General features: G+C 41.8%; 13 protein-coding genes across 19 annotated transcripts in view; 11 read left to right on the top strand and 2 right to left on the bottom strand.

Moving 5' to 3' along the window:
• Window positions 1-529: 529 nt before the first annotated feature.
• Window positions 530-4,267, bottom strand: yju2 (YJU2 splicing factor homolog). Its single transcript, XM_085767545.1, has 8 exons — window positions 4,091-4,267; window positions 3,754-3,854; window positions 3,487-3,631; window positions 2,901-3,035; window positions 2,619-2,800; window positions 2,352-2,508; window positions 1,400-1,613; window positions 530-952 (listed from the first exon to the last, which is right to left on the bottom strand). The coding sequence occupies exons 1-8, from the start codon at window positions 4,112-4,114 to the stop codon at window positions 828-830; spliced, it is 1,083 nt and encodes a 360-aa protein (XP_085623671.1). The 5' UTR covers window positions 4,115-4,267; the 3' UTR covers window positions 530-827.
• Window positions 4,268-5,718: 1,451 nt separating this feature from the next.
• Window positions 5,719-6,644, top strand: LOC146963602 (cocaine- and amphetamine-regulated transcript protein-like). The gene is made up of 3 exons (XM_085767187.1): window positions 5,719-5,939; window positions 6,153-6,233; window positions 6,504-6,644. The coding sequence occupies exons 1-3, from the start codon at window positions 5,805-5,807 to the stop codon at window positions 6,609-6,611; spliced, it is 324 nt and encodes a 107-aa protein (XP_085623313.1). The 5' UTR covers window positions 5,719-5,804; the 3' UTR covers window positions 6,612-6,644.
• A 635-nt stretch (window positions 6,645-7,279) lies between these two features.
• On the top strand, window positions 7,280-19,301 carry LOC146963603 (microtubule-associated protein 1S-like). 4 transcript variants are annotated; one of them, XM_085766997.1, is made up of 10 exons: window positions 7,280-7,561; window positions 9,016-9,105; window positions 10,497-10,579; window positions 11,225-11,362; window positions 11,632-12,133; window positions 12,282-12,368; window positions 12,637-15,125; window positions 15,838-15,976; window positions 16,079-16,296; window positions 16,852-19,301. In XM_085766997.1, exons 1-10 carry the CDS (start codon window positions 7,396-7,398, stop codon window positions 17,005-17,007), a joined length of 4,068 nt encoding a protein of 1,355 aa, XP_085623123.1. In that variant the 5' UTR covers window positions 7,280-7,395; the 3' UTR covers window positions 17,008-19,301. The 4 variants fall into 4 exon arrangements, with proteins under 4 accessions (XP_085623123.1, XP_085623122.1, XP_085623125.1 ...); XM_085766996.1 differs by having other exon boundaries at window positions 7,301-7,561; window positions 9,016-9,111; XM_085766999.1 differs by lacking the exons at window positions 7,280-7,561; window positions 9,016-9,105 and adding an exon at window positions 9,355-9,448.
• A 2,654-nt stretch (window positions 19,302-21,955) lies between these two features.
• On the top strand, window positions 21,956-26,592 carry LOC146963604 (interferon-induced protein 44-like). Its single transcript, XM_085767783.1, has 8 exons — window positions 21,956-22,052; window positions 22,536-23,029; window positions 23,291-23,342; window positions 24,118-24,313; window positions 24,429-24,581; window positions 24,687-24,858; window positions 24,988-25,088; window positions 25,178-26,592. The coding sequence occupies exons 2-8, from the start codon at window positions 22,552-22,554 to the stop codon at window positions 25,403-25,405; spliced, it is 1,380 nt and encodes a 459-aa protein (XP_085623909.1). The 5' UTR covers window positions 21,956-22,052; window positions 22,536-22,551; the 3' UTR covers window positions 25,406-26,592.
• A 1,598-nt stretch (window positions 26,593-28,190) lies between these two features.
• Window positions 28,191-31,949, top strand: LOC146963605 (interferon-induced protein 44-like). Of its 2 annotated transcripts, none has more exons than XM_085767780.1 (8): window positions 28,191-28,259; window positions 29,038-29,534; window positions 29,816-29,867; window positions 30,392-30,587; window positions 30,703-30,855; window positions 30,963-31,134; window positions 31,259-31,359; window positions 31,449-31,949. In XM_085767780.1, the coding sequence occupies exons 2-8, from the start codon at window positions 29,054-29,056 to the stop codon at window positions 31,707-31,709; spliced, it is 1,416 nt and encodes a 471-aa protein (XP_085623906.1). In that variant the 5' UTR covers window positions 28,191-28,259; window positions 29,038-29,053; the 3' UTR covers window positions 31,710-31,949. The 2 variants fall into 2 exon arrangements, with proteins under 2 accessions (XP_085623906.1, XP_085623907.1); XM_085767781.1 differs by having other exon boundaries at window positions 28,205-28,259; window positions 29,018-29,534; window positions 31,449-31,936.
• A 5,557-nt stretch (window positions 31,950-37,506) lies between these two features.
• On the top strand, window positions 37,507-42,181 carry LOC146963606 (interferon-induced protein 44-like). The gene is made up of 8 exons (XM_085767817.1): window positions 37,507-37,644; window positions 38,913-39,409; window positions 39,530-39,581; window positions 40,161-40,356; window positions 40,472-40,624; window positions 40,732-40,903; window positions 41,031-41,131; window positions 41,221-42,181. Exons 2-8 carry the CDS (start codon window positions 38,929-38,931, stop codon window positions 41,479-41,481), a joined length of 1,416 nt encoding a protein of 471 aa, XP_085623943.1. The 5' UTR covers window positions 37,507-37,644; window positions 38,913-38,928; the 3' UTR covers window positions 41,482-42,181.
• On the top strand, window positions 37,556-48,469 carry LOC146963607 (interferon-induced protein 44-like). The gene is made up of 8 exons (XM_085767818.1): window positions 37,556-37,644; window positions 45,812-46,308; window positions 46,573-46,624; window positions 47,078-47,273; window positions 47,389-47,541; window positions 47,649-47,820; window positions 47,942-48,042; window positions 48,132-48,469. The coding sequence occupies exons 2-8, from the start codon at window positions 45,828-45,830 to the stop codon at window positions 48,390-48,392; spliced, it is 1,416 nt and encodes a 471-aa protein (XP_085623944.1). The 5' UTR covers window positions 37,556-37,644; window positions 45,812-45,827; the 3' UTR covers window positions 48,393-48,469.
• A 1,516-nt stretch (window positions 48,470-49,985) lies between these two features.
• LOC146963608 (uncharacterized) lies at window positions 49,986-52,066 on the top strand. The gene is made up of 3 exons (XM_085768011.1): window positions 49,986-50,074; window positions 51,377-51,879; window positions 52,002-52,066. Exons 2-3 carry the CDS (start codon window positions 51,393-51,395, stop codon window positions 52,064-52,066), a joined length of 552 nt encoding a protein of 183 aa, XP_085624137.1. The 5' UTR covers window positions 49,986-50,074; window positions 51,377-51,392.
• Window positions 52,067-53,218: 1,152 nt separating this feature from the next.
• Window positions 53,219-53,899, top strand: LOC146963609 (interferon-induced protein 44-like). Its single transcript, XM_085768014.1, has 2 exons — window positions 53,219-53,712; window positions 53,835-53,899. Exons 1-2 carry the CDS (start codon window positions 53,232-53,234, stop codon window positions 53,897-53,899), a joined length of 546 nt encoding a protein of 181 aa, XP_085624140.1. The 5' UTR covers window positions 53,219-53,231.
• A 491-nt stretch (window positions 53,900-54,390) lies between these two features.
• On the top strand, window positions 54,391-55,058 carry LOC146963610 (interferon-induced protein 44-like). The gene is made up of 2 exons (XM_085768015.1): window positions 54,391-54,871; window positions 54,994-55,058. The coding sequence occupies exons 1-2, from the start codon at window positions 54,391-54,393 to the stop codon at window positions 55,056-55,058; spliced, it is 546 nt and encodes a 181-aa protein (XP_085624141.1).
• A 441-nt stretch (window positions 55,059-55,499) lies between these two features.
• On the top strand, window positions 55,500-57,968 carry LOC146963611 (interferon-induced protein 44-like). Its single transcript, XM_085768016.1, has 7 exons — window positions 55,500-55,980; window positions 56,104-56,155; window positions 56,675-56,870; window positions 56,983-57,135; window positions 57,243-57,414; window positions 57,536-57,636; window positions 57,726-57,968. The coding sequence occupies exons 1-7, from the start codon at window positions 55,500-55,502 to the stop codon at window positions 57,966-57,968; spliced, it is 1,398 nt and encodes a 465-aa protein (XP_085624142.1).
• A 662-nt stretch (window positions 57,969-58,630) lies between these two features.
• Window positions 58,631-61,053, top strand: LOC146963612 (growth arrest and DNA damage-inducible protein GADD45 beta-like). Its single transcript, XM_085767546.1, has 4 exons — window positions 58,631-58,764; window positions 59,334-59,435; window positions 59,556-59,772; window positions 59,984-61,053. Exons 1-4 carry the CDS (start codon window positions 58,727-58,729, stop codon window positions 60,086-60,088), a joined length of 462 nt encoding a protein of 153 aa, XP_085623672.1. The 5' UTR covers window positions 58,631-58,726; the 3' UTR covers window positions 60,089-61,053.
• Window positions 61,054-63,762: 2,709 nt separating this feature from the next.
• The window catches only part of gng7 (guanine nucleotide binding protein (G protein), gamma 7), an 8,394-nt gene continuing 5,753 nt past the window's right edge, over window positions 63,763-66,403 (bottom strand). For all 3 annotated transcript variants that reach the window (XM_085767030.1, XM_085767031.1, XM_085767032.1), the window contains exon 4: window positions 63,763-66,403. This exon is cut by the window's right edge and continues 748 nt beyond it. The gene's annotated coding sequence lies outside the window, so the exon portion shown is untranslated.

Below are 66,403 nucleotides of genomic sequence, written 5' to 3' on the forward strand. Positions count from 1 at the left end.
GTTTTTTCCACCAGGTCTGGTACCATTAAGGCTTTAGCGGCATCTTGTGGTTAAAGCAGGAAATACTTATTTTCCAGTGTAAAAATACCACATTCTGACTCAACACGTCGAAATATTTGGGATTTGAATATTGATGCATTCACGTACAACGAGGAACATGTGAAAACTGTGACAGTGTTGTCTTTCCAATGCAAATCTGATGCAACATGATCAAAAGCTCCTTAGTTCAACCAATTTTCTGAAGAGGTAAAGCAGTGGATCTTAGAGATTTTCCATCACCTGCTGTTTCTATTTAGAAAAATCTCATCTTATTTAAAAATATGGGTAGGTCACTGTGTATAAATTGAAATAAAATGTGATCCATTAAGTGAAATTGACTTGATTTGAATATATGGTAATACTCACCTCTGTAATGATTAGGAACATTTCACATAAAATATAGATAAACATGACAGTGCTGGACCTGAATAACGTAACATAATTTCACAATAACAGAGTTGTGTTGAAAGATGCCATATTTCAAAAACAATGTGTTAAATCGCTTTTAATAAACACTAAAATAGAGAGAGTTTGTCTCACAAAAATTCAAACAATAAATTTTTTTCTGGGTTAAAAAATACCAGGTCCATGAACCAGTGGGACTGCTATGGAAGATTATTTTAGTTTCACGGGATCTGGACAGCACACAATACAATTCTTCTTAGCAATTGTCCACAAACAAAGTGACTTGTCTTTTCTTTCCAGAAAGGTTTTCATGGGGTAAGACTCACAAGCTACACATTTTCATTTCTGTCGAGGATTACAAAATCCTCAAAGTCATCTTCCCCTCAGTCGCTGTCATTGCTGTCACTGTCTGAATAGGCCCCCAGCAGGCTGAGAGACGATGACCCATTTTGTGTGGGAGTTGGCTTTGAAGCTTTGGCAGAGTCAGCCGTGTCTGATGCCTTTGAATCTGTGGAACAAGATGCACAATGTCAGTGCCTTCTAAATCACACCATAACTCACAATCACAGTTTTAATTAAGGATGTAAACAAGCAGCAAAAGATAGTTGTTTATTCTTACAGCTAGACACTGTTAACACAGAAACACACGTCTGTTCTTATTGAAACACCAATAAACCAAATAAAATATGGTAGTAGAGTAATGATTAATAGCATCCACAATTTTTTAAACGGTATGATAACAGATGTGTTGCAGCCATTTCAGGGGTTGCATTGCAGGGTGGCGGTGGTTTTGAGTTCGTGTTCGACCTTTATGCCTTTTTATTTTGTCAAGAATTGAATGGATTAGCCTTTCCAAAGGCAAGTTGTTGGCCTACTGATGCTTTCTTTTGTTTAACTTGATGGACCAAGGAAAACCTCAGTGAAGCCACAAGTATGTATCATCAAGATGTGTTACCTGTTTTTGAAGTGGCAGCACGAATGACCGTCACTGTGCTGGGTTTGCTGGCAGCTGCTGTTGGTTTGTTGAAAGCTGTTGTTGGTTTGTTGACAGCTGCTGTTGGTTTCTTTCGCACCACCAGGGACCCTAGCGCTCCTCCACCGCCCAGTGTCCCCACACTCCGGTCCCAGCTCTCCACCTTGGCCCTTTTCACACTTCCTGCTGCGGCTCCCTAAAAAAAAAACACCACAAGATCATCTATAATCTCCTGCTCTCACCGTCCTTTGTTCCATGGTTCAATACATGGTTGAAAGTAGCAATGAATGGTGAATTATCAGGGAAAATATTATTCATTAAAGCTCCAGTTGGTAAGTTGACGAAAGTGAAAGTAAACTCCGCGACTTGGTCGGAAATTTCAAGACAATACTCCGTCAGGTCCCTTTATGAACCTCTGCCAAGCGCCCCCCACACACACAGACACACACAAAGTAGCCATAAACGCACCCACAGAGAAAAAAAAAAAAGAAAAAAAAAGATGTACCGTATCCATAGCACGACGTGTAGGAGCGGCGATTGGCTGCTCCTCCTGCTCCCTCTACCTGACTGGTTGAGAATCGTCGGGCGCGGTGGATTTTGGCAAATACGATTACAGGCTGTAGGTGGAGCCAGAGGAGTTGGATTTTGTCCTAAATTACTCATTTAATGTCTGACCATCAGAATATAGTGACAGTTCCAGCAAATATGACTGAATAATTGTTACCAACTGAAGCTTTAAGTCTTTTATAGACTTGTTTAAAGTTTCTATACAATCAGAAATATTTAATTTAGGAAACCAACAACAAACACTAGCATTTAAGTACAACAGACCTTCACAAATATTAGTGGATACATTGAGATCAGTATTTGGATCAGTATTTGGATCAGTTTCAATTAATTTGATTTAATGTGAAATGTGAGTTGTTCCACCTACCTGTGTCTCTGTGGGTTTGTCAGTGGTGAGGATGTCTGTTGGTTTATTTGCGCTGGGCTTGTTTGACTGCGAGCTGCTGCTGCTGCTCTCCTCCTCTTCCTCTGAGTCAGAATCAGAGTCTCTTAGCCTCTTCACGAGGGCACGATCCAACATCTCCCTGTGAAACAGTTTCAGACATGAAGTAAATGCGTCTTCCTTTTGGGTAAAAATACTGTTTTTCACTAAATCGTGCAATACAGTGTTACATATGCTTCACTGCACACTCACTTTGTTTCTCGCTCATCCTCTTCCTTCTCCCGTTCCTTGTCTCTCCTCTCCAACTCTCTGTACTGGTCGATCATTCCCTCAAAGTCCACCTGCGCCTGCCTCTGGTTCAGCTCCTTCAGCTCCTGCAGGTTCTCCAAGACCTCCATCTCCATCTTGGAGTCCTTTGTGCGGTTCTCCAACACCTGGCAGACGATTGGGAAACCATTTAATACATTATGATCAATATGTGGACGACACTTCTCCCTTCAATATAACAGGAGTTGATAATTATTACACACTGACCTTCATAGGGTTGTTCAGTTCTTCATCTTCTCTCTCCTGCTGGACTCTCTTTTCCTCCTCCTCAATCAGCTTCTCTGCCTGGAAGTTTCGTGTTGCGCCGTGCTCCATTGCGTAGTCTGTGTTCTCTGGATCAGTCTGTGATCACAGCATGAGATGTGAAAATGCAAGAAATTATTGTTTACAGACCAAAACCGGCCCGGCAGCGGGTCCAATCCAGCCCTCAGGATGAATTTGCCAAGTGTGAAGATTACATAAAAGACAGAGGCATAATATTGTTGAAATTGCACATATTTTCTATCAAGAAATATCTGTTTTGCAAAAAGATAGTTCATTAACTGTAAATATCTCAATAATGTACTAAAACAAGGGGAAAATTCAAAGTTATTTTCATTTAATATAGGTTATCGTTCTATTATTTTGCAGGTCCAGCCCACTTGAGATCAAATTGTGCTGTTTGAGGCTCCTGAACAAAAACACCCCTGGTTTACACAATTCTGAGATTTCTCCTCTAGAAACTACGACACACGCTGTTCCCATATTGACCTTAAAACTGGTTGTTTTGTCTGTGTAAAGGAAATACACTCACCTTAAACGTAATCTCAGCAAGACACCGGGTGCATTTGATGTAGAAACGGAAAATGGGCAGCCCCATGTACAACTCATTCTGAACAGTCTCTTTACGAGCATTGAACTTCTTTCCCTTGTAGATGTACTCGCCACATGTTTTACACCTGCAAACAACACAGAGGCAATTCTGATTACTGTACAGTCACGGGATTCATTCATAAAGGTAGAAGAGACCTAAAGCTGAACGCAACACACAAAGAGACACAGTTGGATGAGCCCGGCATACCTCATATTGAACGGAGCCATCAATCTGACAACATACTGTCGATCTTTGGGGAGTTTGAGCTTTGGGATTTTAGACGGATCGAAATCCGGAGGGTAGTATTTCTGTAGGAAAACAAAACACAAAAAATGAGACAGTGACACATTAGATCATAATAATCAGAACTGATGATTCATGTGGTTTGATTTGTAGGCTGGCTTTGAAACAAACACTTAATGCTTTGAGGATTATTCAACTAGCACACTTAGCTTCAAAGCTAACATTAGCATGCTTGGTTTCATCTCATACGCAGCGTCTAGTTCAATTAAACTTTGAAAAACAAGAAACGTCGTTTACTTACATTTAATACTTTTCTTTCGGACATTGTTGATTTTGCTGGAAACCCAACTAAACGAAGAAAACGACAGAGGAAATTGGTGAAGATAGTCGTCGACTGGTGGACTGTACGTAAACTTCCGGGTGTCCCCTCTTTAGCTTCCGACCTTCAACGTAAATTCAAATGCGCCGTTCCGCCCCATAGATACAGTTCCGCCCGAGTTGGAGGAACGAAAACAGCACAAATGTAACCAAAACCATAATTTGACCATTTTATATATATATTTTTAAAAAATCCCGAGGATCTAAGAACAAACATAGAATCAGGAAACAATTCGGTTATAAAACACTCAATAAAAAATATTCTGTGAGGAAAGATGGGTAAATTATTCAACCGGTATAGCCTACTATGCTTATACTATTTTTATGTGTAGCATATTTCTTTTTGCAGGTTTTAATACAATTCAATACAGAATTTTCATTTCCCGATATAATTTTCCCTCATCTCTTCTCTTCTTTCTCTAAATAGATGATTAGATGAAGGCCTTTGGTGATGGACACAATTAATGAGTTCTTCACTCAACCAACAGAATAATAGAAATTGACACTTTACTTTCTAAGAATTGACAACATCAGATCTTATGTCTAAGACTGTACTAAACCCATGTTACATCCATCATGAATGAAATATCCAGATCATAATGGTTCAACTAATTGATTATTTCCTATTGACTCACTCAGCTTGTTGTCTCTTTCTGTCACATCTCTGAAAGAGCAAATGAGTGATTGGCCGGCTATACTGCTGTAATGAAGTCCCAATGAGATCATCAGTTATGACAATGTGATATCAGTCACACAAAAACAAACACAAATTTCAATTTCAGAATATTGTAAAAGCTGCATATCTGTTATATTGATGTATGTTTGATGATGGTGGTGGATCTGCCTCTCTCAGGAATAATGAGAACTGTGTGGGGTCCCTGGTTGGTGTGTAAACATGAGCTTGCCAGCCCCACATGCGCATCCCTCTGGGGTTGGTTAAGGTTATTTCAACAAAAGGAAATTGGATCCTGATTACAGATTGGTGTCAGCGTGGGTTAACATGAGGTCTGATTTCAGCTTTATTGAACAGAGGTGACATAAGAAGATGTATGGGCACTGGGCAGGCAGCAAAATCTGTTTCCATTAAGCTACAGTCCTCAAGATGTATTTCAGAGATTCAGGTTTAGTTTAAGACTGCATGTTTCATTGCTTTGTTGCTTTGTTTGTGGCGAGTTCTCTGATTCTCTCTGACACATCAAATGACTCACCACTGAGTCACTTACATATGTTGAACTTGGCTGAACTTGTACACAAAAGGCTGCAGATAAAGATTAAAATAGGGTAGCCTATATTTTGCAGCTTTTGCCCGTCATATTTATTGTTTTTCATAGGATCATGGCACAACTGGAATAGATCAGAGTCTTGCCCCAGAAGATAAAGATTACCTTGTCAAATATGTTTTGGAAAATGCAAATTCACCTTAACCATCCCTGATCTCATCTGGTCCTTTTCCTGTTAAAGATACAAAGGTGCTGAGAGGTGTCACCGAGGCCAAATTTTTCATGAATATTTCAGAGGCTCCTGATGTCAACAGCAGCTATAAAGATGTGGGCTTCTCTGTGCAGGAGACCTCAAACCCCTCCTTAGACATCCACTCGCCCGAAGAGAAGAACTCCTCCTGTTTGTGTTTCAGCACCATGGTCAGCGGACGGACTCTCCTCCTCGCGGCCACCTGCTGCTGCGCCTACCTGTGGCTCGCTCGCGCAGAGGACTCCTCGCTGGAGACGCGCGCATTGGATTTCCCACTGAAAAACCAACAAGAGAAAGACCTGGTGAGAGGTTTTAGAAGAGATGTTAACTATTGTTTGGAAACAGATACAAATTTTTTTTTTTAAATAAAATAAAATATAGCACAGCCAATTAAGATTTTAAAGGATAAAATATAGTAGTTGAGCTTTAGATTCCAGTCTAATGATCCCCCCCCCAACAATGGACACCTGTTAGTCAAGACATTATTTCTATTTAAAAGCATTTTTCCTGTGCAGATTGACGCGTTGCAAGAAGTTCTGGAGAAGCTGAGGAGCAAAGAGATGCCCTTGGAGAAAAAGCATGGCTGGGTGCCTTCGGTAAGTAAACACCATTATTAACTTCAAAAAGTGTTCTCGTTTTCAACACTGCGAGTGGGTTACATTTCTTATTCTTATTCTATAATTTTCTTAGTAGTAGCAGCCTGTAGAAATACATGCCAGTTTCCAGAGATCTAATCTGAGGCTCATCCAGGACAAGGAATTTGTGTTATTTGTTAAAGAAATCAACCCATACTTTCTTTGACCCATCTTGGATCTGAAATACATACACATTACTTTTTTTGATCTTTTCTTTTTCTATCTTTCCAGTGTGACGCCGGGGAGCCATGCGCCGTGCGTAAAGGCGCGCGTATTGGCACGCTGTGCAGCTGTCCCAGAGGAACCGCCTGTAACTTTTATGTTCTTAAATGTTTGTGAAATAAAAATAATAATGATGATGTAAAAAACAAAGGTAGGCTACATGGAGAGAGTTCGTGGGTTTGGAGTGACTAATCCCCTGAGATAGGCAGGGAGAGCTGATGTGGTCATTCTCATGAAAAAAAAAATACTGTGTAATGTGAATTAATGAAGGACGTTTTTCTTTTATAGACTCGGACTGGAATATGTCACAATATGTTGAATGTATGTATTGTATAGGTTCAGTGGTCTGCGTGCGCCTCTCTTTGTTTTGTTAACAATCAGGGGAAGTTATTATCTGTGTGGGATTTTCCTATTTTTTGTTTGTTGTTGTTTCTGTTTACGGATAAAGAAAGTCAATTGTTTCTGAAAACATTTGTAAGATGATGATGTCAATAAAATACATTTTGAATTCAAGAGACTATTTGTGTCTTTGTGTGTGTTAGCCAATGCAAATTTTGTGTAAAATTAATAAAACGTTGATTTTGCGCAGTAAGGCTATATTTTAATTTTGTGTTTATATCAAGATTTAATAATTTCCCCATTTCACTTGTTGGTATTCTACATTGTTTTTGATTAAATTAATGAGGCTCCTCTTTAAATCACTTATAGGCCTGAGGGACATCAATAAAGAAACATATATCGACTCCTTTCTAAGTGTAATCAATAATTCAGCTTCTTCCTACACATTCACTAATGCACAGCTGCATTCCAGCACATCAGCTGTCGCCTCTCGGTACTGAAAGGCGCTGTCAGTGCGTTTTTTCTCTTTCAATGACATCACATCCAAGCGCAAGTTTCCAACATGGCGTCCAGCCGGGTGCCGGAGAGGGAGGTCCAGGAGGAGGCGAAGCGCGCTGCGACCACAAACCTCGACTTCTGCCCCCACAAGTACTCCCTCCTCATCATCATCGGAGGGACCGCGCACCTCAAGCAGCAGCCCGGACACATCAGCAGGGAGATTGAACGAGGTAGGCTATGCGTTTATTTCCAGCCGCCCATCACGCAGCCTTGTCTAGTCTATGCCATTTTTGCTTTTTCTCTATGGGATGAATTGGGATAGGAGGGGAAAAAAAGAAAAAAGAGAGATGCCTGCAAGTTCTGGTCGCATAAATCATCGCGGATCGAGGATGTTGTTACACTGACCCTATTGCGGTGTTTATGTAATTTTATCCACCCTACTGACCGAGGATGCGTCATCTGGCGATGCTCCACCATCAGCATCATCACCTCATCCCTCCGGACACGTTATAATTAAAAAGCAGTCTGGAGCGGGTGGTTTTATCTTTCGCCTCAGTTATGTCGTTATGTAAGGAAAAGCTTTAGGGGGAAATGATGCAGGGCGGATATTCAGTCAACACATAGCCACTTGTAGGCGATGTGTGTTTATGTGCAGCAGTGTAACTATGGAGAGACTGTGGTACAGTAGGCAGCTTAATAACGCATTACAGTCTTGTGCTTCACAGCCATAAACATGCAGCTATCAGGACGGGACATTTGAGTGCATAATTTATGTAAAAAAGGTCTAGGCCATACAGATAGCTGGAGAAGAAACGGAAACATAAGAGCAGATACTGAGAGACATGTAGATAATTATCATCAGCACTGGCTAACCAGCATTACATCACAGTCTGATGAACTTATAAGAAAGATGGTTGTGTTCTCGGCTTTGTCCCAGTGTATTTTAATGCTTCACATTTTAGCAGCCTAGTGCTTTCAATGTCAAAGACAATGAATTCTCAAATAGTATATGTAAAATTTTAAAACCACTAGCCTAAATTTGGAGACTATTGTCTGTTTTTGATAGTTATGTTCTTTTCCTCTCTTATTATAGCCTACTGTTTGTTGTCATCAGTCCTGTTTTGTCATAATGTAATGTAGCTATGCACCTTGCAATTAATGCCTAAGACTTTTTTTTCCTGAATGGGACAATAAAGTACATCTTATCTTATCTTATATATCATACATGTTAATGAGGACTACCTTTAAAAATTTAACCTATGTAGCCTATAGGTTTTCTTTTATCAAGCTCCCAATAAAGGTATGGGTAGACATAGAAACCGGGATAGGTATGTAATATTATATACAGTAGCACAGTCAAAATATACAGAGATATAATTAAACTGGATTTTAATCCTTCCACTGTGTGCAGGACAACATTTGAAAAAGGTTTTGGCAAATGCTGCACAATACTAGTAATATAGCCTATCACGTTTTAGACACAAATGTAAAAAGTTTTCATTAAAGGAAACAGAAAGGGGAGAACTGGGTGGATACATGTGGCATTTTAGTAAAATGGTCCACTTGCAAAAAATATCTGCAATGATTAAGGTACATATCCAAACTTTTGTTTTGTGAATATTTGAACTGTTATGAGTAAAACCAAACATTGCACCATGTGACCAAATGCCTCCTGTGTCTCCAGGTGTTCGGTCATGGGACGTTGACTTAAAATCCTGTAACCTGAACCTCTTCCTCCAAGAGTTCTTGTCCCATCACACGGCGTCATTCAAGGGTGCAGGTAAGATTGTTTTTTTTCTGTCAGTTTGATCCCCCAAACTTTCTGACCTCACAGAAAGCCCCATCTCTGTGGTAACATACCAACTTGCTGTGTCTGGGGTCAATGAGGAAGGAAGGAAGGAAAGTAGAGGAGAAGTCGCATGATTGTTCAGCATGGGTGGGACCTCAGGACAGAAAACAATAGAGAACAGCATCCAAGCTGTGCCACCTCCCTCCCTCTCGGTCTGGATGTGTTGCAGCCTTTTAGTTCCCGTGCAGCGCCAAGGGCAAACAGGGAAAGCAGTGAAAAGGCAGACAAACATCAGAGCCGGGCAGTCACGCTGCAGCTGAACTCTGGAGTAAGGTGACAAACACAGACGGGAACAAACACATCTCGCTCTCTGAGGACAGCCAAGAAGGTTAACTTTACTATATGTGGTCTACTGAATAAGATGTGAAGTTTGGTGTCAGGGTTTTGTAAAATGGAGGCGAATATGGGTTGAGTCTGACATTTTGGTGAATTCACTTTTTTCTGCTTTCTTGCTAAGAGTTAAATTAGGAAATCAACACTATTACAGTAAATGTGGTAGATTTTAGCTTAGCTTAGCATAGCATAAGCAGTGAAAACACAGGGAAACAGACCTGCTTCTGGTCAGGTAATAAAAGCCTCCAATCAGCACCTCTAAAGGCAGTAAATGTAGATTTGTACATTTTAGATTTTGGACAGGGTTAAACAAACAAGATAATGTTTTTAATGAGCTTGGTTGATTGTGCTGCGGTCAGTCCAGATTTTGTGCTATGCTAAGCTAACCATCCTCTCACTGTATATTCATAGCCTACATGCACAGATATGAGAGTGAGTGGCATGTGCTTCTCATCATGTAGCAACAAAACAAGTAGGCTAACTGTATTTCACAAAATGTCAAGTTACATATCTAAATTCTCAATTACAAAGACATTTCACATTCTAACTTGTGTGAGCCCAAACTGTGAAGCATAAAAATGTGAGATGTGTTATTCAGTGCTTCTTGTCGTTTTTGTTTCCAACATGAAACAAAGACAAAGAAACTTTTGTTCAATTGGGGTCACTATTTTCCAGTTGGCTGTGTTCGCCTCCAGTTCCCCTCAGACTGGAGATTCACTGCAGACTGAGTAAACTTGGCATCTCTTCCTCAGACAGTCAGTCCCTCTGACTCAGCTGTTCCACTCTTCTTCCTTCCGCTTTTTTCAGTCAGTGCGAGTCAATCACACGCCCAGTTATCCCACTTTACTTTCTCTTCGTCTTCCTTGAGACCCCTCCCCCTCACTTTGCTCATGGCCTCTAGCTCAGCGCTCGGACCTGTCAGCTTCAGCTCCCTAACTCCCTCTGCTTGTTTCCAATCAGTGTTTTTCTCTCCGTCTCCTCAGGGCAGAAGTGTCTGCGCCACAGCACCAAAGTGTTGGACACTCAGGTGCTGGTCAGTCCGTCTCAGGAGCAGGTTCATTCAGAGGTGAGGAGATAAATCCTCTTCCCTTCTCTGGAGAGAGTTGCCAAATTAAACATGTGGTACAATGATGCTGTTGTGCAATTATTATAATTTTGACCAATATCTTAAATTAGAAAAGTAAATGATGTAATTTTCCCAAATGAGAACTAAAACAAATCAGGGAACATTACCCTGTTTGCACAACCATGTCCACTTTCTTGTACTTTCTATTCTAATGCAGTTCAAACATAAATGTGTTATCAATGTGTCATGCTTTACATGTGATGTGAAAAGTGTCATACAACTTTACTGAAGTACTTTTGCATGATTTTTACTTACATAATATATCATCTTCATTGACACTAATTAATTTCTTCAACTGTTGTTCTTAACAGTAAAATGTTTTGATCTAAAAGACAATTACAAAGCCACAAATTGTTTTTTTTGTTTGACCCCAAACCTCAATAACACTCCAGTTAATTTGATGTAAAACAAAAGCAGAAAATACTCACATTTCACTCTACTTGTTTGTATTTCTGCTTGTAAATTATGTTTAGGTTCTTTTCTATATTTTTCTGTCTTGCTCTATTGCCGTTCTTTGACTCGTGATTATAAGAATGTGTAAAGTCATATTAGAAACACATCTTACCGTCTCTCTGACCTGCTCAGGTATTTGCTCTGCTCTCGAGGGAGTCGGCTCATAAGCTGTTGATCTTGGCTGGCCAGAGCGTGGAGGAGAGTGGAGACCTGCTGTTTCACAGAGGCTTGTTCTCACCACAGCAACTGAAACAAATACTAACAGAGCAGGTATTGACTTATCCCTTCCTGATTGTAAACATTATATATTGTTATTAAGTCTTTTGCTTAATAAGATCACAAATATCTGCTCCCAGCAACACATGACCTAACAGTTAAAAAAGGATCCATTAAACATGCTTATTAAATAATAGTGAATAATATATGTAGTAACAGTATTACTGAACTACCGCATCTCTTATCGACCAACACATACATTTTAATACTAAATACATGTCTAATGCAATATGAGTGATTGGATATTGTCTCTGTCTCTTCAGTTCATAGACCACAACAGCTCTGCTTCCTCCTGCAAGCTCAGCCTGACCCTCAGCTGTCCCAACATCGGCGAGTGGAGGAAGACCCTCTTGGGGAACCAGCCCCTACAAGGTCCTTTCACGCTTCACATCAATCCCCCAGAGGTGCTGCCCGCAATGGAGGCCCTGGGGGAATTCAACTCCCTCGTCTCTGGTACCCTTTGCCCTCCATCTATGTTTGACCTGCTGCCTCCTCCCACCACCGTCGGCTTCCTCAAGCTGTCGCGTCCCTGCTGCTACGTGTTCCCCGCCGGCCGTGGCGACTGTGCCTTCTTCGCTGTAAATGGCTTCACGGTGCTGGTGGACGGCGGCTCGGACACTCAGGCCTGTTTCTGGAAGCTGGTGCGCCACCTTGACCGCGTTGACGCAGTTTTGTTGACCCACATCGGGACAGAGAACCTGCCAGGGGTCAACGCCTTTCTGGAGAGGAAGGTGGCAGAGCTGGAGCTGAGCTCTGATGTCAAAGGTTAAAAACAAAACAATGTTATTTATTATCCTGAATGTGGTGAAGAAATGTTGATTGGATGTTTCTTGTACAGTCCTCTCTCTCAATTTCATGTTAAATCATCTCATTGTTTGCATGTTTCTGTCTTTATATTCTTTTATTTGAGCAGATGATTTGTCAAAGAGGTTAATCTCCCCGGAGCTTGGAGTTGTGTTCTTCAACGCCCCCAGCAGGTTGCAAGCGGAGCAACAGCCTTGTGAGTGATGCATTTAAACCCAATTTACAGTAATAAAGTGTAATTAAAGAGGAAATACAGACTTGTTAATCACATACATGTGCTAAAATAATCATACAGTATTGCATGAGCTCCTAAGGTGGTGAAAACCTACCTTTAACTCATTAGCCTTTTGACATTTGGCAATAATTGTCAAAGTAAAGACCCACTAGATTTCTAAATGTAAAACACAAAGTAATTTGAGTAAGTGTTGTTAAGCAGGCTTACAGTTGTCATTCTTTCCTGTCAGGTGTGGACAATGTACTGAAGAGCACAAACCAGGCGGCTCTAACCCTACATTTGTTGAAGAAGTTGGACATCAGACCACAGCCATTGTTTCGACCGCAGGGGGTCCCCATTGAGCCAATAACCCTGTTCCAGAAGATGGGAGTGGGACAACTGGATTTATACATCCTCAATCCCAGCAAAAACAGCCAGGAGTACCAGGCTCTCATGCAAAACTGGCCTGATGCAACGTCATCAGCATCCAAATCCCAGACTCTCCCTCTCACTGCCCTGGCCTCAGTGTCTGCCCTGCTTGTGTGGCATCCAGCGTGCCCTCAAGAGAAGGTGGTCAGGGTGCTGTTCCCAGGCGTAGCCCCACAGGCGAAGGTGCTGCAGGGGCTCGAGAAGCTGAAGGGTCTGTCCTTCCTCCAAAAACCCACAGTGACAACCGGTGACCTGGAGAAGCTGGGGGAAGACAGAAAGGCCAAGAGGACAGAGAGCCTGGATAGTGGAAGGTCACTAGGGAAGGAAATAGCATCCAAATATGGAAAAGAAAGAGGAATGAAAGAGGAGGCATCAATGAAGGAAAGGGGAAAAGGATCAAATGGAGGGGTAGCAAGAGATGATGATAAAACCAAAAACAAAGAGGTGGGTGTGAAGCAAAAAGCAGCATCGTCAGAGAAGAATGCTTCAAAGAAAGGAGTTGGTAAGGATGCGAAAAAGGAGGAGAGCAATATTATAAAGAATGATCAGGTGAAAAAGGATGGCATCTCCTCTAAACCAAAAAATGACAATAAAACTAAACTCAAAAAAGAAGCAAAAAATGACTCTAAAACAGGGACAAAGAAAACAAGAAAACCATCAGGAAAAGAAGCAAATGATGTCAAGAAGGCACAGGTAAACTCTGAGTTGTCAAATAAGAACTCAGCAAAAGCTGATACCGGGACTGTGTTAGAAAACTCAGAGCCAGAGTGCCCTGCTACAGATCAGCAGAATCAAAAACCAGAGAAAGAGCTTGAAGAGAAACCCGGCGGCTCCAAAACGTCCACCCCTGAGGATATGACAGCTGATTTCCTCAGGCTGCGGGAGGAAAGTGAACGAGAGGAAACTAGAGATGAAGGAGAGCAGAAAAGCACTGAGTCAGGAAATGAAAAGAGCCTTGGAGATCTGAGTAAAGAGACAAGTAATGAATCTGCAGAAGGACCAGGGGAGGAAGCAGCAGGTGGTACAGGGATAATGGGAGGAGAGAGTGGTGGTAATGAAGCGCAAGATAAGGCTGCAAGTGGAGAGAAAGCTGGCGTTGACAAAGGGTTTGAAGACCAGCCTGGAAATTCAATCAAAAAAGTAAAAGTTGTCGGATTCCCATCTCCCTTGAACAAGACGCCAAAGAATGACGACACAGCCCAGCTGGACTTGACCCCGACGGAGTACACTCTGCTAGACGGAGCTCTGAGACACAGCCCTCCCTCCAGATCCTCTCCAGAGAACCAGGCCCCTGGGAGCCCTGACGAGAGGACCGTGGAGCCGGCCTCCCCCGACACAAGGCCCAACAGTGCGGGCCACACTCCTTACTGTCTTTCCCCAGATGACGTGTGGTGCAACAGGGCCACTCTCAGTAGGTTACAGGCCGAGATGGCCAACGTGGAGTCCACTGATGTCGCCCAGCTGAGTGGCTCATCCAGACAAAGTGAGGGGCAGCTAAGCCAGGGCAAAAACACAGCAGACAGCCACACGAATCCCAGGGAGAAGCATCTCAGTTTCCTTTCTTTGGGTACATTCAAAGAAGTATCGTCGGACCCCTCTCCCTCTGTGGCCACCACCACCACTACACACTCCATGCCAGCAGAGGTGAGCTCACCTCAGTCCACAGAAGTAGACGAATCACTGTCCATGTCCTTCGAGCAAGGACCAACCAGTGTGAGCCAGAGAGAGGGAGATGACAGTGTTCACCTCTCCCACTCCAATGGATGTCATTTTGTGGGGATGTCTTTACCGATGAAGAAGCCTCCCAGGTCTTTAGGTCAGAGTTCAGAGATGGGGCGACCTCCAGCTCCTAACACTCTTCATTTTGAGGCGTCACCTCATGATGTGGATCTCTGTCTGGTTTCTCCTTGCGAGTTCAAGCATTTCAAACCCGCTGACTCAGGCTCGGGAGCCAGCGAATCTCCCAGAGGAGCCTTTGCTCCACATCATCACGGCAACAACAATAACAACCCTAAAGACACGTCACCCAGTGAGTCAAATGCCCCCGTTATTACAGAGGACTGCCCGTCCACCACAGCAGATGGAGCTCTGGACTCAGATGAGGATGAGTCATGCAGTGAGCCCACCAATTCCCCCCACGACCTCTGCGCCAGTCAGGCTCTGCCCCCTGACCCTCTCCCAGTGCCTCTCAGGGACAGTCCGCCTCTGCCCCCACACCCTGACGCCTCCATGCCCGTTCCTCAGTCTGACTCCGATGCCAACGGCAAGAGAGCTAAAACCAGCATCATGCGGGGGAAAAAAACATCTGGGGTGAGTTTGTCTTATTAGCATAGAAGAAAATGACGTCTATGTTAATGGAGTGTATGAGGCTAAATTTGTTGGATTATAAATAACTCTACTGTTGCTACAATCAAGACGAATTGTAGCATAACAGAATTTTCATCAAGTGGTCAGTGCAAAGCGATAAAAAGGAAAAGTTTGATATTTTGGGAAGTGGACTCATTCATTTCTGACACACAGTTAAAAAATAAGATGGTATCACTTCACTGCTTCCAGACCAGATAGATAGTATAAGGTAGAGTACAGGTTAATTGACATGCTTAATGGGTGGGTCAATGGATCTTTCTATTTCCAGCCATAAAGTGAATGTGAAAAGAGAGATTTAAGGATTAACAATGATGTTTTGATTGAAGAAAGAAGCACTCTTTAATTCACGTCTTAGAATAAATGTTTGCATTTCAGTACTTTTCCCCACTACAAACAGCTCATGTAAAAGAGGACATACCATCTGTGCATTCATTTAAAAAACATGCACATACATCCATGCTCGTACATTATGCATGCTTTACATTAAAAAATCATCCACATGCTCAAATATCTATTTTGAGCACTTACATGATTTTTATTATCATCATTTTTTAAAATAATTTTCATATTTTTGAGTCATTTTGATTAGCATAATATCCTGTGTGAGACCTATAATTGCTATAATGTTTTTTTTTTTTTTACTCCGTGTTACCAGGTTATTGAGGGCTCCCAAAAATTAGGCTCAGGAAAAAGCAAAGTGAGCCAAAGTGGAGTCACAAAAGGGAACGTTTCCTCCACCCGCACGCCTTCCTCCAGCAGCCGTTCAGCACCAGCAAAGTCCTCACCCAACACCGGTACAAATGTTCATCGTCTTTTCTTTTTTTTTGCTGCTCTCCAATAGTAACGGTAGACCTGGGTGTGTTCACTGACTCTTCCTGTTCTCCCCTCTGTCACAGGCTCCAAGTCTACCTCTGCTGGTGAAGTCAGCATGTACGTGGACCTGGCCTACATCCCCTCTGGAGCCTCCTCCATGACCGTCAGCGTGGACTTCTTCAGGTCTGTTCGCTCATCCTGCTACATCATCAGCGGCGACAGCCCAGAGAGGGAGGAGCTCATGAGGCAAACGCTGGATGCTCTGTTGGATGCAAAGATGTCCTGGCCTGACACTATGCAGGTAAACACACACATTAATGCACAATACAGCAAATATCATATGGCGCATTGGAAAAGTGAGCTGGGGGGAGAAAATCAAGTTCTGTGTTAATGGCCAGAAATATGTATCAGCAATACTCAAATTTATATTATATCACGTTTCCTGCAGAAGCTGAAAAGTTGCAGCAAAAGCACACATGGAACCCGTAATGTTAAAATGGCTCTGTTCCAGGAAATGCTGCAATGCAGTAGCAAATAATGTTATTATCTATGCTTGTGCTTGACTCTAGTTTGACTTAACAATTCCATCTCTGATCATGTGTGACCTCCACAAGGATGCATAACTGGGCTGAGTGTGCATTCACTGCCATTAACATTAGTGGCTTCTTCTTCTTCTTCTTTTGCATGGTATGGGTTTACTGATGCATGTAACTCAACCAGGGAAATTGGCTCCGAGCTCAACAAACTCCAATATATTCAGGATATTTTGCAGAAATTGCAAATCTAAATCCTTTTCTGACATGAGGTGAAATGTGAGTAACTCCTTATTGATCTCTTGCTTCCTCTGTATCTCCAGGTGACAGTGATCCCTACCTTTGAGTCGGCGTCAATGCAGGAGTGGTACCAGCAGACCCTGGACAGACAGAGGGAGATGGGCATCACCGTCCTGGGATCCAACAGCACTGTCGCCATGCAGGACGAGACCTTCCCTGCCTGCAAGATAGAGTTTTAAGACATGTGTGTGAGATGCAAAGCTGGAGGGTGAATAGGACCTTAGGGGTGGAAATGTGTGTGTGTGTGTGAGGAACAGAATGTTTCGCAGGTGTAGAGTTACAGAATTAAAGAAAGAGTTAGAAACAGAAATTCAATGGAGAAAAGGAAACCTGGTGCCCCTTACTGCACGAAAATGACCAAATGGGTAATTAAATGGGGCATTAACTCCATCCCCTCTTGGTTTTCACTTGTTAGTGGGCTTCTTTTGCATCAAAGAGCCCTTACTTCTCTTCATCCGTGGAGAGCACACATCCCTGTGTGGGGTACTGCATGATTTATTTCAACCAATGACCCTGTGCCAAACAGGAGAGGAAATCACACTGGCTGCAAGAGAAGCATGTCAGGCCGCAAACATGTAAAGCCACATGAAAGCTGATGTTGTAGATTAGTCCAAATAGTATGCACACGTGGGGTTACAGGCAAAAAGTAAAGTGACAGCAGCCTGTGCTGCAGTTTGTGTTTGGGTCCATTTAGCTTCTTTTAATGCTACATTTACCAGTCCCACATGAGGGGGACTCACTGTCATTTAGTGAACCAAACATCTTCAGATGTTCCAAAATGACAAGATGGTGCAAATGTCCGTTCATCACAGCCTTGTATTTCATTCACTGACTTAAGTTCACAGTGTGTGGCCAGATGTTTGTTGTGAGCACTGTGGTCAGACATGAGGTAAGTTTTGTGCTGTGTGTTGTACCCGCTTTAAAAAATAATGAATCATTATGGGTGTGGCTGCAGAGCTATCGCTGACATGTCTGGCGTTATAATCGTGTTAGATTGCTGAATCGGAGTGTGCAAAAACAAATCAGTCAGAGGGGATTAGAGCGCCAGATTAAATTTAACAGCATTACAGCAATCGTTTTATTGACAGTGGTACTGTAATTGTAATCCGTTACAAGTGCTTATATTCATGCTAATCTGGCACTGGACAGCAAATGCTTTTTCAGACTTATGTGGTGACTTGTTATCCAACTCAAAGGGAAAACATTAAATGTAATGATGTAAATTGATTGTGAATATGATCGTACATAATTATATTGTAGACAAATTTTGCACTGCATTACACCAAGGTTTATTCACAGTGGGTGTTTGAAAGCCTCAAATTTTCAAAAAAGAAACAAACAAATGCTATAAATAATTATAGCCAAAGTAATCCAGGTGAAACTGTAAATCACCAATAACACCACTGAATTACTAATTTATTTTACCTGTCCATGATTTACTCATAAATTCTCACGTCATGGTTCAATTGATACATTTCCAATTAATTATTAGTTCTGTCAAATTCTTGTAAGATACATAAATTATTAATAATGAGTATTAACTTGGGTTTAAATAGAGCCAAATAATTTCATCTGGAAATATATAACGGTTTCAACACAACTAACCTATAGCTCTGTAATTTGTACCTAATTTCATGTTTAGACCCAGTTTATCTATATATTAAAAAGGAAGAAAGTAATTGGTAATTTTTAATATAATAGATTACATTAACATATCCAGACCAGTGTGTAGTCTGGATGTTCAAAATGAATGTGTAAGAAATGACTATTTAAACACGAATGTGAATGTGGCCAACAGTCTCCTCTAGACCAAAGCATGAGATCCAGAAGACACCATTCATCGTTTTTCTCTCCATGAAACACTGCCTCCAAATACAAGAAATGTTATTTTCATTCAATACCTCTAAATTGTCAGATATTTATTTTGTAATTATAGGCTAGTAAATGCACTGGTTATCTGTTATCATTAAGTTGTATTATCTTAGAGAATAATGTAAATTAGTTTCATTTTGTGCAATCAATTTGCCCTTTTTTTAAAAATCACTTTCTCAAATAGAATCGATGGAATTTAAATTTCCACATAGTATGTTGTCCGACCCAAATCAACAATTTTCCCCCACAAACCTATAAAATGAATCATTGGAAATCCAAAAGTTGAACTAGATCTATCTTCATGGCCAACAATTACCTGAACCCCACATTAGCCAAGTGAATTGTAACTATATGTATGTGTCCCGCATGTATAGAATTCTGTATGTACTGTATGTTGTTTCATTCATGATATTCATGAAGACAGGAAGCAAAACTTTGTGGGAAAATAGAGGCAAGGGAGGAGGGGGGCTAGATGAAAAAAGAGTCACTGCTGAAATGAACACTGAGAAGCTTTCACATTATAATTGTCTGTAAGTACATACAGTGTCGACGTCGACGTTTTGTGGGGACTGGGAGCAATGTGTGAATAAAGAATGTGCATCAAAACTGTCTGATGAGAGTCAAACACAAATGCAACTTCTTCAGCAATGAAGCCATGTAGATAGGCTACTGAGTAAAATAATGAATGAACTGCAGCTCAAATCCTATTTATAGCCATTTGGGGGCTAAAGCAGTGGATGCAGGGTGGGGATGCTGTGATAATGACAGTCATTCATATTAATCAAAATCTTATTGACCTTAATCTGAGCCCATGCATTTGTGACGTGCATGGTTTACTGTTTCATGCTGGTTGTGGGGAACCTTACAACAAGGTACCTACTGCCCAGAGGCGGGTTTCAGCATCAATGAAAAATAAAATAACCTTTTCATTGCAGGGCACCCCAGGATATACAAATTGGTTGCACTTTGCAGAAAGGGTGTCAGACTTACCTCCAGGGCAGATAGTTTTTCTCATGCTAACAGGATGTAAAACCCTGTAGTTTCTTGGCAATTTGAGGGCGCCTTGTAAACAGAACCCAGTATTTCACTCACTGCCTCCATTCCTCTTCTTCCCGTTTTTTTCTTTTTTTGGTGGGTGGCAACCAGCTAGGCACATTACCACCATCTTCTGTCCCAAAAACCACACTGCCTCCATGTTGTTATGGTCTGTATTTAAAAAATCTATAACTTCACTGTTATACAGTATAATGACTCCAAAATCACTACACACATCAAGAGTCTCCTCATGGTCATACTACAACAGTTGTTTTGGAAAAATGTACTTTAAAAAAAAATAATTTTGGTGATTTTTTATTGCAAATAACTTCACTGTTATAATAACTCCAAAATCACTCCACCCATCAATGGTATCCTCATGGTCAAACTACAACAGTTGTTTGGGAAAAATATGCTTTTTTGTGCACTGAATGATGACAGAAATGAACCCAAAAGTACAACACCAGAGACAAGCAAGTGGCAGACAAGAATTTTAAATCCAAAATCAGGTCAGGCAGGCTGAAATGGTGAAGATTACTTGGTTGAGAGACAAAAGAAAATGCAGCACAAATGAAAAAAAAAAAAAAGTGAGAATATGGCTGCTGGTGAGATGTGCATGTAAGGACTATATGGGACAGAGGCAGCAAAATAAAATGACACGCAAGTTAGTAAAAGAGAAAATATGTACAGAAATTCTTTGTGTTATTCCAAATCCTCTACAAAAACGATGGCATTTGGTCTCTTCAGGTAGAGCTTAAACGTAATCAACAGTACAAAGAGGGTCCCATACGAGGCATCAAACATCTGTTAGCTTTGCCTGGTTGAAAAGAGATGAAAACAACTCACCCACTCTCCTCCAGTTATACGCTATGCAGCAACTTTCCGTGTCCAGGCACGGACACACATCCGAGTCCGACTGGCAGCACATTCAGTTTCAGCGCCCACTGGCAGACAGTGACCACACTGACCACTTGATTCCCCCAGGTCCAGCACATAGACTCCACCGGCAGCTCTCCCTCTTTCACTTTTCTCCTCCATTTCCTTCAGCTCGTCTTCAGTAAACTCGGTCTCAAACTGATAGGGTCGCCCATCGAAAAGAAACCAGTCATAGTTGTTCTCAAACTCCATAAATTCAGCCGTGTTGATGTCTGCTTGGCTGTCTCTTCCGGCAACAAACGTCATCCAGATCTCGCGTGTGACGTCACGTCACGTCTAATCTCGCGCTTGTTTACATGATTTTCTCCCGCAAATTTAGAAATGCCCAATTCCGTTCATTTCCCTGTGAACACTCGATAATAACTTTTGTAAACGGATAGGCCAGATACATATGAACATTGACTGCATTGCATGGAGTAATAATCATCACACATTATCATTTGTTTTGGCAGTGCCTAGCGTCTAACTGGAGGAGAGTAGGTGAGTTGTTTTCGTCTCTTTAGCTAACAGATGTGTGATGCCTGTATTATGTGCTGGGACCCTGTTTGTACTGTTGATGACGTTTGGTGCTGTTCTGAGCATTATTTGTGGCTATGAGAGGCTTTTTGATCGCGGTTTGCGCGTGGAGAAAATAGACTTGCTAAAGTTGCTACAACTAGAGAAGCTAGTGGTTCTCTCCTGGGAATTTATGAGCTCGATCATGATTATATGGAAATAGTCACAACTTGATCTGATTGTTTTAATGGCAGTGTCCAAGAGGCAGCCATGAGCAGAATTGAGCACTTGCTTAGGGCCCCATAACCACTCCTTACTGTAAAACAGTGAAGTTATTGATTATTATAGAAACATTTATTTTTCCAAAACAGCTGTTGTAGTTTGTCCATGAGGAGACCGTTAGTGTGTAGTGATTTCGGAGTCATTATACTGTATAACAGTGGAGTTACTGATTATTATTCCCAATAAAAATTCACCAAAATTGTGCAAAAACAAACAAAAAAAACAGATTTTTCTCCTCTTGTAGCTCGTAGTCTGTGCTATTACGATGGGAAAGAGAGATTTGTGCTTGAACAATGTTTCGCCTCAAACTTATTGATCCCGGAATTTCTAACCTTTGAATAGCCTATCTGTGAAGTGAACATCACTTCTTTCTTTCTTTCTTTCTTTCTGCCATTGCTTCATAAAATAAAAAAGAGCAAATCAATCCTCAGGGCAATCTGGCTTCACTTCACTGACTTCCTTTCCAAAATATGTGTATTTTCAGCTTCCGTAGGAAACCACCTCAGTTTCTGTCATGCTGTGGAAAAACACTTTCACTTCTGTTTGAAGCACTTCAGCAGTTACTTGAATCACAGCGGTCTTCACCACATCACTTTTGCTCTCGGTGAGTTTGATCCACAGGAACATCTGCCTGCACTAGATGTGTGATATTTGTATCAGATTTATAGAGGATTTGTTCTATCATTTCATCAATCTTTGATGTTCATTTTTGGGGATTTTAGATGTTACTTTCGCTTTCAGTGTCAATGTAAGTTAATGCAACAACATAACTTGTCTTTTCTGCAGCTTACTAGATATTTGATCCAATCCCAGAAAAGTTTTTCCTTCAGCTCTGTTAACATGTATCAGTCGAGGTAAAACTGAACCTCTGATTTGCCACCATCTGTGTCTTAATGATTTTACAAACCTTTTTATCAGTAGGATAACTTTCTGCTGCAGTCTTAAAGTTGCTGTACATATCTTAAGATTATTAGGTCTTAATCAAATAATCAGCATTTGAAGTAATCGTAATTGCCAGTGTTGAGTAAACATTGTAATGAGTTAAAGGAGGCAAACATTTAAAATCCATCCTCTGTTGCATCCTCAGGTGTCTACCCTCCATCATGTCTGTAGTCAAGTCCAGTCTGTCTAAGGATCAGGAGAAGAAGCTGCACTCTCTGTTCGGTCACATCAGACTCCACCTGCTCCACAAAGCCAGCGTCCACGGCTTTGATGCTGCTGCTTTTCACGCCCACTGTGACAGACAGGGACCCACTGTCATTGTTGCCCACAACGCTGGGTTTGTTTTTGGAGCGTACACCTCCAAGGACTACGCTCAGAGCCAGCAGGGCGTCAATGACGAGCAGGCGTTCCTCTACAGCATCACTGCAGGGGAAAATAAACCCCTGAGGGTGGCCGGTATCACCGGACAGGTTGCTTTCACTGATGTGCCAACCGGTCCTAATTTTGGTGCTTTGGTGTTCCTGCACGAGGACAAACCTGAATTCCTGTCCAACCCAGGGACGAGCTTTGTCTTTCAGGCAGAAGCGATGCACGGAGGTGACTTGGTGCTGACTGAGTTTGAAGTGTATCGTGTTGAAGGTGTGTGACAGCACTTTATATCATCAAATATGGAAAGTTTATTACACAGCAATAACAGCCAATCTTTTCAGTCTTTCCTTTTATTTTTGTGTTATTTCAAGTCAAACAAACATGACTGTTTTTACTGAATTAGAAAATAAATTTATAAAGATATGTAAATAAATACATATTAACAATGCTTTTGTCTTACTAGAGTTTTGTGAAGTGAATGAATACTGAGGACAAAAGTAAATAAGCCAATAATAAATGTCTTTCCTGCAGGTTTGGGAGATCTCCTGGCTAAACCATGGAGGAACATCCAGTGGACTGCAGAGTATGTAGAAGTCTGTGTCTTTGTCTTTACTAAAGGTATCCTGTGGATGTTTCTGATAAAATCCCTCTAAACACATAGTCTATACTTAATCCTAAAGACAAACATGTTAAATTAAAGGTAGGGTTGGAGATCCTGGAAAATCGGTCAGGCCACATTTTGAAAATACACAAGTCAAAAGTCGCAGCCCCTTTCCTCAGACTTCTGTCTGAAGCCACGCCTTCACCTTTCCGCGGACATGGGTGAAGACACCCGACGCACATTGTCAGAGCTATATTGATACCCACCAGACTGGAGAGTGGCTTTTCCGCAGACGCCAGTGAAGACACTGATCGTGCACACAAGAAGAGGGAGAGAGACAGTAGCTTTATCGACACATCACGATCCAATTAACTACAACGTGACAGTACGTGATTGGATGGTGTTTTTTGAGGCTTGTTCGTTCCCCAGGCAAGTGATTTTTTCATGTGTGCATGATACAAACAAAATGCAAACCGCCTTGTGAAGAAATTGCTAAATGGCACCACTGAATGTCTAAAACTCCACACAGTACCTTTAAAGGAGCTTTTTATATGTTGTGCTACTACTATATAGCCAACATTAGCATAAACAACTGTTTACTTACCAGTCCTGCCAATAACCTCACCCACTGTTGAGTTTACAAGCCAAGAGATGATGATACAAACCCTGAGCAGAACTGCTTCTCCAGGACTTCTGGGCCCCAGTATCTCCCGCGATGTAGACCCAAACCTTGTTAACTAATTTCTGCTTCTTTTAGGAGAAGGCAGGAGTTGATGAAGGACATCCAGAGCTATCAGTCAGGCATCGATACAGTTAATCAAGCAAGGGTGTTGTTGGTGGGTCCGGTTGGGGCTGGCAAGTCGAGCTTCTTCAACTCCATCAACTCAGCGTTCCGAGGCAACATGACATCCCAGGCCATCGCTGGCACAGCAGGGAAGAGCGTGACCACTCAGGTACTGGAAAAGAGCTGTATTCATTAAACTACTCTGCTGATCGTAATGGAGTCTCAACGTCTTGTTCTCTGGCTTCACATCCGCTGACTGCTGTCTTTCTACTTCATGTCTGTAGTTTCGCACCTACATCATCAAAGCAGGGAAAGGTGGTGAAGCTGTTCCTCTGGTCCTGTGCGACACGATGGGGCTGGAGGAAAATCCTGAGGCTGGTTTGGACATTGAGGACATGGCCAACATCTGCAAGGGTCACATCAAGGATCGCTACCAGGTACCAAAGAACTACCAGCCTATTTCCTCCATGTTATGTAACTGATTTCATCTTAGAAATAAAGCTACTTGGTAATAAATGATGGATGGCTTGTTTCTCTTCCAGTTTAGCCCCTCTGCTCCTCTCCTGGAGACTGCTCCTGGCTACAAGAAGTATGTCACCCTCAATGACAAAGTCCACTGTGTGGTTTATGTGGTGGACACATGCAAGGTCTCTCTCCTTACCCAGAAGATGCTGGACAAGTTTGCTGCCATCCGTAAAAGGACCAACCAGCTCGGTTAGCAATTGAATTATGTAACTGTCAGAGTATTTTGTATCACTGTAAATCTACATATTTGCAATATTGCATATTTGTTTGAAGTTTTCATCTGATCTTCTCCTTGTCTCCTTCTCTAATCTCTTGCAGGTATCCCTCAGATACTTCTGATGACCAAAGTAGATGAGGCCTGTCCGCTAGTGGCAGGAGACTTGAAGAATGTTTATCGCAGTGTTTACATCCAGAGGAAGGTAACACTTTCACAATTGCATCCTAAATTAGGTGTCGACTTGTTGTGCTGGTGTTGGTAACTTAATCCATGTGTCTTGTTGCCTCCCAGGCACGGGAGCTGAGTGAGTCTCTTGGTATCCCTTTGTCCTGCGTGCTGCCGGTGAAGAACTACAGTGAAGAGCTGGAGCTGGACCAGGATGCTGACATATTGCTCTTTACTGCCGTGGAGCAGATGCTGAACTACGCAGACAACTTCTTTGAGAACCAGGATACTGAAGATGCAGGGATGAACGAGCAGTTGGACCTCTACAGATCCACTGCTGCTCCCCTTCGTTAGAGAACGTACTGAACATAATGTTGTTTGAAAGACAGTGTTCACACCTTAGTGATTCAAACCTACAATAGTGTCTATTAAACACATTGAATGAAAGGTTGGGAGACCATGTTAGCAACTAAAGACAAAATAACGAATTATTCTATATACTGGTTTCACGTAAAGGGTAATGAACAACGGGGGGTCCGGCTGGCAATGGATCATATAATGGCAGCGGATAGTGCTCACTTTTGAATCGTCCAAAACACACACTATGAAACATCCAAATACCTCCATACTGCTCGTCCGTACTGACCCAAGTACCCAAATTAATTTGATCTCTGTTTTTAGCCTTGTTATAGTAGTAGCTCCCAGTGAATGGGAGTGAAATCTCGCGCATGTGCACAAACATCAACAGAGCCACTGGGAGCTACTACTACATCAAGGCTAAAAACAGAGATCAAATTGTTTTTTTCTGAACAACTTTTTCATGTCGCAGCTTCAGGACCCTTGGGTCAACTCAGTACGGACAAGCAGTATGGAGGTATTTGGATGTTTCATAGTGTGTGTTTTGGACGATTCAAAAGTGAACTCTATCCGCCGCCATCATATGAAAATCTGTAAAATTTCATCAAGGTAACAGTACTTTTACTTGAGTAGATTTTTTTGTACTCTTTCCACCCCTGTGTTTCATATATCAGAGACTTTAGCAAACCAAATATGTTCATACTTTGTTTGGCTGTAATCCTTTTAGCTTTCTGTCACTCCTGAACTTAGTTTTCACTTTGACAACGTTTTATTGCATTTTGCTTTGAAAAACCTGAGAAAAAACTGTACAGCTGTCAGTTAACAGGTCTGTATAACTTACTAGAAAACTCATGTAACTTTTAGTTTCACAATGACTGTCCACAGACCTTTCATTCCCTCAGTCAGCCACTAGGTGTCAGTCATAACTTCATAATTACTGGTGTCCATTTGTGGAAACTTGGGACATTATAAGAAACAGGATCATGTTGCACAACTGTTTCCGATGAGGGTTTTTTTTTTCTTTCACTTGTCATTTGTTGATAAATTTATTCAGAGATCATTGTTTTTTTGCACTGCTACACATCCTTAAGTCAGAATGATAGGCCTAAAGCAAATGCGCTTCTCTGTTGTGAAAAGTCATCACTCAATGCAACCACATAAATAAATCTGCATGATAAAGAGAAGTTCTGAGATTTTCTTTTCTCAGCTCAACTCAGCCAGTATCTGACCGACTGGGAAATTACTGAAAAGCCATCGATTTATAGTTGACCAGGAAAGATTATTGAAAAGTCATCAAATTATTGTTCACTGGGAGACCACTGAGTGCGTGGTAGACCTCTGCACCTGGCACATTATCTCTTAATATCAGATGCATTTTTATCTAATCTTTGTACCCAAGCATTAGGGTTAGCTCTTCAATATAGGCTATAGTCTTAACTAACTGTAGATGAGCGGACAATGACAGCTAGGATCAGTTATCAAGGATGCATAGTGTACAGTCCATGTTATCGATCAAAACAGCAGGGTCAATTTACAGCTATTTTATTAATTAGGCCTACAGAGCCATCAAAATAGATAGCTTAACTTTTCTTCTGATGTTAGCATTTTACGCTAGCGACATGACATTGATGGTGCTTGGACACCATTTGGTGACAGTGGTGATATGATGGTGTGTGAAATCAAAATGTTGATCAGCAAGTTGTCTAGCTAAAGAGAGGGGAACAGAGGCTATCCAGGGAAAGGGTGTCATCAAGAAGACGCATACAATGGTCCAGAAGATGTCTACCACACGTATCAAACTGCTGAAGAACCCCACGTACTTTGAATGGGACTTCCTGTAGGTCAGTGAGCTCAATTTCATATCTTGCTCTTAACTTCACATGTTGTTCTTCTGACAGACTGGCATTTCCACAGTGAACCAGTGAAGACTTATTATCAATCAATCAATTTGTTTATTTCGGGCATGTCAATTTAAATCATCATCATCACACTTCATCATCAAATAATACAATACATGGCCGAAAGGGAAAAGCGGGAGAAGCAAAAGCTTATCTAGTCCCGCCCCCATTCAGCTTTGTAATGCGTGCTATCTGGGATCCTGCCTCCAGGTCTGTATTTAAAGTGATATTGGCGCACTTTTGGCCAAGTGCCCGTATGTGGGCGGTCCTAAAATTCAGGTGACTGCGCTCTTCACCTATTTCCTCCTTGTGCACCCTGTCTCCCATTCAACAGATTTTTTGAAAAGATCACAGGTAGTTATGATTAGTGTCTGTTTTCTGAACAGCTTGACTAAGAAACCACTCAAGAGCCTTTTTCAACACAACACAACACTTTGCACCAATGTTTCCTCTGGAACTGTACATTTGCTGATTTGCAGCTGCTATAGTGATACAAAATCTATAGACTTTATTAACAGAGCTATGAGCGATTGATGGGCAAAGCAGCAGCAAAAACCCCCAAAACAGCAGCGGCAGCTGAAGGTAGCTCAAGTTTGAGTAAAAAGTATTTTAAAAAGTAAAGTATGAGTCCACAACGCACACTGGGTGTCAATCTGCTGTCACAAATAAGACAAATCAACTCCATAAAAAATCAAGCTCACTGTTGTAGCCTGATTTTCACCTATCAACTTTCTTTGTCTTGCTTCATAAAAAAAAAAAAAAAAAACGAATCAATCCTCAGGGCAATCTGGCTTCACTCGACTGACCTATGTACCTGCTTTTGTAGGTGTAGTTTCAATGGGTGTAGACCTCATTGTCTGCTGTGGGAAAATCTACTTTCACTTCTGTTTCAAACACACGGTCACCTGAACCACAGCAGTTGCTGTGTCTTCACCACATCACTTTTGTTCCAGGTGAGTTTGATCCACAGAACATCTGCCCGCGCCAGATGTGTGATATTTGTAGGAGATTTGTTTCATCGTTGCATCAATCTTTGATGTTCATTTGTTTGGGTTTTAAATCAAAGTTACTTTCACTTTCAGTGTCAGGCTAATTCTCCTACTTGACACAAATTCACTATCTACTTCTCAGCAGCTTACTTGATATTTGATCCCTTTGCTGTAGTAGTAGAAAGGTTTTTTCTTGTGCTTTGTTAATATTTATTTATCGAGGTAAAACTGAACCGCTAAATTGCCACCGTAATTGCTAGTGTAAACCTTGTTCTTTAGCTGAGATGTGGTAAAGACAAGTCTTGACACAGTAAACCTTGTAATGAGTTAAAGGAGGCAAACACTGAAAATGGGTTAACTCAAAGCCTAAATTTAAGAAATGAAATTAATGAATTCAAGATTTTACTGAAGTTCATCATTATTCTTATTTTCAGATTTGTTTTACTTAATTTATCATTGTATTTATTTTTTGGGCTTGTGTTGTCTATTTTCTGTTATGTTGTCATGTCATATCCACAGTAACACTTTAATCGCACAAGAGGACCATGGGTCTGGGAAGAGGGGTTGTTCATTTATGTTCATTTAAGTTCGTAAAATGTTATAAAAGAAAACAAATTGTATTTTTGTATACACTATAGATGCCTGTGACTTGCATTTTATAGATAAAAGTTATTTAAAAAATATTGACTGATATTTGTACTAGATCTCCGGCATATTGTCAGCTCCTCTGTTGCATCCTCAGGTGTCTACCCTCCATCATGTCTGTGGTCACGTCCGGCCTGTCTAAGGATCAGGAGAAGAAGCTGCACTCTCTGTTCGGTCACATCAGACTCCACCTGCTCTACAAAGCCAGTGTTCACGGCTTCAATGCTGCTGCTTTTCACGCCCATTGTGACAGACAGGGACCCACTGTCATTGTTGCCTACAACGCTGCTGGGTTTGTTTTTGGAGCGTACACCTCCAAGGACTACACCCAGAGCCAGCAGGGCATCAATGACGAGCAGGCGTTCCTCTACAGCATCACTGCAGGGGAAAATAAGCCCCTGAGGGTGGCCGGTATCAGCGGACAGGTTGCTTTCACTGATGTGCCAACCGGTCCTAATTTTGGTGCTTTGGTGTTCCTGCATGAGGACAAACCTGAATTCCTGTCCAACCCAGGGACAAGCTTCGTCTTTCAGGCAGAAGCGATGCACGGAGGCAACTTGGTGCTGACTGAGTTTGAAGTGTATCGTGTTGAAGGTGTGTGACAGTGAGCACTTTTTAATCATCAAATATGGAACGTGCCTTTGTTACACAGCAATAACAGCCAATCTTTTCAGTCTTTACTTGAATTTTGTGTTATTTCACAAGTCGAACCAACATGACTTTTTTTTTTTTTTGAATACTGAAATAGGTAATAAAGTTTTAAAGATATGTAGGTAAATACAGATTAAGAATGCTTTTGTCTTACTAGACTTTAGTGAAGTGAATAAATATTGATGACAAAAGTAAAATAAGCTAACTCATTGTCTTTCCTTCAGGTTTGGGAGATCTCCTGGCTAAACCATGGAGGAACATCCAGTGGACTGCGGAGTATGTAGAAGTCTTTGATAACCTTTGTCATCATGTGGCTGTTTCTTATAAAATCACTCTAAACACATAGTCTATACCTAATCCTAAAGACAAACATGTTGAATTAGTTTACTCTTTCTCAGAAAACGATCACCTTAATTAGAGCTATTAGCATTCTTCTTCTTCACTGCTTCTGTTGGCACATTAATGCACCCCCACAGGCAAATAGCAACAAGGTCAATCACATGTGTGCATGATACAAACAAAATGGGAAACGCCTTGTGAAATTATCGCTGTATAGCACCACTGAAGGTCAAAAGCTCCACACAGTACCTTTAAAGGAGCTTTTTGTATGTTGTGATATTACTGCCAACATTAGCATAAACAACTGTGTACCAGTCCTGCTGATAACCTCACCCACTGTTTTGCAAGACAAGAGATTATGATACAAACCCTGAGCAGAACTGCTTCTTCAGGACTTCTGGGCCACAGTATCCCCAGCGATGTAGACCCAAACCTTGTAAACGAATTTCTGTTTCTTTTAGGAGAAGGCAGCAGTTGATGAAGGTTATCCGGAGCTATCAGTCAGACATCAAAACAGTTCATCAAGCCCGGGTGTTGTTGGTGGGTGCGGTTGGGGCTGGCAAGTCAAGCTTCTTCAACTCCATCAACTCAGCGTTCCGAGGCAACATGACGTCCCAGGCCATCGCTGGCACAGCAGGGAAGAGCGTGACCACTCAGGTACTGGAAAAGAGCTGTATTCATTAAACTACTCTGCTGATCGTAATGGAGTCTCAACGTCTTGTTCTCTGGCTTGACATCCGCTGACTGCTGTCTTTCTACTTCATGTCTGTAGTTTCGCACCTACACCATCAAAGCAGGGAAAGGTGGTGAAGCTGTTCCTCTGGTCCTGTGCGACACGATGGGGCTGGAGGAAAATCCTGAGGCTGGTTTGGATATTGAGGACATGGCCAACATCTGCAAGGGTCACATCAAGGATCGCTACCAGGTCTCCCAAAGAACCACCAGCCTGTTTCCTCCATGTTATGTAACTGATTTCATCTTAGAAATAAAGCTACTTGGTGATTAATGATGGATGGCTTGTTTCTCTTCCAGTTTAGCCCCTCTGCTCCTCTCCTGGAGACTGCTCCTGGCTACAAGAAGCATGTAACCCTCAATGACAAAGTCCACTGTGTGGTTTATGTGGTGGACACATGCAAGGTCTCTCTCCTTACCCAGAAGATGCTGGACAAGTTTGCTGCTATCCGTAAAAGGACCAACCAGCTCGGTTAGCAACTGAATTATGTTATTGTCAGAGTATTTAAACTGTATCAATGTAAATCTACATATTTGCAAGCTATTGTTTGAAGTCATCTTATCTTCTCCTCGTCTCCTTCTCTGATCTCTTGCAGGTATCCCTCAGATACTTCTGATGACCAAAGTCGACGAGGCTTGTCCACTAGTGGCAGAAGACTTGAAGAATGTTTATCGCAGTGTTTACATCCAGAGGAAGGTAACACTTTCACAGTTGCATTCTATATTAGGTGTCGACTTGTTGTGCTGGTGTTGGTAACTTAATCCATGTGTCTTGTTGCCTCCAAGGCACGGGAGCTGAGTGAGTCTCTTGGTATCCCTTTGTCCTGCGTGCTGCCGGTGAAGAACTACAGTGAAGAGCTGGAGCTGGACCAGGATGCTGACATATTGCTCTTTACTGCCGTGGAGCAAATGCTGAACTATGCAGACAGTTTCTTTGAGAACTTGGATACTGAAGATGCAGAGGTGAACGAGCAGTTGGACCTCTACAGATCCAACCAACAGCCACACCCTGTCTTTAAGGAACGTACTGAACATAATGTTGTTTGAAAGGCAAAGTCCAAACCTTACTTATTCAATCCTACAAGATTGTCTAAACACATTGAATGAAAGTTAGGGAGATCATGTTAGCAACTAAAGACAAAATAACTAATTATTCTACTGGTTTCATGTAAAGGGTAATGCACTTAAATATTGTGCATCAACCCCAGTGATTCGACATTGTTATCAAAAAACAAGATATTAAACTGACTTTAAGGTGAAATTGTTGTGTAAACCTAGGGGTGGAAAGTAACGAGTTACATTTACTTTCGTTACTGTAATTGAGTTGTTTTTTGTGTACTTTTTTAAAATTAAACTTAAAGGGATACTTCACCCAAAATCAATAATTCACCAATTTTCTACTCACTGTCATGCCAAGGAAGGGTTCGGAGAACTTTTAGAGTTATCAAAACGCTTTTGGAGTTCCAGGAGGGGTCCGGCTGGCAACAGATTTTCATATGATGGCGGTGGATAGTGCTCACTTTTGAATCGTCCAAAACGCACACTATGAAACATCCAAATACCTCCATACTGCTCGTCCGTACTGAGTGACCCAAGTGTCCTGAAGCCGCGACATGAAAAAGTTATTTGGAAAAAATTAATTTGATCTCTGTTTTTAGCCTTATAGTAGCTCCCAGTGGCTGTGCGAGATGCCAGAGATTTGCTGCGGATAGAGTTCAAAAGTGAACTCTATCTTCTGCCATTATATGAAAATCCGTAAAATGTCATCAACAGTACTTTTACTTGAGTAGATTTTTTTGGGTACTCTTTCCACCCCTGTGTTTCATATATCAGAGACTTTACCAAACCAAATGCTTTCTGTCACTCGTGAACATTGTTTTAACTTTGACAACGTTTTATTGCACTTTGCTTTGAAAAACCTGAGGAGAAAAAACTGTACAGCTGTCAGGTAACAGGTCTGTATGACTTACTATGTAACTTTTAGTTTCACAATGACTTTCCACAGACCTTTCATTCCCTCAGTCAGCCACTACTGTAGGTGTCAGTCATAACTTCATAATTACTGGTGTTCATTTATGGAAACTTGGGACGTTATAAGAAACAGGATCATGTTGCACAACTGTTTCCAATAAGGTTTTTTAGTAGTTTACAGCAAGTATAACGGGGGCTTTATGCTACACACCCTTAAGTCAGAATGACAAAGCAAATGCGCTTCTCTGTTGTGAAAAGTCAACACTCAATGCAACCACATAAATAAATCCACATGATAAAGAGAAGTCCTGAGATTTTCTTTTCTAAGCTCAACTCAGCCAGTATCTGACCGACTGGGAAATTACATATTATTGAAAAGCCATTGTTTTCTAGTTGACCAGGAAAGATTAATGAAAAGTCATCGAGTGTTCATCGGGAGACCACGAGACCTCTGCACCTGGCACATTATCTCTTAATATCAGGTAAGCATGCATTTTTTATCTTTGTATCCAATTAATGTTCACTGACGTTATTAAAGGGACAACGAGGAGTTTCTCCATCGGCAGAACGAAAAATTCCGCGACAATAAAAAAGTCTCATATTAATGTGAATGAATCTACATTACCCACACTTGTTAATTGGCCCATTTTCGATAAATATATCATTTTGTCTCTATCGTTATTTTGTTATTATTAGTGGTGGCGGAAATGCTGGGCGAGCCGACCAGCGTTTCCTTGCTTTCGGTTTCGCGGACGCTGCCCGGCGGGTCATGAGAATAACGCCGCCCAATCGCCGTTTATGGTCGGGACTACGACAGTATCTGATCGTCTCCGAACCTCTGACTTTAATTGTTGATTAATGAAAACATGAGTCTGTCTTGCGCCGGTCAAAGAATTTCACGGTGCGCGCGGAGGCTCATTTAAATATAGTGTAAAAACGCTTGGCTTTTCCAAAACTCCTCGTTGTCCCTTTAAGTTAAGTTAAGTCTTTACCAATTTTAAACAAGTCTTTACCAATTTATTTAGTGGGAATGTTAGCTAGTATAAATGTGAAAATATCGATACCAGTGTATAACTTTAGCATTAGCGTTAGCTCTTTGGGATAGTCTGTAGATGAGAGGACAATGACAGCTAGGATCAGTGATCGAGGATGCATGCATACTGTAACGTTACAGTCCCTGTTCTCGATCAAAGCAGCAGGTCAATTTACAGCTATTTTATTACCGTAATTACAGAGCCATCAAAATAGATACCTTAACTTTTCTTATAATGTTAGCATTTTACGCTAGTGACATCTGTGGATGGTGCTTGGATACGATTTGGTGACAGTGGTGATGTGATGGTGTACGTGACTGTTTTCTGAACAGCTTGACTAAGAAACCACTCAAAAGCCTTTTTCAACACAACACTTTGCACCGATGTTTCCTCTGGAACTTCACATTTGCTGCTTTACCAGCTGCTAGTGACACAAAATCTATAAACTTTATTAACCTTTTCCATACAAGGCCTACCTTGTAAACTACTACCTTTGAATGATGGATACTATCCTGATCTTGAAAGTAGTAAAGTGATATCTGATCAATAACTGTGCAAAAGTAGATGCTAAAAAAAAAGAAGCAATTTTACATCTGTTTTAACACAGGCCTATGTCCAGGCGGAATTTGACCTTTCTCGGGTACCAGACTTATATAATTATATTTCACTAATGGTGAACTATGGTTATTCATTACATCCAAATACAACTGTTTTTGACTCATTTTGAAAGTTCACCCAGGCCTCCATACTATACAGACATCATACTAAAACCTCAAATAAGACCATACAACAGAAATGAAGTTTGGCTCCAACTGGAGCAGATATTTTACTTAAACATATGCATAGAAATTTGTGTATAAAGAAAGGGTATTACAAGCATGAAAGAAAGACATCAGATATACAATATAATAATTATATGTTGTATGCAATTCTGTATCTGCAACTAATTAAACCAGGATGTCTGTGAACATGCTGTGCAGCTCCAAAATGATAAAGTGGTGCACAAGGTCCAGGAAAGAAGCCGGGAAACAACACATTTCATGGATCCAGTTTTCTGTAGGTGGATGCCATCCCTTTCAAGTGTGTAAAATCTCACATGGAACAGAACTTGACAATGTGCACAAATCATAAATCTATAAATATCACAAATTTACAATTATATACACAAGTCACTGGTTCAGTGCTGCCCCCTAGGGACAGAAACAGGGTTTGGTTTTAGCATCATGCCACTCCACAAAACAGTTTTTGTCCTTGACCAAACAGAGAGGGACCTGGCACCTCCTGCAGTAGATGCGGGTCTTGACACGTTTGTGCCCAGTATCATGGCACCACTGGCAGTATTTTCTTTTGTCATCACCCTCAATATCATCGGGACCATAAAACATTGGCATGCAGCTGGTGGAGGTGGAGGTGGTGGTGTGGAGCTGACGCCAAAGTCCAGCATTTCTTTTGCCAGCTTCTCTTTTTTTGCAGAGCTCATTGTGGTGGATGAAGCTGTTCACGACTGCAATGTCAATGAAATGAAAAAAAAGGTCTTGTACCACTTCATTGACTTGTGGTGGCTGTAATATTTTATCAGTGCGTCAGACATACCACCCATGAAGCGGTTATAGTCCAGGACAGCACTGGGTACAGGCACAGATGTTATCTTTCACGCACCAGCTTCTTTCACCCTCCTCTTCACAGTTTGTCCACTAAAGGCTTCATGGGCAGTTGAGCAGAGGTTAACTTCCTGGGTGTCCTTCCACTTGACAAACAAAAGACTTCCTCTCCTCAACCACCGCATGTCTCCCCTCTCAGCCTTTTTAGGCAGGGTGTTGATCTCAGTCTTTGTAAATCCGGCCCGATTTTTCCTGATAGTCCCACAGCAGCAAATCAAATCTTTTTTTTTTTTTTTTTTTAACAATTCCTCAAACAGGACAGGGCTGGTGTAATAATTATCTGTGTAGCCCCCACCAAGTGTGGGGAATGGCAGCAGATCCCAGACAGAAGAGAAGGTCAGACCTTGAGCTGTGGTGGATTCACTCTTCCCCTGGTACACAAAAAAATTGAACGTGTATGCTGTGTGGGAATCTGCAAGCACGAATACCTTGTAACCCCACTTTGTGGGCTTCTCCTTCATATTTTCTTTCATGCTGCTGCCGGCGTTGGATGCCACCATCCTTTCATCAATGCAGATGTTCTGATATGGCTGAAAATGGGCCTGGCATGCAAACTGTATTTTCTGTGTACAGAGGCTTGATCTTGAATAGCCTACCATAATTAGGAGCGTTCCTCTTTCTCTCGTTTTCCTCGTCCTCCATTGGATTGCTGAGGTGCAGTGAGAACATGATTGCTTCAAAACTATCCCTTTTCATCCTGTCGCTTGGGAAAGAAAACCCATATGGCCATTCCTTTCTCCAGTAGTCAGATCTTTGAGGTAGAGATACAAGGCCTGTGAAAATTATAATGGCCATGAAAATCCAGAAGTCGTTGTCAGTCAGAGGCGTTCATTTGAACTTAAGTCCAACTTAAGTCGGAAAAGTGACAGAGGAGACCATGGTTCTGTGGTGTCGAATCTCACCGAGTTTGGTTTTGTGTCCCTCTCCTCTTTGTTATTCCATCTTTCCTCCTCTTCTTCCTCTCTCACTGAAGCAGAAGAGGCAGACCTACTACGGCAATTCTTCACATTTCTCTTGGGTTGTGTTGAGCCTGAATCAGATTTTGGAGATGGTGGTGGAAGAAAAGGAGCAGAAGCATGGTGCCTCTTCACCCGAGAGGTGCGGGTAGATTTTGCAGGCTGTTGCTGAGAGGGAGGGACACATTCAGGAGAAGATGCGTGCTGGCGTCTGCTTATTGGAGTGATGGTCAGTGCAGCAGAAGTGGTGGATGAAGCTGGTTCACACATGTCATCTTCATTATAGTAATGTAAAGTTTGGGAACCCTGATGAGCAGGTGGGCCAGTAGGCTCAGAAGGACACCCATCATCATCATCTAATTTTAGGGCCAGCAGGCTCAGAATATATCTAATCATCACTATCATCAAGATATCTAGGCATCATCATCATCATCAGTGTGCAAAATACCCGTCAATATTCGGGTTCTATTCATAAAGAAGTTGACAGGTGAGGCGAGTCAAACTGGTGACCAGCTGTGGTCACAAGGATTAAGCAGTCCAATAACTCCTTGTGACCACAGCAACCACAGCCTGCCTATTTCTTCCTCACTAGTTTTTATTTTTCATATGCGGATCGAGAGTGAGCGAGTGAGCATGCGAGAGAGAAACAGGTGCGCACCAGATTTCACGTTGATTTCACGAGGCAATTGAAGAGAGAAAAAACACAGAATATGACCGTCATAACGTTTTGAAAATGAAATCCAACAAGTAGCCTAACAATAAGGTAAAATCATAGCAGAAACAATAAGGTTGAGGCAATGTGATGGATGGACATATATTCGGCTATTTTTAACACAAATTCAATAAGTAATTCATAACAAAGAGAGAGAATAGCCTACGTACCTCTTCAATGGGATATAGTAGCCTATGAATCAGACTCATCAGAGCCACAATCACCGTCCAGCTGTCAGAGTAAATCCTCATCGTCGCTAGATCACTCCTCAGGGTAAACATTGGCCCCACTATCTCCTTCCAGCATACGGAGAACCTCTTCTGCTGAAAATCTTTCCTTTTTTCCGCTTGCCATTGTTTTGAAAATCCGAGTCGAGCAAACATCATGGATCATCCATGGCAAAACGCAACTTCCTGGGCGCGATTCGCGGGGGTCGTTTTCGCGCCGTTTGCGCAGTCATGTGACGGCGCAGTAATGACGGTGCAGAAACAACCCCAAAGATCGTATTATGTCAAGAGAACACACTTCACTTCACCCCTTGGTATGTTTGTAAACAGTCAGCACGTTTGCTATGCACGACAAACACGCTATCAAACTAGCAGCGTTTTTTCGAGCTGGAATATAACTGCTGACCACAAAACAGCAAAGGTAAGATGCACTTTACGATTCTGTGGAGTTTATTTTCGCTACTCTTTGGCTTACTGCCGAGTTTACGTCGCACGGTGATGGGGAGACATCTTTGTAGTCAGTAGAGTCTCTGCTTTCATATGACACGTCGTTTGTTTGGTTATCATGGTGAAATGAGAAGAAGCACAAAAGTGAATATGCGCTGTTATATCGCTGTTAATACTGAATATTGCTTGGGGTTCGAGCTGTGTTCTCCATCATTTTTGGTATGCTATTATGTTAGTATTGGAGCTTCCCAGCGTGTACAAAGATCGTCTATACTGCACGCACCTCAGGTTGCCCCCTCGACCAGGGGCGCTCGGGCTCAAGAGCTAAACCAAGCACACTTTATGTGACACTAATGTGATGGTCACTTATCTACTTTCTCTGTCTTGCTTCATGAAAAAAAAAACGAATAAGTCCTCAGGGCAAGGCTTCACTCCACTGACCCGTGGGCCTGCTTTTGTGGGCGTAGTTTCAAGGGGTGTACACCACGTGTCTGATGTGCTGTGGGAAAATTTTCTTTCACTGTTTGAAAGGTCACCTGTCTTCTTCACTACACCACTTTTGCTCCAGGTGAGTTTAATCAAACGTTCATTGCATCAATCTTTGATGCATTTGTTTGGGTTTTAGATGAAAGTTACTTTCGCTTGCAGTGTCAGGCTAATTCTCCTACTTGACACAAATTAGGAAAGTATCTAGCCTACTTTTCAGCAGCTTACTCGATATTCCTTTTGCTGTAGTAGTAGAAACGTTTTTTTTCTTCAGCTCTGTAACTTGTTAACATTTATTTATCGGGGTAAAACTGAACCTCTAAATTGCCACCGCGTAATTGCTAGCTAACCTTGTTCTTTAGCTGAGATCAAGCCTTGACACAGTAAACCTTAGCTAATGAGTTAAAGGAGGCAAACATTGAAAATGGCTTAACTCAAAGCCTAAATTTAACAAATTAAATTAAATAACTCAAGATTTTACTGAAGTTCATCATTGTTTTTATTTTCAGATTTGTTTTATTTCATTTATTATTGTATATTTATTTATTGGACATGTGTTGTCTATTTTCTGTTGTCATGTCATATCGCACAAGACGACCATGGGTCTGGGATTTATGTTCATTTAAGTTCGTAAAATGTTATAAAAGAAGATAAATTGTTGTTACACTAAATGCCTGTGACTTGCATTTTATAAAAAAAAGTTATCAAAAGAAATACAATCAATGCATATTGTCAGCTCCTCTGTTGCATCCTCAGGTGTCTACCCTCCATCATGCCTGTGGTCAAGTCCAGTCTGTCTAAGGATCAGGAGAAGAAGCTGCACTCTCTGTTCGGTCACATCAGACTCCACCTGCTCCACAAAGCCAGCGTCCACGGCTTTGATGCTGCTGCTTTTCACGCCCACTGTGACAGACAGGGACCCACTGTCATTGTTGCCTACAACGCTGCTGGGTTTGTTTTTGGAGCGTACACCTCCAAGGACTACACTCAGAGCAAGAAGGGCGTCAATGACAAGCAAGCGTTCCTCTACAGCATCACTGCAGGGGAAAATAAGCCCCTGAGGGTGGCCGGTATCCCTGGTGAGGTTGCTTTCACTGATGTGCCAACCGGTCCTGATTTTGGTGCTTTGGTGTTCCTGCATGAGGACGAAGATGAGTTTGTGTCCAACCCAGGGAAGAGCTTTGTCTTTCAGGCAGAAGCGATGCACGGAAACAACTTGGTGCTGACTGAGTTTGAAGTGTATCGTGTTGAAGGTGTGTGACAGAGCACTTTCTATCAGTCAAACAAAAATGACTGTTTTTTTAAAATACTGAATTAGTGAAGTGAATGAAAATTGATGTCAAATAAGCCAGCAATCAATGTCTTTCCTACAGGTTTGGAAGATCTCCTGGCTAAACCCTGGAGGAACATCCAGTGGACTGCAGAGTATGTAGCCTAGAAGTCTGTGATAACCTTTGTCATTACTTAAAGGTATCCTGTGGATATTTCCTTTAATCACTCTAAACATATCCCTATAATCCTTAAGGCAAGCATACTGAATTAATCTCCTTTCTCAGAAAATGATTGACAACCATCTTGAATAGACCTATCTTTGTTAGCATTCTTCTTCTTCACTGCTTCTGCTGGCACACTGCTGCATCCCCACAGGCAAATAGCAACAAGGTCAATCACATGAAACTGACTGTGTTCTCATGTGTGCATGATACAAACAAAATGGGAACCTCCTTGTGAAGAGATTGTGATACAGCACCACTGAATGTCTAAAACTCCACACAGTACCTTTAAAGGAGCTTTGTATTGTGCTACTACTATATAGCCAACATTAGCATAAACAACTGTTTACTTACCAGTCCTGCCAATAACCTCACCCACTGTTGAGTTTACAAGCCAAGCCAAGATATTATGATACAAACCCTGAGCAGAACTGCTTCTCCAGGACTTCTGGGCCACAGTAACTCCAGCGATGTAGACCCAAACCTTGTAACTAATTTCTGTTTCTTTTAGGAAAAGGCAGCAGTTGATAAAGGTTATCCAGAGCTATCAGTCAGACATCAAAACAGTTCATCAAATCCGGGTGTTATTGGTGGGTCCGGTTGGGGCTGGCAAGTCGAGCTTCTTCAACTCCATCAACTCAGCGTTTCGAGGCAACATGACGTCCCAGGCCATCGCTGGCACAGCAGGGAAGAGCGTGACCACTCAGGTACTGGAAAAGAGCTGTATTCATTAAACTACTCTGCTGATCGTAATGGAGTCTCAACGTCTTGTTCTCTGGCTTCACATCCGCTGACTGTGGTCTTTCTACTTCATGTCTGTAGTTTCGCACCTACACCATCAAAGCAGGGAAAGGTGGTGAAGCTGTTCCTCTGGTCCTGTGCGACACGATGGGGCTGGAGGAAAATCCTGAGGCTGGTTTGGACATTGAGGACATGGCCAACATCTGCAAGGGTCACATCAAGGATCGCTACCAGGTCTCCCAAAGAACCACCAGCCTGTTTCCTCCATGTTATGTAACTGATTTCATCTTAGAAATAAAGCTACTTGGTGATTAATGATGGATGGCTTGTTTCTCTTCCAGTTTAGCCCCTCTGCTCCTCTCCTGGAGACTGCTCCTGGCTACAAGAAGCATGTAACCCTCAATGACAGGATCCACTGTGTGGTTTATGTGGTGGACACATGCAAGGTCTCTCTCCTTACCCAGAAGATGCTGGACAAGTTTGCTGCCATCCGTAAAAAGACCAACCACCTTGGTTAGCAACTGAATTATGTTATTGTCAGAGTATTTAAACTGTATCAATATAAATCTACATATTTGCAAGCTATTGTTTGAAATTTTCATCCCTTCTTCTCCTTGTCTCCTTCTCTGATCTCTTGCAGGTATCCCTCAGATACTTCTGATGACCAAAGTAGATGAGGCTTGTCCACTAGTGGCAGAAGACTTGAAGAATGTTTATCGCAGTGTTTACATCCAGGGGAAGGTAACACTTCCACAGTTGCATCCTAAATTAGGTGTCGACTTGTTGTGCTGGTGTTGGTAACTTAATCCATGTGTCTTGTTGCCTCCCAGGCACGGGAGCTGAGTGAGTCTCTTGGTATCCCTTTGTCCTGCATACTGCCGGTGAAGAACTACAGTGAAGAGCTGGAGCTGGACCAGGATGCTGACATATTGCTCTTTACTGCTGTGGAGCGGATGCTGAACTACGCAGACAACTTCTTTGAGAACTTGGATACTGAAGATGCAGAGGTGAACGGGAAGTCGGACCTCCACAGATCCAACCAACAACCACTCCCCATCGTTAGGGAACATACTGAACATAATGTTGTTTGAAAGACAGAGTGATTCAAACCAACTTTAGTTGCTGTCATTCTGTCTATCAAACACATCAAATGAAAGGTTTGGAGAAAATGAGTACATTTAATGCAGTTTTTCAACAGCATGACAGCAACTAAAGACAAAATAACCAATTGTTGTTTCACTTAAAGGGTCAATGCAGATATTAAACTGACTTAAAGGTGAGATTGTTTTGTAAACTTTACAGTTTCAGATATCAGAGACTTTAGCAAACCAAATATGTTCATACTGTGGCTGTAGTCTTTTTCGCTCTCACTAGTTGTTTTCACCTTGGCAACGTTTTATTGCATTAGTTTTGAAAAACCTGAGGAGAAAAAACTGTACAGCTGTCAGGTAACAGGTCTGTATGACTCATTTAACCTTTAGTTTCACAATGACTTTCCACAGACCTTTCATTCCCTCAGTCAGCCACTAGGTGTCAGTCATAACTTCATAATCACTGGTGTTCATTTATGGAAACTTGGGACGTTATAAGAAACAGGATCATGTTGCACAACTGTTTCCAATAAGGTTTTTTTTTTCTTTCACTTGTCATTTGTTGATTAATTTATTCAAAGATCATTGTTTTTTTTGCACTATAATGTTCACATCCTTAAGTCAGAATGACAAAACAAATGCGCTTCTCTGTTGTGAAAAGTCATCACTCAATGCAACCACATAAATAAATCTGCATGATAAAGAGAAGTTCTGAGATTTTCTTTTCTCAACTCAGCCAGTATCTGACCGACTGGGAAATTACATGTTGAAAAGCCATCAATTTATAGTTGACCAGGAAAGATTATTGAAAAGTTATCGTGTTATTGTTCATCGGGAGACCACTGAGTGGTAGACCTCTGCACCTGGCACATTCAGTTTTATCTAATCTTTGTATCCAATTAATGTTCACTCTGATGCTATTAAACAAGCCTTTACCAATTTATTTAGTGGGAATGTTAGCTAGTATAAATAAATGTGAAAATATTCATACCAGTGTAGGTATAACTTTAGCTTATATAGCCTTTGTTAACTGTAGATGAGAGGACACAACGACAGCTAGGATCAGTGATCAAGGATGCATACTGTAACGTTAGTCCCTGTTATCGATCAAAGCAGCAGGTCAATTTACAGCTATTTTATTAATTACAGAGCCATCAAAATAGATCTATACCTTAACTTTTCTTATAATGTTAGCATTCTACGCTAACTTAGTGACATGACAGCTGTGGGTGTTGCTTGGACACCATTTGGTGACAGTGGTGATATGATGGTGTATGAAATCAAACTGTTGCTCTGCAAGTTGTCTAGCTAGACTACCCAGAGAGGCTATCAAGGGAAAGGATGTCACCAAGAAGACGCATACAATGGTCCAGAAGATGTCTCCAAACTGCTGAAGAACCCCACAGACTTTGAATGGGACTTCCAATAGGTCAGTGAGCTATTGGAAGTTGCTAGTGAGTATCTTGCTCTTAACTCCACATGTTATTCTGACAGACTGTCATTGCCACAGTAAACCATTAGAGACTCATTATCAGCTTTATAAGCATGTCATCTTATTGTACATCCCTGATTTATTTTGATTATTTTGTTGTTTTAGATGAGCAACACTGGAATAAAGCCAGGGAGAGGAACAACAACCAGCAAGATGACGATCATCTTTCCCTGACCGAGAAGATTCCTTTAAATCAGGACTGTCCAGTGTAATTTTTACTGGGTAGGCCTACTTGTTTATTAATTTCTACTGATTTGTGCTCTCTGTCTGATACAATAGAGAGATACATGTTGTGCATGTTCTCACATAACATTGCCTGATTCTTGTATTTGACGCCTGTTGCTGACCTTGGTGTACATTGTAATCTGTTTCAGCAAGATAAAGTTCACTTGTGGGGGGGGGGGGGGGGGGTGACAGATTCTACAAAACTCCTCTGTTCAGTGTATTTTTTTGTTCCATTCCTTGCAGACTGTCTTGCACTCTGTTTGACTGAGAACCTTATTTGCAAAGAATAAAACCCTTAAATGACAGTCGATCTCAACATCTTTATTTCAGATCTTGCCTAACAAATTTCCACAACACCACACATGCCCAGAAAAAGATAAACATGCACCTACACCTCGCAGAACTCTGGAAAAGGTAAAACACAAGCCTCACAGGACAATTTTGAGGTAAATCACACACCTACTGCACAGAGATCTTATAAGAGGAAACACAAGCTGTGTTTTCATGTTCGGACAATTGTAGCTAAATGCCATTGTTTCCAGCAGACACTATTTGGCTGTTTTTATTTTGTTACTTTGAATATCTTTGTCTTATTTATCTGGGACGTCTAGCAGCATTAATGTTGGCACTGTCTAAATAAAATTTTGTGATTTACATCCTTTGTAAGTTGTTTATTGATTATTTAGCATTGGTTTAAGCACCTGTCAGAACAGTAACTCTCATTTTAATTGCATTGAAAATTGAGATTGTAGGCCTACATATTATAACACTTACAACACTTTGCACGATGTGTCCTCTGGAACTTCATATTTGCTGCTTTACCAGCTGCTAATGACACAAAATCTATAAACTTAATTAACAGAGCTATGAGTGATTGTGTGGTCAAAGTTCACAAGCAGCAGTAGCAAAAAACCCTTAAACTGCAGTGGCAGCTGAAGGTAGCTCAAGTATGAGTAAAAAGTAAAGTAAAGTTGCGTTGAGTCCACAACGCATGCTGGGTGTCAATCTGGTCTCACAAATAAGACATATCAACTCCATAACAAACCAAGCACACTGTTGTTTATGTACCCTAATGTCATGTTCACTTATCTACTTTCTTTGTCTTGCTCCATAAAAAAAACACAAATCAATCCTCAGGGTAATCTGGCTTCACTCGTCTAACCTGTGGAGCTGCTTCTGTAGGCGTAGTTTCAAGGGGTGTACACTACAGTGTGCTGTGGGAAAATCTACTTTCACTTCTGTTTGAAACACAAGGTCACCTGAACCACAGCAGTTGTGTCTTCACTACATCACTTTTGCTCCAGGTGAGTTTGATCCACAGGAACATCTGCCTGCACCAGATGTGTGACATTTGTAGCAGGTAGCAGTGGCAGAGCAAAGATCAATCTTTGATGTTCATTTGGGTTTTAGATCAAAGTTTCTTTCGCTTTCAGTGTCAGGCTAATTCTCCTACTTGATGCAAATGCTTTTGCTGTAGTAGTAGAAATGTTTTTTCTTCAACCCTGTTAACATTTTTTTATTGAGGTAAAACTGAACCTCTAAATTGCCACCGTAATTTCTAGTGTAACCTTGTTCTTTAGCTGAGCTGTGATAAAGGTTAGGGTCGGCACAGTAAACCTTGTGAAGAGTTAAAGGAGGCAAACATTGAAAATGGCTTAACTCAAAGCCTAAATTTAACAAATTAAATAAATGACTTAAGATTTTGCTGAAGTTTATCATTATTCTTATTTTCAGATTTGTTTTATTTCATTTATTGTTGTATTTATTTATTGGACTTGTGTTGTCTATTTTCTGTTATGTTGTCATGTCATATCCACAGTAGCACTTTAATCGCACAAGAGGACCATGGGAAGAGGGGTTGTTCATTTATGTTCATTTAAAGCAGATATCAGTGGCACGGCCGTTTCGGCTAATGCTGTGTTCAAGGCAGGCTTTTGAAACCGTAAGTTACAGCTTCAAGTCACAACTACGACTTGGTAGCGTTCCAGGTAACCCGTAGCTCGTGTTTTTACCGTCCTGTTGTCTGTGAAAGTTCCCTATAACGGCCACTCGTAACTTCCGACCCGTGAACTCGTACCAGATCGAACTGGTATGACTTCACAGGAAGGAAAAACACAAAGTACGAGTTTCCTTGAACGCACCATGAGTTAGCAGCCCCCGCCCTTGTCAGGCATCAATTGGTCCTCGTGCTACGTCACCACATTCACGCGCATCCCTTGGCTGCACACACAGCCCTTCATGCCGTTCTCTCCCCTCATTGGATAACACTTGTATCCCACAAGGAAAATTTTCTCCTCGGGTTACAGCAGAGCAGAGTGACGGAGAAACTCGTGTTTAGGCTGAAATACTTCATGTAAGTGATTGCTGACGGAAAATAGGACTATTTAGGACTTATATTAACAAAAACATTCCACTGATATCTGCTTTAAGTTCGTAAAATGTTATAAAAGAAAATAAATTGTTTTTGTATACACTAGATGCCTGTGACTTGCATTTTATAAATAAAAGTTATAAAATAATTATATATATATATATATTTTTTTTTTTTTTTTTTTTTACTGATGTTTGTACTAGATCTCCGGCATATTGTCAGCTCCTCTGTTGCATCCTCAGGTGTCTACCCTCCATCATGTCTGTGGTCAAGTCCAGCCTGTCTAAGGTTCAGGAGAAGAAGCTGCACTCTCTGTTCGGTCATGTCAGACTCCACCTGCTCCACAAAGCCAGCGTCCACGGCTTTGATGCTGCTGCTTTTCACGCCCACTGTGACAGACAGGGACCCACTGTCATTGTTGCCTACAACGCTAATGGGTTTGTTTTTGGAGCGTACACCTCCAAGGACTACACTCAGAGCAAGAAGGGCATCAATGACGAGCAGGCGTTCCTCTACAGCATCACTGCATGGGGAAATAGGCCCCTGAGGGTGTCTAGTATCCATGGACAAGTTGCTTTCACCGATGTATCAACCGGTCCTAATTTTGGTGCTTTGGTGTTCCTGCATGAGGACAAACCTCAGTTCCTGTCCAACCCAGGGACAAGCTTTGACTTTCGGGCGGAAGCGATGCACGGAGGCGACTTGGTGCTGACTGAGTTTGAAGTGTATCGTGTTGAAGGTGTGTGAAGTGAGCACTTTTTAATCATCAAATATGGAAAGTTATTACACAGCAATAACAGCCAATCTTTTCAGTCTTTACTTGAATTTTGTGTTGTTTCAAGTCGAACAAACGTGACTGTTTTTTTGTTTTTTAAATACTGAATTAGGTAAAATGTGAATGTAGGTAAATACAGATCAAGAGTGATTTTGTCTCGTTTAGTGAAGTGAATTAATATTGATGACAAAAGTAAAGTAAGCTAACTCATTGACGTCTTTCCTGCAGGTTTGGAAAATCTCCTGGCTAAACCATGGAGGAACATCAAGTGGACTGCAGAGTATGTAGAAGTCTGTGATAACCTTTGTCATCCTAAGTACAAACATGTTGAGTTAGTTTACTCTTTCTCAGAAAACGATCATCTTAATTAGAGCTATTAGCATTCTTCCTCATTGCTTCTGCTGACACACTGCTGCATCCCCAAGACAAATAGCAACAAGGTCAATCACATGAAACGCCTTGTGAAAATATTGCTGTATAGCACCACTGAAGGTCTAAAGCTCCTTCTAGTACCTTTAAAGGAGCTTTTTGTATGTTGCGATATTACTGCCAACATTAGCATAAACAACTGTTTACTTACCAGTCCTGCCAATAACCTCACCTTCTGTTGAGTTTACAAGCCAAGAGATGATGATACAAACCCTGAGCAGAACTGCTTCTTCAGGACTTCTGGGCCACAGTATCTCCAGCGATGTAGACCCAAACCTTGTTAACAAATTTCTGTTTCTTTTAGGAGAAGGCAGCAGTTGATGAAGGTTATCCGGAGCTATCAGTCAGACATCAAAACAGTTCATCAAGTCCGGGTGTTGTTGGTGGGTCCGGTTGGGGCTGGCAAGTCGAGCTTCTTCAACTCCATCAACTCAGCGTTCCGAGGCAACATGACGTCCCAGGCCATCGCTGGCACAGCAGGGAAGAGTGTGACCACTCAGGTACTGGAAAAGAGCTGTATTCATTAAAGTACTCTGCTGATCGTAATGGAGTCTCAACGTCTTGTTGTCTGGCTTCACATCCGCTGACTGCGGTCTTTCTACTTCATGTCTGTAGTTTCGCACCTACACCATCAAAGCAGGGAAAGGTGGTGAAGCTGTTCCTCTGGTCCTGTGCGACACGATGGGGCTGGAGGAAAATCCTGAGGCTGGTTTGGACATTGAGGACATGGCCAACATCTGCAAGGGTCACATCAAGGATCGCTACCAGGTCTCCCAAAGAACTACCAGCCTGTTTCCTCCATGTTATGTGACTGATTTCATCTTAGAAATAAAGCTACTTGGTAATTAATGATGGATGGCTTGTTTCTCTTCCAGTTTAGCCCCTCTGCTCCTCTCCTGGAGACTGCTCCTGGCTACAAGAAGCATGTAACCCTCAATGACAGGATTCACTGTGTGGTTTATGTGGTGGACACATGCAAGGTCTCTCTCCTTACCCAGAAGATGCTGGACAAGTTTGCTGCCATCCGTAAAAAGACCAACCACCTCGGTTAGCAACTGAATTATGTTATTGTCAGAGTATTTAAACTGTCAATATAAATCTACATATTTGCTATTGTTTGAAGTTTTCATCTTATCTTCTCCTTGTCTCCTTCTCTAATCTCTTGCAGGTATCCCTCAGATACTTCTGATGACCAAAGTAGATGAGGCCTGTCCGCTAGTGGCAGAAGACTTGAAGAATGTTTATCGCAGTGTTTACATCCAGAGGAAGGTAACACTTTCACAGTTGCATACTAAATTAGGTGTCGACTTGTTGTGCTGGTGTTGGTAACTTAATCCACGTGTCTTGTTGCCTCCCAGGCACGGGAGCTGAGTGAGTCTCTTGGTATCCCTTTGTCCTGCGTGCTGCCGGTGAAGAACTACAGTGAAGAGCTGGAGCTGGACCAGGATGCTGACATATTGCTCTTTACTGCTGTGGAGCGGATGCTGAACTACGCAGACAACTTCTTTGAGAACTTGGATACTGAAGATGCAGAGACGAACGGGCAGTCGGACCTCCACAGATCCAACCAACAACCACTCCCCGTCGTTAGGGAGCATACTGAACATAATGTTGTTTGAAAGACAGAGTGATTCAAACCAACTTTAGTTGCTGTCATTCTGTCTATCAAACACATCAAATGAAAGGTTTGGAGAAAATGAGTACATTTGATGCAGTTTTTCAACAGCATGACAGCAACTAAAGACAAAATAACCAATTGTTGTTTCACTTAAAGGGTCAATGCAGATATTAAACTGACTTAAAGGTGAGATTGTTTTGTAAACTTTACAGTTTCAGATATCAGAGACTTTAGCAAACCAAATATGTTCATACTTTGGCTGTAGTCTTTTTCGCTCTCACTAGTTGTTTTCACCTTGGCAACGTTTTATTGCATTAGTTTTGAAAAACCTGAGGAGAAAAAACTGTACAGCTGTCAGGTAACAGGTCTGTATGACTCATTTAACCTTTAGTTTCACAATGACTTTCCACAGACCTTTCATTCCCTCAGTCAGCCACTAGGTGTCAGTCATAACTTCATAATCACTGGTGTTCATTTATGGAAACTTGGGACGTTATAAGAAACAGGATCATGTTGCACAACTGTTTCCAATAAGGTTTTTTTTTTCTTTCACTTGTCATTTGTTGATTAATTTATTCAAAGATCATTGTTTTTTTTGCACTATAATGTTCACATCCTTAAGTCAGAATGACAAAGCAAATGCGCTTCTCTGTTGTGAAAAGTCATCACTCAATGCAACCACATAAATAAATCTGCATGATAAAGAGAAGTTCTGAGATTTTCTTTTCTCAACTCAGCCAGTATCTGACCGACTGGGAAATTACATGTTGAAAAGCCATCAATTTATAGTTGACCAGGAAAGATTATTGAAAAGTTATCGTGTTATTGTTCATCGGGAGACCACTGAGTGGTAGACCTCTGCACCTGGCACATTAATTTTTATCTAATCTTTGTATCCAATTAATGTTCACTCTGATGTTATTAAACAAGCCTTTACCAATTTATTTAGTGGGAATGTTAGCTAGTATAAATAAATGTGAAAATATTCATACCAGTGTAGGTATAACTTTAGCTTATACTAGCCTTTGTTAACTGTAGATGAGAGGACCCTAACCCTAACAACAGGATCAGTGATCGAGGATGCATACTGTAACGTTAGTCCCTGTTATCGATCAAAGCAGCAGGTCAATTTACAGCTATTTTATTAATTACAGAGCCATCAAAATAGATCTATACCTTAACTTTTCTTATAATGTTAGCATTCTACGCTGACTTAATGACATGACAGCTGTGGGTGGTGCTTGGACACCATTTGGTGACAGTGGTGATATGATGGTGTATGAAATCAAATTGTTGCTCTGCAAGTTGTCTAGCTAGACTACCCAGAGAGGCTATCAAGGGAAAGGATGTCACCAAGAAGACGCATACAATGGTCCAGAAGATGTCTCCAAACTGCTGAAGAACCCCATAGACTTTGAATGGGACTTCCAATAGGTCAGTGAGCTATTGGAAGTTGCTAGTGAGTATCTCGTTTTCGCGCCGTTTGCGCAGTCATGTGACGGCGCAGTAATGACGGTGCAGAAACAACGCCAAAGATCGTATTATGTAAAGAGGACACACTTCACTTCACCCCTTGGTATGTTTGTAAACAGCCAGCACGTTTGCTATGCACGACAAACACGCTATCAAACTAGCAGCGTTTTTTCGAGCTGGAATATAACTGCTGACCACAAAACAGCAAAGGTAAGATGCACTTTACGACTCTGTGGAGTTTATTTTCGCTACTCTTTGGCTTACTGCCGAGTTTACGTCGCACGGTGATGGGGGAGACATCTTTGTAGTCAGCAGAGTCTCTGCTTTCATATGACACGTCGTTTGTTTGGTTAGCATGGTGAAATGAGAAGAAGCACAAAAGTGAATATGCGCTGTTATATCGCTGTTAATACTGAATATTGCTTGGGGTTCGAGCTGTGTTCTCCATCATTTTTGGTATGCTATTATGTTAGTATTGGAGCTTCCCAGCGTGTACAAAGATCGTCTACACTGCACGCACCTCAGGTTGCCCCCTCGACAGGGAGCGCACGGGCTCAAGAGCTAAACCAAGCACACTTTATGTGACACTAATGTGATGGTCACTTATCTACTTTCTCTGTCTTGCTTCATGAAAAAAAAAAAAACGAATAAGTCCTCAGGGCAAGGCTTCACTCCACTGACCCGTGGGCCTGCTTTTGTGGGCGTAGTTTCAAGGGGTGTACACCACGTGTCTGATGTGCTGTGGGAAAATCTTCTTTCACTGTTTGAAACACACGGTCACCTGAACCACAGCAGTTGCTGTGTCTTCTTCACTACACCACTTTTGCTCCAGGTGAGTTTGATCAAACGTTCATTGCATCAATCTTTGATGCATTTGTTTGGGTTTTAGATGAAAGTTACTTTCGCTTGCAGTGTCAGGCTAATTCTCCTACTTGACACAAATTAATTAAGTATCTAGCCTACTTTTCAGCAGCTTACTCGATATTCCTTTTGCTGTAGTAGTAGAAACGTTTTTTTTCTTCAGCTCTGTAACTTGTTAACATTTATTTATCAGGGTAAAACTGGACCTCTAAATTGCCACCATAATTGCTAGCTAACCTTGTTCTTTAGCTGAGATCAAGCCTTGACACAGTAAACCTTATGAGTTAAAGGAGGCAAACATTGAAAATGGCTTAACTTAAGCCTAAATTTAACAAATTAAATTAAATGCCAAGATTTTACTGAAGTTCATCATTATTTTTATTTTCAGATTTGTTTTATTTCATTTATTATTGTATTTATTTATTGGACATGTGTTGTCTATTTTCTGTTATGTTGTCATGTCATATCCACAGGAACACTTTAATCGCACAAGACGACCATGGGTCTGGGATTTATGTTCATTTAAGTTCGTAAAATGTTATAAAAGAAGATAAATTGTTTTTACACTAAATGCCTGTGACTTGCATTTTATAAAGTTATCAAAAGAAATACAATGAATGCATATTGTCAGCTCCTCTGTTGCATCCTCAGGTGTCTACCCTCCATCATGCCTGTGGTCAAGTCCAGCCTGTCTAAGGATCAGGAGAAGAAGCTGCACTCTCTGTTCGGTCACATCAGACTCCACCTGCTCCACAAAGCCAGCGTCCACGGCTTTGATGCTGCTGCTTTTCACGCCCACTGTGACAGACAGGGACCCACTGTCATTGTTGCCTACAACGCTGCTGGGTTTGTTTTTGGAGCGTACACCTCCAAGGACTACACTCAGAGCCAGCAGGGCATCAATGACGAGCAGGCGTTCCTCTACAGCATCACTGCAGGGGAAACTAAACCCCTGAGGGTGGCCGGTATCCCTGGAGAGATTGCTTTCACCGATGTATCAACCGGTCCCGATTTTGGTGCTTTGGCGTTCCTGGTGGAAGAGGACGAACCTGACTTTGTGTTGTCCAACCCAGGGATGAACTTTGACTTTGAGGAAGAAGCGATGCACGGAGACCACTTGGTGCTGACTGAATTTGAAGTGTATCGTGTTGAAGGTGTGTGACAGAGCACTTTCTATCAGTCAAACAAAAATGACTGTTTTTTTTTAAAATACTGAATTAGTGAAGTGAATGAATATTGATGTAAAATAAGCCAACAATCAATGTCTTTCCTGCAGGTTTGGGAGATCTCCTGGCTAAACCACGGAGGAACATCCAGTGGACTGCAGAGTATGTAGCCTAGAAGTCTGTGATGCTTTGTCTTTACTTAAAGGGATAGTTCAACATTTTGGCAAATTGGCCCATTGCCATAATCGCTATAGTCATAGCAGTAGGTTCGTTACCTTTAATTGTAGGTGTAAGCTATTTTTAGTACAGCGGAGCGCAGCAGCTGGCTGCTCAGAGCTACGCTATGGAGGCTAAGGGAATTTCTTGGTTTCCCTCATTAAACTCATCAAATTCAACATCCCAAAACTCCACAGCGCTTTTGTAGACAAGTTGTGAGCTGCACAACCACCACGCTATGAGATAATGACGGAACGATACGAAACGGAGCCGTTTTCGAGGTAAATTCATACAAAACCGCTGATGCGCGTTGCGTTCAGGGACAGTTTTTCAGCAAGCAGGCTCTGTATTTACCCTGTATTTACCTCGAAAACGGCTCCGTTTCGTATCGTTCCGTCATTATCTCATAGCGTGGTGGTTGTGCAGGTCACAACTTGTCTACAAAAGCGCTGTGGAGTTTTGGGATGTTGAATTTGATGAGTTTAATGAGGGAAACCAAGAAATTCCCTTAGCCTCCATAGCGTAGCTCTGAGCAGCCAGCTGCTGCGCTCCGCTGTACTAAAAATAGCTTACACCTACAATTAAAGGTAACGAACCTACTGCTATGACTATAGCGATTATGGCAATGGGCCAATTTGCCAAAATGTTGAACTATCCCTTTAAAGGTATCCTGTGGATATATCCTTTAAAATCACTCTAAACACATCCCTATATCCTTAATCCTAAAGATAAATATGTTGAATTAATCTCCTTTCTCAGAAAATGACAACCATCTTAAATAGACCTATCTTTGTTAGCGTTCTTCTTCCTGCTGGCACACTGCTGCATCCCCACAGGCAAATAGCAATAAGGTCAATCACATGAAACTGACTGTGTTCTCATGTGTGCATGATACAAACAAAATGGGAACCTCCTTGTGAAGAGATTGTGATACAGTAATACATGTGTACATAGTTGAGGATAAGATTTAATTTATAACAGAAAAAAGATCAACCTATGTTTTATAGTTCGTCTATAACTCCACACAGTACCTTTTAAAGGAGCTTTTTACATGTTGTGCTACTACATAAATAAATGCATATTGTCAGCTCCTCTGTTGCATCCTCAGGTGTCTACCCTCCGTCATGCCTGTGGTCAAGTCCAGTCTGTCTAAGGATCAGGAGAAGAAGCTGCACTCTCTGTTCGGTCACGTCAGACTCCACCTGCTCCACAAAGCCAGCGTCCACGGCTTTGATGCTGCTGCTTTTCACGCCCACTGTGACAGACAGGGACCCACTGTCATTGTTGCCTACAACAGTGATGAGGTGGTTTTTGGAGCGTACACCTCCAAGGACTACACCCAGAGCCAGCAGGGCATCAATGACGAGCAGGCGTTCCTCTACAGCATCACTGCAGGGGAAAATAAACCCCTGAGGGTGGCCGGTATCCCTGGAGAGGTTGCTTTCACCGATGTATCAACCGGTCCTGATTTTGGTGCTTTGGTGTTCCTGCATGAGGACGAAGATGAGTTTGTGTCCAACCCAGGGATAAGCTTTGACTTTGAGGAAGAAGCGATGCACGGATACAACTTCGTGCTGACTGAGTTTGAAGTGTATCGTGTTGAAGGTGTGTGACAGAGAACACTTTATATTAGTCAAACAAACATTACTGTTTTTTTTAAATACTGAATTAGTGAAGTGAATGAAAATTGATGTAAAATAAGCCAACAATTAATGTCTTTCCTGCAGGTTTGGGAGATCTGCTGGTTAAACCACGGACGAACATCCAGTGGACTGCAGAGTATGTAGCCTAGAAGTCTGTGATAACCTCTGTCATTACTTAAAGGTATCCTGTGGATATATCCTTTAAAATCACTCTAAACACATCCCTATATCCTTAATCCTAAAGACAAACATGTTGAATTAATCTCCTTTCTCAGAAAATGACAACCATCTTAAATAGACCTATCTTTGTTAGCGTTCTTCTTCCTGCTGGCACACTGCTGCATCCCCACAGGCAAATAGCAATAAGGTCAATCACATGAAACTGACTGTGTTCTTATGTGTGCATGATACAAACAAAATGGGAACCTCCTTGTGAAGAGATTGTGATACAGTAATACATGTGTACATAGTTGAGGATAAGATTTAATTTATAACAGAAAAAAGATCAACCTATGTTTTATAGTTCGTCTATAACTCCACACAGTACCTTTTAAAGGAGCTTTTTACATGTTGTGCTACTACATAAATAAATGCATACTGTCAGCTCCTCTGTTGCATCCTCAGGTGTCTACCCTCCATCATGCCTGTCGTCAAGTCCAGTCTGTCTAAGGATCAGGAGAAGAAGCTGCACTCTCTGTTCGGTCATGTCAGACTCCACCTGCTCCACAAAGCCAGCGTCCACGGCTTTGATGCTGCTGCTTTTCACGCCCACTGTGACAGACAGGGACCCACTGTCATTGTTGCCTACAACAGTGATGAGGTGGTTTTTGGAGCGTACACCTCCAAGGACTACACCCAGAGCCAGCAGGGCATCAATGACGAGCAGGCGTTCCTCTACAGCATCACTGCAGGGGAAAATAAACCCCTGAGGGTGGCCGGTATCCCTGGAGAGGTTGCTTTCACTGATGTATCAACCGGTCCTGATTTTGGTGCTTTGGTGTTCCTGCATGAGGACGAAGATGAGTTTGTGTCCAACCCAGGGATAAGCTTTGACTTTGAGGAAGAAGCGATGCACGGATACAACTTCGTGCTGACTGAGTTTGAAGTGTATCGTGTTGAAGGTGTGTGACAGAGAACACTTTATATTAGTCAAACAAACATTACTGTTTTTTTTAAATACTGAATTAGTGAAGTGAATGAAAATTGATGTAAAATAAGCCAACAATCAATGTCTTTCCTGCAGGTTTGGGAGATCTGCTGGCTAAACCACGGACGAACATCCAGTGGACTGCAGAGTATGTAGCCTAGAAGTCTGTGATAACCTCTGTCATTACTTAAAGGTATCCTGTGGATATATCCTTTAAAATCACTCTAAACACATCCCTATATCCTTAATCCTAAAGACAAACATGTTGAATTAGTCTCCTTTCTCAGAAAATGACAACCATCTTAAATAGACCTATCTTTGTTAGCGTTCTTCTTCTTCTTCACTGCTTCTGCTGGCACACTGCTGCATCCCCACAGGCAAATAGCAATAAGATCAATCACATGAAACTGACTGTGTTCTTATGTGTGCACAATACAAACAAAATGGGAACCTCCTTGTGAAGAGATTGTGATACAGCACCACTGAACTTCTAAAACTCCACACAGTACCTTTTAAAGGAGCTTTTTACATGTTGTGCTGCTACATAAATAAATGCATATTGTCAGCTCCTCTGTTGCATCCTCAGGTGTCTACCCTCCATCATGCCTGTGGTCAAGTCCAGTCTGTCTAAGGATCAGGAGAAGAAGCTGCACTCTCTGTTCGGTCACGTCAGACTCCAGCTGCTCCACAAAGCCAGCGTCCACGGCTTTGATGCTGCTGCTTTTCACGCCCACTGTGACAGACAGGGACCCACTGTCATTGTTGCCTACAACGCTGCTGGGTTTGTTTTTGGAGCGTACACCTCCAAGGACTACACTCAGAGCCAGCAGGGCATCAATGACGAGCAAGCGTTCCTCTACAGCATCACTGCAGGGGAAAATAAGCCCCTGAGGGTGGCCGGTATCCCTGGAGAGGTTGCTTTCTTTGATGTGCCAACCGGTCCTGATTTTGGTGCTTTGGTGTTCCTGCATGAGGACGAAGATGAGTTTGTGTCCAACCCAGGGAAGAGCTTTGTCTTTCAGGCAGAAGCGATGCACGGAGGCGACTTGGTGCTGAGTGAGTTTGAAGTGTATCGCGTTGAAGGTGTGTGACAGAGAGCACTTTATATTAGTCAAACAAACATGCCTTTTTTTTTTTAAATACTGAATTAGTGAAGTGAATGAATATTGATGTAAAATAAGCCAACAATCAATGTCTTTCCTGCAGGTTTGGAAGATCTGCTGGCTAAACCCTGGAGGAACATCCAGTGGACTGCAGAGTATGTAGAAGTCTGTGATAACCTATGTCATTACTATATCATGTGGATGTTTCATATAAAATCACTCTAAACACATAGTCTATACTTAATCCTAAAGACAAACATGTTACTCTTTCTCAGAAAACGATCATCTTAATTAGAGCTATTAGCATTCTTCTTTACTGCTTCTGTTGGCACATGGCTGCATCCCCACAGGCAAATAGCAACAAGGTCAATCACATGTGTGCATGATACAAACAAATGGGAAACACCTTGGAAAAATATTGCTGCATAGCACCACTGAAGGTCTAAAGCTCCACACAGTACCTTTAAAGGAGCTTTTTGTATGTTGTGATATTACTGCCAACATTAGCATAAACAACTGTTTACTTACCAGTCCTGCTGATAACCTCACCCACTGTTTTACAAGCCAAGATATTATGATACAAACCCTGAGCAGAACTGCTTCTCCAGGACTTCTGGGCCCCAGTATCTCCCGCGATGTAGACCCAAACCTTAACTAATTTCTGCTTCTTTTAGGAGAAGGCAGGAGTTGATAAAGGTTATCCAGAGCTATCAGTCAGGCATCGATACAGTTCATCAAGCACGGGTGTTGTTGGTGGGTCCGGTTGGGGCTGGCAAGTCGAGCTTCTTCAACTCCATCAACTCAGCGTTTCGAGGCAACATGACGTCCCAGGCCATCGCTGGCACAGCAGGGAAGAGCGTGACCACTCAGGTACTGGAAAAGAGCTGTATTCATTAAACTACTCTGCTGATCGTAATGGAGTCTCAACGTCTTGTTCTCTGGCTTCACATCCGCTGACTGCGGTCTTTCTTCATGTCTGTAGTTTCGCACCTACACCATCAAAGCAGGGAAAGGTGGTGAAGCTGTTCCTCTGGTCCTGTGCGACACGATGGGGCTGGAGGAAAATCCTGAGACTGGTTTGGACATTGAGGACATGGCCAACATCTGCAAGGGTCACATCAAGGATCGCTACCAGGTCTCCCAAAGAACCACCAGCCTGTTTCCTCCATGTTATGTAACTGATTTCATCTTAGAAATAAAGCTACTTGGTGATTAATGATGGATGGCTTGTTTCTCTTCCAGTTTAGCCCCTCTGCTCCTCTCCTGGAGACTGCTCCTGGCTACAAGAAGCATGTAACCCTCAATGACAAAGTCCACTGTGTGGTTTATGTGGTGGACACATGCAAGGTCTCTCTCCTTACCCAGAAGATGCTGGACAAGTTTGCTGCCATCCGTAAAAAGACCAACCAGCTCGGTTAGCAACTGAATTATGTTATTGTCAGAGTATTTAAACTGTCAATATAAATCTACATATTTGCTATTGTTTGAAGTTTTCATCTTATCTTCTCCTTGTCTCCTTCTCTAATCTCTTGCAGGTATCCCTCAGATACTTCTGATGACCAAAGTAGATGAGGCTTGTCCGCTAGTGGCAGAAGACTTGAAGAATGTTTATCGCAGTGTTTACATCCAGAGGAAGGTAACACTTCCACAGTTGCACACTAAATTAGGTGTCGACTTGTTGGGCTGGTGTTGGTAACTTAATCCACGTGTCTTGTTGCCTCCCAGGCACGGGAGCTGAGTGAGTCTCTTGGTATCCCTTTGTCCTGCGTGCTGCCGGTGAAGAACTACAGTGAAGAGCTGGAGTTGGACCAGGATGCTGACATATTGCTCTTTACTGCCGTGGAGCAGATGCTGAACTACGCAGACAACTTCTTTGAGAACCAGGATACTGAAGATGCAGGGATGAACGAGCAGTCGGACCACTACAGATTCAACCAGGAGCCACAAAAAAAAAAAACAAGATATTAAACTGACTTTAATGTGAGATTGTTTTGTAAACTTTACAGTTTCAGGTATCAGAGATTTTAGCAAACCAAATATGTTCATACTTTGGCTGTAGTCTTTTTCGCTCTCACTAGTTGTTTTCACCTTGACAACGTTTTATTGCATTTGCTTTGAAAAACCTGAGGAGAAAAAAAATGTGCAGCTGTCAGGTAACAGGTCTGTACGACTTATTAGAAACTCATGTAACTTTTAGTTTCACAATGACTTTCCACAGAAATTTAATTCCCTCAGTCAGCCACTAGGTGTCAGTCATAATTTCATAATCACTGGTGTTCATTTATGGAAACTTGGGACGTTATAAGAAACAGGATCATGTTGCACAACTGTTTCCAACACATATAGGGTTGTTTTTCCCTTTCAAATGTCATTTGTTGGTGAATTTATTCGAGAGCATTGTTTTTTTGCACTGTAATGTTACACACCCTTAAGTCAGAATGACAAAGCAAATGCGCTTCTCTGTTGTGAAAAGTCATCACTCAATGCAACCACATAAATAAACCCGCATGATAAAGAGAAGTTCTGAGATTATCCTGTCTTTTCTTGGAGCCAATTGCAAAACTCAGCCAGTATCGGTGCCGCCCTCTTCTCAGCCCCGGTATAAAGAGTGTGTCGCAACGTTGCCAACAACAAACGCGCCTCTTGCACGCACAGGACACGCTGGCGGAGTGAATTCAAATAAACGGACTACTTTTCTCACTGGGATTAATCTGTGATTTTCAAACATGATTCCAGAGGAAAGCTTCGGATCCATCGAGAACAGGTGAGAGATCTCGCTCCTATTTGTGAACTTCACGTTAGATGCGTCGATAGTTCTATGTCTCTGTGAGCACATGTGGGTAGAGACCGTGTGCTGCAGGACCGTCCTGTCTTATGACCCCCTTGGATGAGAGACAAGCTGGTGTGCAGAGATTTTCAGCATCAAATGTGACATCTCAGAGAAAGAACTGCTGCTATATACTGCTGCTATATTAACATACAATTAACATATATTAACCTAGCAATGTTTGAGAACATGAAAAGTTTTAAATTACATTTATGTAAAAGGTCGATGCATGAATAATTTTAGTTTAAAAAGTCATGCATTCAAATTTTAGGATGTGTTTGCATAGATCTGTGCATGCATGTTGCACAGCCTGCAGTGAGGTGCATGTGTAGATTATATACAACCTGTATTTATATCTTTATTTTATAAGTTGTGAGCCTTCAATGTAACTGCAGAAACGTGTGATATTTCCATTGACTGTTTGAAATGACTGTAGTTTTGTTTTACTGCAAAATACAAAAGTCTAACTGCTCTGTGTCCCCTCCACTCTTCCCCTCCCCTCCCAGGATGCAATCAGTAGGTCTGGCTCTGGAGGAGCTGCTCGTAACGGCTCAGAAACAGGACTGTCTCACCATCGGCATCTATGAGTCAGCCAAACTTCTTAATGCGTGAGTTGGAGCTATTTACTTTGGTGTTTCTCTTTCTTTACGACCCAACTGTCTCAGACATGTGAGTGCCAGCATCTGCCTGCAACTCACACAATTCTCATTTTCTGCTTTTCTCCTCAGGGATCCAGACAATGTGGTCCTGTGTGTCCTGGCAACTGACGATGAAGAAGATGTGGCGCTGCAGATCCACTTCACCCTGCTGCAGTCCTTCTGCTGCGACAGCGGCATCACCATCCTGCGAGTCTCTGGTGTTCAGAGGCTCCACCAGCTGCTGGGAGCAGTGGATGCCAACCAAAACCAGGAAGAGCACGGTGACCTTCACTGCATGCTGGTTACGGTATGTTGACTCAGTGTAGCAGTTTGCTCTTATATAACTGGAAGTGGAACTGCATTATTACAGATTATCTCCATGCAGTAGCTTCATAACTCAATAAACTTTTATAGCGCTTTCAGCTTATCTGTAATTTGCATTTTGAGTTGTAAATAACTCTGCAGATCAAATGACCAAATATGACCATGGATTTGATGTTGTACATTTCCTGTTTCAGAACCCCCAGGCTGACCACTGCAGGCTACAAGAAGTGGGGACCTATTGCCAGGAGAGCCGAAGACTCAACCAGTGGGTGCCTGAACTGGTCCTGCAGGAACGCTGAAGGGTCTGGAATCCAAAACAGGAAACAGTTTCTGTCTTCAGATACTGATGAACTGAAGGATCTGAAGTCCCATAGGGGACTGAGACGGGGGCCGACCTGACTGAGGACAAGCAGGAACTCATGACTCAGTGACACGGTCGGACTGGAGACTGTGGGTCTGTGGTTTGCTTTGTGCAAAAGATACAGACTGACAGAAAAGCAGATTCCCACTCAGGACGCATTGTTTTTTTGCCTTGGCAGTAAAACAATATAATGGGCTTCTATCACGTTCTTCTGCTTGTGCAAACATAGTCATTAGCACTATGTTTACGGGGTGTGACATTAATCACAGGAGGAGTAATAGCTTTGAAACCAAACTTCCACACCCAAACTTGTTGCTCCTGGAATGTCTGTGTATTACTACGGACAGAGACAGGAATGCTGTAGCGGTGAAACTATGCCCGGCATTCCTGTGTATTCTAACATGGGAGAGGTCTAAGGAGAGAAGGTGTGAGTGTGTGTGTGTGTGTGTGTGTGAGAGGGAGAGAGAGAGTGTGAATGTGTGGTATGCATGCAAAATTCTTGAGTCTTTCTTTAGCACTTTAGCAAAGACTACGCATGCTGTGTGTGTGTTCCTGAAATGATCAGCTGAACCTGCGTAGGATTCGTCGCCATGGAAACTGAGATGAAAAAGTCACACAGGATTTATTGGCATTGCAGTACTTAGAACAAGAAAAAACAAAAGCTGCAGAAAGGCCTCAGAACAGTGTGTGTTTTGGTCAGAGGTGTATGCAGATTGAATTGTGCTGATTTCATATTGTGATTGTACAGAACACAAAAGCAATCAATATCGCTGTGCCTTCAAGAGAGAGGTACACACCGTTCTAAATAATTAATTTATTGACTTTATCAGTTGTTTAAGTAGCTATTTATTGTATGTTTTGTTTTTTGCTCTGTTATGTAAGTCAATAAATTATTCTGATCATAATTAATGGCTCTTTCAAATTTCATAACAAAGTGTGCATCACGGAACAAATAGAAACAACTACAACTACACATTGTGCAACTACAGTTTACATTGAGTTGAAGTAATGGGAAAAGAACTGCACTTGGGGCAAAGTCTTTGTCATTAACAGGTTTGAATAAAGTTGCTGCTAGGCTTTCTTGCTGAAGGAAACACAGGTTAGTTACAAGAAGGGAAACTGGGGTGGAGACTGAAACTTATTGTATTAAGACAAACAGGCCAAACTAGCTAATGCAGACTAATTGTACCTGCAAGACAAGAAGCAGGAGAAGAATTTGCAGGAAACTGCAAGTTGCCCTCAAGACCTCAGGCTGGATTTCTCAGGAATCATTTGCATGTTTTCTTCCTTGCGTGCAAGTTGTGCGTCATGTGAGGAACTAAACATGCAGATGCAAGCTACAAAGCATGTGCAAATTACTGTTGGTGTAACCCCACCCTTTCTGCAGTATCTACTCATGATCAGGTATCAGGATCAGGATGTTCATGCAACACGGCATAAGTGGTTTGTCCTAGTCCGCACTGCCCTCTTTTCACTCTGTTTTGCTCCCCGCTCCACCCTCTGCTCTCACATGTCTGTTCACAGCTCTGAGGACAGAGGGAACATTCAGGCACATGGACCTCCCATTTGTTTACTATCAGCTGGACAGGGGAGTGGCTAGTGAGGGGGCTTGGCTTCTGATTGGTGGTGGCTCATCCACCCTAAATCGGATTGGTTATGACTTAGCAGAGGGATCTGGGGGAAGTATGGTTTGAAACTTGGAGGAGACTCGTGACTGTTGAAACTCCAGCTTCAAATCGTACACAGACAGCCTGAGACACAAGACTCGTTACAATGGCATTCTTGTGAAATGACCCAACTGGGAGGCTTTACCTAGTCATGCTCTTTGTTTACTGTCTTTAGTGTACAATACAATGCAGCCACTGGGCCTGTGTGCATGTGTGTACATGTGCATTATGTATCTTTGCAATCAGTGTGAGAAAAGGCCAGACCTCTTCTACCTACACAGGAGAAAAAGAAAGGAAAAAAACAACAGAAATTCAATAAACTGCAGCTAATAATTAACACACCTAAGAGCCTGCAGCCATTCTCGTGACTGCAATGTCTTGTGCTATGAGATACATACTAATGCCTAAAAACAACATTGGCATGCCAATTTTTAGCAGGTGTAATGTTTTAAGTTTAGCATATGGCATCTCATAACTTATTAGCTGTACAAACCAAGTCCAACTGAGAGTGATGTCAGTAGTTTTGTAGACACTTAGCCATAAACCAAAGTGTTGCACATATAAAAATGTTGACATCATAATGGTGCAAAAATGAAAAGTTAGCTGGTTACTGAGTTGACCTAAAGGAAAAGTGAGGGACCTCCCAAATCTTTAGGATTAATAATTTCTGGACCATGAATATCTGTATAAAATTATCAACCATCACACTGACATCAGCATCCATTAGCTAAAAGTAAAACTTACACAAATGCATATGTTAGTATATCATCTTTTTATTAATGTCATCTACTTCTCAATATCGTCTTTTTTTTTAACAGCAATATCCACAAAATATTAACAGTGTGCAAGAAAACATGAGTTATGGCACATCAGAGAACAGTTACAAAAAATAGATATATTTTCTTCATAATCAATCAAGGCAAAAAGATACATATACTGTATGCATACACAGGAGATCAGAACACAAAAGATGAGTCTCGGGAAGGGCTCAGAGCCAATTCAGTGATGTTTGATATGAAAGTCCACCAGTGAGGAGCCTCAACTCTCCCCACCTGACCAGGTATACGGTTTTCACTGGGCTCCAGCTTTTGTGTCACAACACCAGTGGATTTCCATCTCGAGCCATGTGTTCTACTTTATGACGGTTCATTCTGTTGATCTGATAACCCCAACACCAGCATTAACACAATATACGCCACTATAAGGCAAACTGACAACCAACCAACCAGACAAACTGTCAGACGAACCTAGTTATCGAGGCCAGCTGTCTCTGATTGTAAGCCCAACCAGCTATGGAATGATTGAAAAACAATGATGATTAAACAAAACAGCATCTGTCAGACAATATGAGGACAACATCAGTGTATGCATGTGGTGTGTTTATGTGTGTGTGTATGCTGATATAATGCAATGATATGCACCTCATGTCTTATGCAGTAAGCTCTTCAATCAACCTTAGCCTACTGCACTAGATCAGGATCAAGGAAAAGTCAATTATGTTAGTAATTCTGTGTAACTTCCTACCTGTCACTGTGCACTCAGGTTTCTGTTTAGTTAGACAAATATATTTCTGTTTGATTCAAATAAATCAGATGATATTATGCAAGACATGCTTGTTTGCTCCCTTGCTGTAAATTTGATTTAAAGAACAGATGTGTGTTTGCTAAATGTAAAGCAGGAACCAGCATTTGGTTAGCTTGGCTTAGCATAAAGACTGGAGACTGGGTAGAAAAGACAGCGAAACAAAATCAACCTACCAGCACCAAATAAATAACGTTATATCTTATTGTTTAATGTCAGCTGGACTATTTCTTGGCTGATTGCAGTATGTTGTGTCTCCACAACTTGATGACTACAACAAAAGTCCAGCAGGATATAAATTGTTTATTAGTGAGAGGTGCTGGTTGGTGGGTTTTGTTACCTCTGGACAGAGCCAAAGAAGCTACCTGTTTCCCCCTGTTTCCAATCTTGAAGCTAAGCTCAGATAGAATGGTATCAATCTTCCAAACTAACTCTTGGCAAGATCTAAAACAAGTAAATTTCCCAAAATGTTGAGGTCACTAAGCCTTAATGAGTGGTGTAAGAACCTTATTAAATAAATGTAACATTATGTGTAGCTATATTAGCAAGTTTCGCTGGCAGACTTTGTTACTTTTGCACATAGCCAGGCTAGCTGTTTCCCTCTGCTTCCACTCCTTATGCTGAGCTAAACTAACTGCTGCAATAACCCAATAGATACCAGGGTGGGATTATTTATTTCCTGTAAAATAAAATACAAACTAAAAAAAAAAAAAAACTGCCAAAGGGCCTCCTAGATGAACAATTCAGACAACACGAGGAACTTTCACACTAAATATGACGCTAAATCAGTTTTTAATGCGTCCTCTTTGGCCTTACACACACTCAGAGAAGCAGCCTGGGTGTGGATCCATTAACACGTCAACAACTGTTCACCTCTCACCAACCTCACAAAAACTGCTTGACTCCCAAACACAAGTGTAACAGGTGGGCCATATTGACCTAGTGATTAGACAACAGAAAGGCGGTGGGCTCGACCTCCATTACTGTCCATCAGCAGCAGAAAGTCCTGTCCAAGCGACCCCACCCTGCTCTCTCACTGTATGAAACTCCTCAACAAAAGCCTCGGCTAAATGCTGAAGTGTAAACATGATGGCACAAAGCTTTCTTCTTTCAGCGATTCTCAACAGAAACCATCTCTCAATGCCAAAGCCTTTAAGGCTCCTTTTCACTTTTGACCTCTGGCAGTTTTCCCGTGAGCCTAAAAATCAACTGCAACATAGAGTGTAGGTGTGCGATGTGCGTGTTGTCCTCGTTGTCCGTCACCCACCAAAACCAACACTTTAGAAAAAAGAAATCCTTAAAAATCTGTGGGCTGCTCTGGTGTTAAAGGATAGATCAGGAGGTTGGTTTTTGCCACTGAAATGAGGTCCGATGTTGATTCATCCTCTAACAGGATATAATCCTTAACCTAACAGGGCTCACGTTTCTGACTTACATTTATGTTATCCTCATCAGGTATTTGTATTTGTATCTGTGGTTAAAACCAATCTCTGCTATCGCAAGCCTCTAAACCCTGAATGACAAAAAATAAAGGGGAAAAAAAATCAAAATGAATGAGGACAGACATGATCCTGACTGACAGAACAGAATAAGTAGTACTAAAAAAATCCAACATCCACAGAGGGGGAGTCTGTGTTTAGATTTTGTATCTTACAAACACTGTACAGGATAATACTCAACTGACCAGGATCCATGGACTCCATAGAAAGAAGAAAACTCAAAAATAAACCCAAAACAGCTACTCTTCAACTTATCACTTCTGCACATGTCTGAAAGAAAGTTTATACACTTAGTTTGTTTCTCTTAACTTTGTTTTTTTTCCCACTCCATCTTCAGTTTTTACAATCAAGTTTGGTTTTTCAGAGAGGAGGATCGAGCGCTGTGGAGGAGAGGAGGAAACTGACGGGGGGGTTTGGGGAGGAGGACCGCCGGCTTTCACCGATCCAGACCCTGACCAGTTTAAGCGCACATCAAAGCGAGCTGTTGTACTGGGGGAGACTGGAAAGTTTAAAGACTGGTAAAGCCAGGTAATACTTATTCTATCTGATTGATAGCCAGGATTATTAATGCATTAAAACAAGACACCCTTCTCTACAGGAAACACAGATAACACTAACAGCGCCATCTTTACTCTATTCGATGCAATCTATCGCTTCTTTTTCGTGAACGGAGAAGATTGGAAATGGAAAGCTTTGATTTTTACTTTTTGGGACGGCTTCATTTAGGATTTTTAAGTTTGGGCTTTCTCCTCCAGCCTTGCAGTCCTTGCAGAACGAATCTCTAGTGTGGTCAGTGCATGACCTCGCTCTCTCTCAGGGTAAAGCACAGGGAGGCTTGATGTACAGTAGAAACCCTTGTGATTCTAGCAGGTACCTGGTGAGGTGTTACCCCTGGCTCACTATCAGGTCCTGATCCTGTCATTTCATTAATACTCACAGGAAAAGAAACCTGATCAGTCAGGGGCAACACCCATGTCAAAGAAAACAATAATTAAAAAAAGAAAAAAAAGAAAGAAAGTACAGTATTACCTGTTAAGTAATGCTTCAACAAAATATCAAAACGTACATTGAGTTCACAAACAAGTATTTCTTAAGAAAAATGCAGTAAACGTCCGGGGTTAATAGCTTGAGTTCTGTATAGAGCTGTGTTCCCCTCATAGGTGCAGATCTGAGGTCAGGTTAGACATCGATTTCAGACAACAGCAGCCATAACGAACTGCTGTGGAATCAGAGACAGCAGATCGGCATCTAGAGACAACTTTCTGTACAGGTTGGCACAGCTGGAGGTTTTGGCCAAAGGCTGCAGACGGCCATTTTCAGGCCACAGGCAGAGAAGGTCTGTTGAAACAGGTTTAGGTGGGAACATGCTATAGCCTGATAAAGGCAAAGGCTTTAGCCACTTGCTCCAAAAAAAGGCCCCGCCATGATTTAGCACAGGCAAGTCCGAGGACAAAGCTCTCAGACATTTTTTTTTTTTTTAACTCCCACATAAAAAAAGAAGCATTT

The sequence above is a fragment of the Trachurus japonicus genome, chromosome 22, assembly GCF_045865225.1.
Source record: "Trachurus japonicus isolate A0001 chromosome 22, Traja_1.0".
NCBI classification, from domain to species: Eukaryota; Metazoa; Chordata; class Actinopteri; order Carangiformes; family Carangidae; genus Trachurus; species Trachurus japonicus.

Bases quoted from the DNA above. Each gene is read 5' to 3' on its own strand.
- LOC146963610 (XM_085768015.1), top strand. From the start codon at position 54,391: ATGCCTGTCGTCAAGTCCAGTCTGTCTAAGGATCAGGAGAAGAAGCTG. The intron at 54,872-54,993 runs GTGTGTGACAGA...TCTTTCCTGCAG, and splicing joins TGAAGTGTATCGTGTTGAAG to GTTTGGGAGATCTGCTGGCT.
- LOC146963611 (XM_085768016.1), top strand. From the start codon at position 55,500: ATGCCTGTGGTCAAGTCCAGTCTGTCTAAGGATCAGGAGAAGAAGCTG. The intron at 57,136-57,242 runs GTCTCCCAAAGA...TTTCTCTTCCAG, and splicing joins ACATCAAGGATCGCTACCAG to TTTAGCCCCTCTGCTCCTCT. The intron at 57,415-57,535 runs GTTAGCAACTGA...AATCTCTTGCAG, and splicing joins TAAAAAGACCAACCAGCTCG to GTATCCCTCAGATACTTCTG.
- LOC146963602 (XM_085767187.1), top strand. From the start codon at position 5,805: ATGGTCAGCGGACGGACTCTCCTCCTCGCGGCCACCTGCTGCTGCGCC. The intron at 5,940-6,152 runs GTGAGAGGTTTT...TTTCCTGTGCAG, and splicing joins ACCAACAAGAGAAAGACCTG to ATTGACGCGTTGCAAGAAGT. The intron at 6,234-6,503 runs GTAAGTAAACAC...CTATCTTTCCAG, and splicing joins AGCATGGCTGGGTGCCTTCG to TGTGACGCCGGGGAGCCATG.
- yju2 (XM_085767545.1), bottom strand. From the start codon at position 4,114: ATGTCCGAAAGAAAAGTATTAAAT. The intron at 3,036-3,486 runs GTGAGTGTATTT...CTGTGATCACAG, and splicing joins TTGCTGAGATTACGTTTAAG to ACTGATCCAGAGAACACAGA. The intron at 953-1,399 runs GTAACACATCTT...CTTGTTCCACAG, and splicing joins TGCTGCCACTTCAAAAACAG to ATTCAAAGGCATCAGACACG.
- LOC146963606 (XM_085767817.1), top strand. From the start codon at position 38,929: ATGCCTGTGGTCAAGTCCAGTCTGTCTAAGGATCAGGAGAAGAAGCTG. The intron at 40,625-40,731 runs GTCTCCCAAAGA...TTTCTCTTCCAG, and splicing joins ACATCAAGGATCGCTACCAG to TTTAGCCCCTCTGCTCCTCT. The intron at 41,132-41,220 runs GTAACACTTCCA...GTTGCCTCCCAG, and splicing joins GTGTTTACATCCAGGGGAAG to GCACGGGAGCTGAGTGAGTC.
- LOC146963605 (XM_085767780.1), top strand. From the start codon at position 29,054: ATGTCTGTGGTCACGTCCGGCCTGTCTAAGGATCAGGAGAAGAAGCTG. The intron at 29,535-29,815 runs GTGTGTGACAGT...TCTTTCCTTCAG, and splicing joins TGAAGTGTATCGTGTTGAAG to GTTTGGGAGATCTCCTGGCT. The intron at 30,856-30,962 runs GTCTCCCAAAGA...TTTCTCTTCCAG, and splicing joins ACATCAAGGATCGCTACCAG to TTTAGCCCCTCTGCTCCTCT.
- LOC146963609 (XM_085768014.1), top strand. From the start codon at position 53,232: ATGCCTGTGGTCAAGTCCAGTCTGTCTAAGGATCAGGAGAAGAAGCTG. The intron at 53,713-53,834 runs GTGTGTGACAGA...TCTTTCCTGCAG, and splicing joins TGAAGTGTATCGTGTTGAAG to GTTTGGGAGATCTGCTGGTT.
- LOC146963603 (XM_085766996.1), top strand. From the start codon at position 7,396: ATGGCGTCCAGCCGGGTGCCGGAGAGGGAGGTCCAGGAGGAGGCGAAG. The intron at 15,126-15,837 runs GTGAGTTTGTCT...CCGTGTTACCAG, and splicing joins GGGGGAAAAAAACATCTGGG to GTTATTGAGGGCTCCCAAAA. The intron at 16,297-16,851 runs GTAAACACACAC...CTGTATCTCCAG, and splicing joins CCTGGCCTGACACTATGCAG to GTGACAGTGATCCCTACCTT.
- LOC146963608 (XM_085768011.1), top strand. From the start codon at position 51,393: ATGCCTGTGGTCAAGTCCAGCCTGTCTAAGGATCAGGAGAAGAAGCTG. The intron at 51,880-52,001 runs GTGTGTGACAGA...TCTTTCCTGCAG, and splicing joins TGAAGTGTATCGTGTTGAAG to GTTTGGGAGATCTCCTGGCT.
- LOC146963607 (XM_085767818.1), top strand. From the start codon at position 45,828: ATGTCTGTGGTCAAGTCCAGCCTGTCTAAGGTTCAGGAGAAGAAGCTG. The intron at 46,625-47,077 runs GTATGTAGAAGT...TGTTTCTTTTAG, and splicing joins AACATCAAGTGGACTGCAGA to GAGAAGGCAGCAGTTGATGA. The intron at 47,821-47,941 runs GTTAGCAACTGA...AATCTCTTGCAG, and splicing joins TAAAAAGACCAACCACCTCG to GTATCCCTCAGATACTTCTG.
- LOC146963612 (XM_085767546.1), top strand. From the start codon at position 58,727: ATGATTCCAGAGGAAAGCTTCGGATCCATCGAGAACAG. The intron at 58,765-59,333 runs GTGAGAGATCTC...CTCCCCTCCCAG, and splicing joins TTCGGATCCATCGAGAACAG to GATGCAATCAGTAGGTCTGG. The intron at 59,773-59,983 runs GTATGTTGACTC...TTCCTGTTTCAG, and splicing joins TTCACTGCATGCTGGTTACG to AACCCCCAGGCTGACCACTG.
- LOC146963604 (XM_085767783.1), top strand. From the start codon at position 22,552: ATGTCTGTAGTCAAGTCCAGTCTGTCTAAGGATCAGGAGAAGAAGCTG. The intron at 23,343-24,117 runs GTATGTAGAAGT...TGCTTCTTTTAG, and splicing joins AACATCCAGTGGACTGCAGA to GAGAAGGCAGGAGTTGATGA. The intron at 25,089-25,177 runs GTAACACTTTCA...GTTGCCTCCCAG, and splicing joins GTGTTTACATCCAGAGGAAG to GCACGGGAGCTGAGTGAGTC.